We start from the raw sequence: 72089 nt of genomic DNA, 5'->3' as shown, positions 1-72089 counted from the left end.
CACTCATACTCCTCCTGTCTGGGCCCCACCATGGCTGTCTGAGGCTCTGAGAACACAAGGCCACTGCAGGCCTGATGGAAACTGCCTACACTCATACTCCTCCTGTCTGGGCCCCACCATGGCTGTCTGAGGCTCTGAGAACACAAGGCCACTGCAGGCCTGATGGAAACTGCCTACACTCATACTCCTCCTGTCTGGGCCCCACCATGGCTGTCTGAGGCTCTGAGAACACAAGGCCACTGCAGACCTGATGGAAACTGCCTACGCTCATACTCCTCCTGTCTGGGCCCCACCATGGCTGTCTGAGGCTCTGAGAACACAAGGCCACTGCAGGCCTGATGGAAACTGCCTACGCTCATACTCCTCCTGTCTGGGCCCCACCATGGCTGTCTGAGGCTCTGAGAATACGACTGGTTTTCTGAGAACACAAGGCCACTGCAGACCTGATGGAAACTGCCTACACTCATACTCCTCCTGTCTGGGCCCCACCATGGCTGTCTGAGGCTCTGAGAACACAAGGCCACTGCAGGCCTGATGGAAACTGCCTACACTCATACTCCTCCTGTCTGGGCCCCACCATGGCTGTCTGAGGCTCTGAGAACACAAGGCCACTGCAGGCCTGATGGAAACTGCCTACACTCATACTCCTCCTGTCTGGGCCCCACCATGGCTGTCTGAGGCTCTGAGAATACGACTGGTTTTCTGAGAACACAGGGCCACTGCAGGCCTGATGGAAACTGCCTACACTCATACTCCTCCTGTCTGGGCCCCACCATGGCTGTCTGAGGCTCTGAGAATATGACTGGTTTTCTGAGAACACAAGGCCACTGCAGGCCTGATGGAAACTGCCTACGCTCATACTCCTCCTGTCTGGGCCCCACCATGGCTGTCTGAGGCTCTGAGAACACAAGGCCACTGCAGACCTGATGGAAACTGCCTAAGCTCATACTCCTCCTATCTGGGCCCCACCATGGCTGTCTGAGGCTCTGAGAATACGACTGGTTTTCTGAGAACACAAGGCCACTGCAGACCTGATGGAAACTGCCTACGCTCATACTCCTCCTGTCTGGGCCCCACCATGGCTGTCTGAGGCTCTGAGAACACAAGGCCACTGCAGGCCTGATGGAAACTGCGTACGCTCATAATCCTCCTGTCTGGGCCCCACCATGGCTGTCTGAGGCTCTGAGAATACGACTGGTTTTCTGAGAACACAAGGCCACTGCAGACCTGATGGAAACTGCCTACACTCATACTCCTCCTGTCTGGGCCCAACCATGGCTGTCTGAGGCTCTGAGAATACGACTGGTTTTCTGAGAACACAAGGCCACTGCAGACCTGATGGAAACTGCCTACACTCATACTCCTCCTGTCTGGGCCCCACCATGGCTGTCTGAGGCTCTGAGAACACAAGGCCACTGCAGGCCTGATGGAAACTGCCTACGCTCATACTCCTCCTGTCTGGGCCCCACCATGGCTGTCTGAGGCTCTGAGAATACGACTGGTTTTCTGAGAACACAAGGCCACTGCAGACCTGATGGAAACTGCCTACACTCATACTCCTCCTGTCTGGGCCCCACCATGGCTGTCTGAGGCTCTGAGAACACAAGGCCACTGCAGGCCTGATGGAAACTGCCTACACTCATACTCCTCCTGTCTGGGCCCCACCATGGCTGTCTGAGGCTCTGAGAATACGACTGGTTTTCTGAGAACACAAGGCCACTGCAGGCCTGATGGAAACTGCCTACGCTCATACTCCTCCTGTCTGGGCCCCACCATGGCTGTCTGAGGCTCTGAGAATACGACTGGTTTTCTGAGAACACAGGGCCACTGCAGGCCTGATGGAAACTGCCTACACTCATACTCCTCCTGTCTGGGCCCCACCATGGCTGTCTGAGGCTCTGAGAATACGACTGGTTTTCTGAGAACACAAGGCCACTGCAGACCTGATGGAAACTGCCTACACTCATACTCCTCCTGTCTGGGCCCCACCATGGCTGTCTGAGGCTCTGAGAATACGACTGGTTTTCTGAGAACACAAGGCCACTGCAGACCTGATGGAAACTGCCTACACTCATACTCCTCCTGTCTGGGCCCCACCATGGCTGTCTGAGGCTCTGAGAATACGACTGGTTTTCTGAGAACACAAGGCCACTGCAGACCTGATGGAAACTGCCTACACTCATACTCCTCCTGTCTGGGCCCCACCATGGCTGTCTGAGGCTCTGAGAATACGACTGGTTTTCTGAGAACACAAGGCCACTGCAGACCTGATGGAAACTGCCTACACTCATACTCCTCCTGTCTGGGCCCCACCATGGCTGTCTGAGGCTCTGAGAATACGACTGGTTTTCTGAGAACACAGGGCCACTGCAGGCCTGATGGAAACTGCCTACACTCATACTCCTCCTGTCTGGGCCCCACCATGGCTGTCTGAGGCTCTGAGAATACGACTGGTTTTCTGAGAACACAAGGCCACTGCAGGCCTGATGGAAACTGCCTACGCTCATACTCCTCCTGTCTGGGCCCCACCATGGCTGTCTGAGGCTTTGAGAATACGACTGGTTTTCTGAGAACACAAGGCCACTGCAGACATGATGGAAACTGCCTACACTCATACTCCTCCTGTCTGGACCCCACCATGGCTGTCTGAGGCTCTGAGAATACGACTGGTTTTCTGAGAACACAAGGCCACTGCAGACCTGATGGAAACTGCCTACACTCATACTCCTCCTGTCTGGGCCCCACCATGGCTGTCTGAGGCTCTGAGAATACGACTGGTTTTCTGAGAACACAAGGCCACTGCAGACCTGATGGAAACTGCCTACACTCATACTCCTCCTGTCTGGGCCCCACCATGGCTGTCTGAGGCTCTGAGAATACGACTGGTTTTCTGAGAACACAAGGCCACTGCAGACCTGATGGAAACTGCCTACACTCATACTCCTCCTGTCTGGGCCCCACCATGGCTGTCTGAGGCTCTGAGAATACGACTGGTTTTCTGAGAACACAAGGCCACTGCAGACCTGATGGAAACTGCCTACACTCATACTCCTCCTATCTGGGCCCCACCATGGCTGTCTGAGGCTCTGAGAATACGACTGGTTTTCTGAGAACACAAGGCCACTGCAGGCCTGATGGAAACCTCCACCTGCCAGAAGATGCTTAGACTTATCTGTTGTGAAATGTCAATGGGGAGGCTATATAAGTTGCAGGATGTCTTAGACACCTTGCAGAACCCGGGGAAAGCTATCATATACTGTACTCTGTACCAACTTCAGCCTACAATTGTGTTACTAAAGGAGGATTTTTATACTTAAAGACTCTGTGTTTCCTTTCTACTACTAATGTATAAGTTTGAGAATTTTATACAATTGATCATCTGTTGAAGAAATTGACCAACAGTATATAGCCTCGTTATTGTTTTTATTGTGTCACTATTTCCTTTTGTATTTAGCAAATATTTGTCTTATTTTTCAACTCTGCATTGTTGGAAACAGGATCTGAGGTAAGCATTTCACTGTAATGTCTACACCTGTTGTATTCGGAGTAAGTGACCAATAAATTGTCATTCGATTTGATGAGGTAATTGATGTAATATAGTATATACATGTAGGTAGGGGTAGAAGTATGTCAGCAATCAGTATATATAATAAACAGAGTAGCAGTAGCATATGTGAAGTGTGTGCATGTGTGAGTGTATGTGCATGGCTTCAATATCCATGTGTGTGTGCGTTTTATGTGTGTGAGCTTATGTAGAGTCCTATGTAGCTCATTTGGTACAGCATCACACTTTCAACGCCAGGGTTGTGGGTTCAATTCCCGTGGGGGACCCGTATGGAAAAATGTATGCACTCTACTGTAAATTGCTCTGGATAAGTGTGCAGTGTGTGTAGAGGCAGTGTGAAATAAATACATAATAATGGGGGTGATGTACATTTGATAAACTGTTCAGCAGTCTTAAGGGTAGAAGCTGTTCAGGTGCTTTTTGGTCCCAGACTTGGCGCTCCGGTACCATTTTCCGTGCGGTAGCAGAGAGAACAATCTATGACTTGGGTGGCTGGAGTCTTTGACCATTTTTAGGGCCTTCCTTTGATACCACCTGGTATAAAAGTCCTGGATGTCAGGGAGTTCGGCTCCAGTGATGTCCTGGGCCATACGCACTACCCTCTGTACTGCCTTGCGGTCGGATGCCGAGCAGTTGCCATGCCAAGCGATGATGCAGCCGGTCAAAATGCTCTCAGTGATGCAGCTGTAGAACTTTTTCAGTATCTGAGGGCCCATGCCAAATCTTTTCAGCCTCCTGAGAGGGAAGAGGTTTTATCGTGCCCTCTTCACGACTCTGTTGGTGTGTATGGACCATGACAGGTTTTAGTGATGTGGACACTGTGGAATTTGAAGCTCTCTACCTGCTCCACTACATCCTGCCTCTTATGGAAACTCTACAGGACATCATACTTTCTGTCTCTCTCACTACACACACACACATACACAAAGAACATTAAAAGGCTATATACGATGGCACTAATATCTTTGTATTGCTGATGCTAGTGGTGATACATACATTTCCTGTCATGTGATCAATAATGTCCTACTACTACAACTATTACTAACCCTAACACACAGCCACTCTCCTTCCTCTAACCCTATGCCGTGTCTTCACTATCAATACATTTGAAGACTGTTATTTTACCAAATCAATTCTCTATGTGTAGTTATTATTACTTGATTAAACTAACTAACATTATTATTACCTTGTTAGTCTTGTTCCAAATGTCGTAACATTCTTGGTTATCTGAACGCGAACCCTAGCATAAATTATGAATCAGCAATATACAAATTGGCTTAATTATTTATTTACTTACTAACTAAATAATCACAGAAATACATAACAAACAAACAGTATAAATTGGTTACTAACAATGATAGAAAAGTCCCTAGTGGGCTAAGCCGGTATGACAGCTTGGTGGACAAAAGGAAAGGGGTGGGACTGAGAAAGAGCGGGAACGACTAAATAAATTCATTACACACAGTCTATGATTATATTAATTGAAATGCTAATCCTTTGCACATGAACGGCCGCTCTTTCGAGAATAATTGCAATGTATATATATTTACCCCAGTATGTTGTTGTTGTCTTCTCTGTTGAAATCCTCGATCGTCCTGTAGGGTTCATCAGAGTCTCTGGTTAACTTTCATTGAAGTCACAAAGTATTTTGTGGTTGTATGTGGTTAGAATGGATACTTCAGAGTACCATTCAGAAATGTTATCATAGAATAGATGCTTCGGCGGTTGTCAGTATTCTCATTCAAATCAAATCAAATCAAATCAAATTTTATTTGTCACATACACATGGTTAGCAGATGTTAATGCGAGTGTAGTGAAATGCTTGTGCTTCTAGTTCCGACAATGCAGTAATAACAAGTAATCTAACTAACAATTCCAAAACTACTGTCTTGTACACAGTGTAAGGGGATAAAGAATATGTACATAAGGATATATGAATGAGTGATGGTACAGAGCAGCATAGGCAAGATACAGTAGATGGTATCGGGTACAGTATGTACAAATGAGATGAGTATGTAAACAAAGTGGCATAGTATAGTATAAAGTGGCTAGTGATACATGTATTACATAAGGATACCGTCGATGATATAGAGTACAGTATATACATATGCATATGAGATGAATAATGTAGGGTAAGTAACATTTATATAAGGTAGCATTGTTTAAAGTGGCTAGTGATATATTTACATCATTTCCCATCAATTCCCATTATTAAAGTGGCTGGAGTTGAGTCAGTGTCAGTGTGTTGGCAGCAGCCACTCAGTGTTAGTGGTGGCTGTTTAACAGTCTGATGGCCTTGAGATAGAAGCTGTTTTTCAGTCTCTCGGTCCCAGCTTTGATGCACCTGTACTGACCTCGCCTTCTGGATGATAGCGGGGTGAACGGCAGTGGCTCGGGTGGTTGATGTCCTTGATGATCTTTATGGCCTTCCTGTGACATCGGGTGGTGTAGGTGTCCTGGAGGGCAGGTAGTTTGCCCCCGGTGATGCGTTGTGCAGACCTCACTACCCTCTGGAGAGCCTTACGGTTGAGGGCGGTGCAGTTGCCATACCAGGCGGTGATACAGCCCGCCAGGATGCTCTCGATTGTGCATCTGTAGAAGTTTGTGAGTGCTTTTGGTGACAAGCCGAATTTCTTCAGCCTCCTGAGGTTGAAGAGGCGCTGCTGCGCCTTCTTCACGATACTGTCTGTGTGAGTGGACCAATTCAGTTTGTCTGTGATGTGTATGCCGAGGAACTTAAAACTTGCTACCCTCTCCACTACTGTTCCATCGATGTGGATAGGGGGGTGTTCCCTCTGCTGTTCTCATTCTAAGTTTACGTAATTTCTAGCTGCAAACTAGTAGTCCATGTCATCCAGAATTGTCTCTTTCTGTAGTGAATCGAAAGTTTAGAAGGTTAACATCACATTACATCTTTTCACAAATAGTTTCATGTTTAATCACAAACGTTTCACAATATTTAGATGTAAACCTGACAGCTGGGAAATGCACACTTTAAGAGATACCGTTCTGTGTGTTTCCTGTCCTTCATGAGATCACCAAACGAAACACACTCATCATAACTGTCCCTTAAGTGTTCACGGACCATTCCCATATTCTCAAAAGTAGAAATATTGTTTAATTCTCACATTTTGGGTATTTAGGAGTTTGGACAAATCTTTCTTTGTTCTCTCTAGGCTCTCTACCTCCATACTGCCTGGCAGTTTCTACCCGGTATTATTACCTAAGGTACTAAATCTGGTTTAGGAGAGAGAGAGAGGGGGGAAGCCCCGATCTACACCCAGAAAGGGCCACGTCATGACACCTAACACACAGCCACTCTCCTTCCTCTCTCCTCTAACCCTAACACACAGCCACTCTCCTTCCTCTCTCCTCTAACCCTAACACACAGCCACTCTCCTTCCTCTGTCATCACTCTTTTTCTCTGCATCATGTCATCATCATCAACCTCTACCCAGTCTTCGTCCTTTCCTTTCCTCTCCTGTGTGTGTGTGTGTGGTTCCTAGAGGACTTCCTTGGCAGGAGATAGAGATGAGTGAATGAGCCCCCCCATCCTCCTCCTCATCCTCCTCCTTTTCCCTCCATCATGATGGAAAGATAGAGAGAGGAGAGGAGACTCGCGGCGTAGCAACACCTGGTCACGCCTCACAGCACTAGGCCTCTCTGGGACTGCTCTGATAGGATCTCCCCTGGGATTACACCCGCCCACACACACACACACACACACACACACACAGTCTAACAAGGCCCTTTGTCTATGGCTTGTTTCTCCATCACCATCGATTCAGCTTTAACACACTTCTTATACACCCACATCTACACAACTCATCAACACAACACAACTCATTTGCACAGCTCATCTGCACAACTCATCAATACAACACAACTCATCTGCACAACACATCTACACAACACATCTATAGAAATTACACAATGCTATTAGAACCACAACTACACAACATATATACTCAACATCATCTACACAACAGTCACAATCATACACATACAACATACAGTGAGGGAAAAAACTATTTGATCGCCTGCTGATTTTGTACATTTGCCCACTGACAAAGAAATGATCAGTCTATAATTTTAATGGTAGGTTTATTTGAACAGTGAGAGACAGAATAACAACAACAAAATCCAGAAAAGCGCATTTCAAAAATGTTATCAATTCATTCGCATTTTAATGAGGGAAATAATAATTTGACCCCTCTGAAAAACATGACTTAGTACTTGGTGGCAAAACCCTTGTTGGCAAGTATTTGAAACACACTGCAGGGATTTTGGCCCACTCCTCCATACAGACCTTCTCCAGATCCTTCAGGTTTCGGGGCTGTCGCTGGGCAATACGGACTTTCAGCTCCCTCCAAAGATTTTCTATTGGGTTCAGGTCTGGAAACTGGCTAGGCCACTCCAGGACCTTGAGATGCTTCTTACGGAGCCACTCCTTAGTTGCCCTGGCTGTGTGTTTCCGGTCGTTGTCACGCTGGAAGACCCAGCCACGACCCATCTTCAATGCTCTTACTGAGGGTAGGAGATTGTTGGCCAAGATCTCGCGATACAGTATATGGACCCATCCATCCTCCCCTCAATACGGTGCAGTCGTCCTGTCCCCTTTGCAGAAAAGCATCCACAAAGAATGATGTTTCCACCTCCATGCTTCACGGTTGGGATGGTGTTCTTGGGGTTGTACTCATCCTTCTTCCTCCAAACACGGCGAGTAGAGTTTATACCAAAAAGCTCAAATTTTGTCTCATCAGACCACATGTCCTTCTCCCATTCCTCCTCTGGATCATCCAGATTTTCATTGGCAAACTTCAGACAGGCCTGGACATGCGCTGGCTTGAGCAGGGGGACCTTGCGTGCGCTGAAGGATTTTAATCCATGACGGCGTAGTCAGTTACTAATGGTTTTCTTTGAGACTGTGGTCCCAGCTCTCTTCAGGTCATTGACCAGGTCCTGCCGTGTAGTTCTGGGCTGATCCCTCACCTTCCTCATGATCATTGATGCCCCACGAGGTGAGATCTTGCATGGAGCCCCAGACCGAGGGTGACTGACCGTCATCTTGAACTTCTTCCATTTTCTAATAATTGCGCCAACAGTTGTTGCCTTCTCACCAAGCTGCTTGCCTATTGTCCTGTAGCCCATCCCAGCCTTGTGCAGGTCTACAATTTTTTCCCTGATGTCCTTACACAGTTGTCTGGTCTTGGCCATTGTGGAGAGGTTGGAGTCTGTTTGATTGTGTGGACAGGTGTCTTTTATACAGGTAACGAGTTCAAACAGGTGCAGTTAATACAGGTAATGAGTGGAGAACAGGAGGGCTTCTTAAAGAAAAACTAACAGGTCTGTGAGAGCTGGATTTCTTACTGGTTGGTAGGTGATCAAATACTTATGTCATGCAATAAAATGCAAATTAATTACTTAAAACTCATACAATGTGAATTTCTGGATTTTTGTCTCTCACAGTTGAAGTGTACCTATGAAAAAAATTACAGACCTCTACATGCTTTGTAAGTAGGAAAACGTGCAAAATCAGCGGTGTATCAAATACTTGTTCTCCCCACTGTGTTTATATCCATACATCTCCATGACTATGTTTTGTAACTTAGGCGTAATTCCTGCAAGAAAAGGTATACCTATCAATTGGAAAGCATCATGCTCACAGTCAATAATGAACTGGAGGGCTGAACTACGTAGTTTCATTCTATTCCATTCTGTGTTTAAATTAAGCAAAACAAAAAAGACATTTGTTAAAAACTGCAAACCTTACATTGACCATCTTGAGGACTGGGACATTTCCCAACAGACATAATTATGTTTGATATATGTGTATTGAAAAGGGAGGCTACTGTGTGGTTTTGTGCATTCATGGACAGGTGTGAGCATGTTGTGATGTGTGTCAGGTGTTGGGGTTGTGTTTCTGTTTGTTGTTTCTGTTTGTATGTGTTTTTAAGTCAAATAAAAAAGAAGGGAAGAATATTAGGTAACACTTTACTTGACACTCTGCATCATAACCTGTTAGGACACGGTCATAACCATGTCATAATACGTCATAACAGCTGACATAACTTGTCATAATATGGTCGTTACACTGTCATGCCCCAATTAGTTACACCTGTTGTGACACACAGTGCCTTGCGAAAGTATTCGGCCCCCTTGAACTTTGTGACCTTTTGCCACATTTCAGGCTTCAAACATAAAGATATAAAACTGTATTTTTTTGTGAAGAATCAACAACAAGTGGGACACAATCATGAAGTGGAATGACATTTATTGGATATTTCAAACTTTTTTAACAAATCAAAAACTGAAAAATTGGGCGTGCAAAATTATTCTGCCCCCTTAAGTTAATACTTTGCAGCGCCACCTTTTGCTGCGATTACAGCTGTAAGTCGCTTGGGGTATGTCTCTATCAGTTTTGCACATCGAAAGACTGACATTTTTTCCCATTCCTCCTTGCAAAACAGCTCGAGCTCAGTGAGGTTGGATGGAGAGCATTTGTGAACAGCAGTTTTCAGTTCTTTCCACAGATTCTCGATTGGATTCAGGTCTGGACTTTGACTTGGCCATTCTTACACCTGGATATGTTTATTTTTGAACCATTCCATTGTAGATTTTGCTTTATGTTTTGGATCATTGTCTTGTTGGAAGACAAATCTCCGTCCCAGTCTCAGGTCTTTTGCAGACTCCATGAGGTTTTCTTCCAGAATGGTCCTGTATTTGGCTCCATCCATCTTCCCATCAATTTTAACCATCTTCCCTGTCCCTGCTGAAGAAAAGCAGGCCCAAACCATGATGCTGCCACCACCATGTTTGACAGTGGGGATGGTGTGTTCAGGGTGATGAGCTGTGTTGCTTTTACACCAAACATAACGTTTTGCATTGTTGCCAAAAAGTTCAATTTTGGTTTCATCTGACCAGAGCACCTTCTTCCACATGTTTGGTGTGTCTCCCAGGTGGATTGTGGCAAACTTTAAATGACACTTTTTATGGATATCTTTAAGAAATGGCTTTCTTCTTGCCACTCTTCCATAAAGGCCAGATTTGTACAATATACGACTGATTGTTGTCTCTGTCCTCTCGACAGAGTCTCCCACCTCAGCTGTAGATCTCTGCAGTTCATCCAGAGTGATCATGGGCCTCTTGGCTGCCTCTCTGATCAGTCTTCTCCTTGTATGAGCTGAAAGTTTAGAGGGACGGCCAGGTCTTCGTAGATTTGCAGTGGTCTGATACTCCTTCCATTTCAATATTATCGCTTGCACAGTGCTCCTTGGGATGTTTAAAGCTTGGGAAATCTTTTTGTATCCAAATCCGGCTTTAAACTTCTTCACAACAGTATCTCGGACCTGCCTGGTGTGTTCCTTGTTCTTCATGATGCTCTCTGCGCTTTTAACGGACCTCTGAGACTATCACAGTGCAGGTGCATTTATACGGAGACTTGATTACACACAGGTGGATTGTATTTATCATCATTAGTCATTTAGGTCAACATTGGATCATTCAGAGATCCTCACTGAACTTCTGGAGAGAGTTTGCTGCACTGAAAGTAAAGGGGCTGAATAATTTTGCACGCCCAATTTTTCAGTTTTTGATTTGTTAAAAAAGTTTGAAATATCCAATAAATGTCGTTCCACTTCATGATTGTGTCCCACTTGTTGTTGATTCTTCACAAAAAAATACAGTTTTATATCTTTATGTTTGAAGCCTGAAATGTGGCAAAAGGTCGCAAAGTTCAAGGGGGCCGAATACTTTCGCAAGGCACTGTATATTGTGTTATTCTATGGCTGGTTATGTGTCAAAACCCCCATTTATGCAAATGTAGCTAAAATGAAGGCATTAATATACAATATAATACCATTTTTAAACGTCAAAATACATTTTACAACCGATTTCACAATACATTAAATGTGTGCTCAACAAGCATTATGACCATCATAATCATATAAACCAGACAGGCCTATCACATGCCCTTATGTCAGGCATCAGTCTTGTTCTGCTTCTGAAATCTGCTCCTGCATTCATCCCAGTCATCAGCAACAGAGCATTGGGGTAGGTGCATGTCTGACATCAATGTGTGCTCAATTATAATGATAATTTAACATGGTCAATTTCAGAATGTTACATAACATAAACATACTGTTGACAAGTAGGCTATGGTGTAATGGAATGTTTGGCCTTGTGTGGTAGGTTTTGTGGGTTTTGACATTCTTATGTAGGTGTCATAACCAGCCATAAAATAATGCAATATGTCACAACAGGTCTAAATACATGTCATGACTGTGTTTTGACCATATTATGACAGGTTATGTCAGCTGTTGACTTATTATGAAATGGTTATGACCATGCCTTAACATGCTATGATCTTGGGTGTAAAGTAAAGTGTTACTGGATATTATATGAATCCCATACATTAAAATGGCCAATTTGTGTGCAATCAACTAGCTTAATTTCTCAGCGATATAATTTCTCAACAAAATAATGTTGCAGGAATGCTAATATTTTTTTGTTTCTAACAACAGAAACTATTGCAGAACAATGTGAGATGGTGGGTGTCGAAATCCTTTTTCTTGTGCTTTTTGAGGTGGAATGACCCCATCAGAACACAGGCTCCGTGACAACCTCTGTCATACAGTATCTCTCTGTCCTGCTGCTCTGCTCAGTGTTCTGTCTGATTTAAACACAGTCTATATTTACCCTACTCAAACACACACAGAGGCAACACACACACTACAAACTGTAGAGAATGTAATCAAGGCAGGCCTGGGGGAGACTGTATGCTTTCATATATCCAGTAAAGCTGATCCTCCAGAGAGGAAGCTATGTTTAGATGGCTGCTGCAGAAAGAGGGGCAGAGCGAGAGGGAGAGAGAAAGAGAGAGGGAGGAGGTAGGAAGAGGAAGAGAGCTATATTGATTATGGAGGAGAGAGAGAGAGAGAGAGAGAGAGAGAAAGAGAGAGAAAGAGAAAGAGAGAGAGGGAGGAGGTAGGAAGAGGACGAGAGCTATATTGATTATGGAGAAGAGAGAGAGAGAGAGCGAGAAAGAGAGGGGGAGTAGGTAGGAAGAGGAAGAGAGTTATATTGATTATGGAGAACAGAGAGAGAGAGAGAGAGAGAGAGAAAGAAAGAGAAAGAGAGAAAGAAAGAGGTAGAAAGAGTGAGAGAGAGTTGGTGATAGAGAGGGAGAGCTATACTGATAAGGGAGAAGAGAGTGAGAGAAAGCGAGAGAGCGAGAGAGAGAGAAGAGAAAAATAAAATACGGAGAGAGGGTAGAGATAGGTGGAGAGGGAGAGAGGGGGTGATGAAGAGGGTGGAAAGAGAGGGAAAGAACGAGAGGGAGAAAGTAAAAACAAGAGAGGGAGGGAGAGAGAGAGTCTTCTCTACTGTATGTTTTCTGGTGAAGAGGTCAACTGTCTAACTGTATCTGCTAGTTGTTTGCTGACAGTCTTTTATTATGCCTTCCTTCTGTCTTTTATTTCCCGTAGTTCTCTCTCTCTCTCCCTCTATCGCTGTCTCTCTCTCCCTCTATCACTGTCTCTTTCTCTCCCTCTATCGCTCTCTCTCCCTCTATCGCTGTTTCTCTCTCCCTCTATCGCGGTCTCTCATCCAGTATTTAGAGGTTATAGCAAATATTATGTATGCACAATGTCTGATTCCACATGAGTGTGTGTGTGGCGGGGGGGGGGTTCTCTTTTTTTATTTAACCTTTATTTAACTAGGCATGTCAGTTAAGAACAAATTCTTATTTACAATGCAGCCTACCGGGGAACAGCAGGTTAACTGCCTTGTTCAGGGGCAGAACGACAGATTTTTTTTTGACCTTGTCAGCTCAGGGATTCAATCTAGCAACCTTTCGGTTCACTGGCTCAACCTTCTAACCACTAGTCTACCTTCTCTAAGGAGAGTCAACGCTCCAGATGACCTGAACCATACAACCAACACCCTTGCCTCTCCTCTTGTGTGCTCCCTCTCTTCCTCTTCCTCTCTTCCCCCTTCACCGATTTTAGATTTGTCGGGAGTAGTGAACAAGTCACGAGTGCACACTTCAGGAGGAAGAAGAGATTGGGATGTAACTACTGTGACCATGGGTACGTTCAGTTCACGTCAACATTTGCTACGTTGGGTGACGGTTTGTACTGAATGATACTCTAAGGGGTGCGTACTGGAGGCAGAGAAGTCAGACGAGGGACGAGCAAAAACTGTGTTTCCAACGGCTCAGTTTAATAATAAAAACCCACCGGAAACCAGAACAATCAATGAATGGGTACAAAACACGACGCACACCAGATATAACGTGCAGAAGCACTTACAATTAACAATACCGGACAAGGACATGGGGGGGAACAACATGGAATTGATGGGATTGAAACCAGGTGTGTGGGAAGATAAGACAAAACAAATGGAAAATTAAAGGTGGATCGGCAATGGCTAGAAGACCGGTGACGTCGACCACCGAACGTTGCCGAACAAGGAGAGGGACCGACTTCGGAGGAAGTTGTGACAGATAAAGTACTCAATTGTCATACTTCAGTAAAAGTAAAGATACCTTAATAGAAAATTTCTCAAGTAAAACTGAAAATCACCCAGTAAAATACTACTTGAGTTAAAGTCTAAAAGTATTTGGTTTTGAATATACTTAAGTATCAAAAGTAAATAGAATTGCTAAAATGAACTTAAGTATTAAAAGTATAAATAATTTCAACTTCCTTATATTAAGCCAACCAGACAGCACAATTTTCTTGTTTTCTTTTTATTGACGGATAGCCAGGGGCACACTCAGACATAATTTTACAAACTAAGCATTTGTGTTTAGTCAGTCCACCAGATCAGAGGCAGTAGAGATGACCAAGGAAGTTATTTTGATCCGTGTGTGAATTGGATCATTTTCCTGTCAAAATGTAACGAGTACTTTTGGGTGTCAGGGAAAATGTATGGAGTAGAAAAGTACATTATTTTCTTTAGGAATGTAGTGAAGTAAAAGTAGAAGTTGCCAAAAATATGAATAGTAACGTAAAGTACAGAAACAACGTAAGTAATACTTTAAAGTATTTTACTCAAGTACTTTACACCACTGCTGTTTGGTGGGTGTGGCGAGGTGTGGCCTGATCACTATGCGTTTGACCCACTAAGCTTATAAATTAACTGGAGACAGTGTCCAAGATGGATGGCCGTTGTTTTCAATGTAATCTACTCAAGTTAGCATACACCGCTTTGTGGTAGTTGCCATCTCTCTAGTTCCGGTTTTACAGAGCCCCTTGACGCCTGCGTACTAGCACTCAGTGCACACTGTAGCCCTGACGAGCCATGACAACGTCCTCACGCCATCCAGAAACATGACAGAAAGTAGATGAATATAAAATTGAAGATTCTTCGGCTGTTTTATTTTATTTTATTTATTAATTTCACCTTTATTTAACCAGGTAGGCAAGTTGAGAACAAGTTCTCATTTACAATTGCGACCTGGCCAAGATAAAGCAAAGCAGTTCGACACATACAACGACACAGTTACACATGGAGTAAAACAAACATACAGTCAATAATACAGTATAAACAAGTCTATATACGATGTGAGCAAATGAGGTGAGATAAGGGAGGTAAAGGCAAAAAAAAGGCCAAGGTGGCAAAGTAAATACAATATAGCAAGTAAAACACTGGAATGGTAGATTTGCAATGAGGTGAGATGAGGTAGGTAAAGGCAAAAAAAGGCCAAGGTGGCAAAGTAAATACAATATAGCAAGTAAAACACTGGAATGGTAGATTTGCAATGGAAGAATGTGCAAAGTAGAAATAAAAATAATGGGGTGCAAAGGAGCAAAATAAATTAATGAATTAATACAGTAGGGAAAGAGGTAGTTGTTTGGGCTAAATTATAGGTGGGCTATGTACAGGTGCAGTAATCTGTGAGCTGTTCTGACAGTTGGTGCTTAAAGCTAGTGAGGGAGATACGTGTTTCCAGTTTCAGAGATTTTTGTAGTTCGTTCCAGTCATTGGCAGCAGAGAACTGGAAGGAGAGGCGGCCAAAGGAAGAATTGGTTTTGGGGGTGACTGGAGCGTGTGCTACAGGTGGGAGATGCTATGGTGACCAGCGAGCTGAGATAAGGGGGGACTTTACCTAGCAGGGTCTTGTAGATGACATGGAGCCAGTGGGTTTGGCGACGAGTATGAAGCGAGGGCCAGCCAACGAGAGTGTACAGGTTGTAATGGTGGGTAGTATATGGGGCTTTGGTGACAAAACGGATTGCACTGTGATAGACTGCATCAAATTTGTTGAGTAGGGTATTGGAGGCTATTTTGTAAATTACATCGCCAAAGTCGAGGATTGGTAGGATGGTCAGTTTTACAAGGGTATGTATGAGTGAAGGATGCTTTGTTGCGAAATAGGAAGCCAATTCTAGATTTAACTTTGGATTGGAGATGTTTGATATGGGTCTGGAAGGAGAGTTTACAGTCTAACCAGACACCTAAGTATTTGTAGTTGTCCACGTATTCTAAGTCAGAGCCGTTCAGAGTAGTGATGTTGGACAGGCGGGTAGGTGCAGGTAGCGATCGGTTGAAGAGCATGCATTTAGTTTTACTTGTATTTAAGAGCAATTGGAGGCCACGGAAGGAGAGTTGTATTGCATTGAAGCTTGCCTGGAGGGTTGTTAACACAGTGTCCAAAGAAGGGCCAGAAGTATACAGAATGGTGTTGTCTGCGTAGAGGTGGATCAGAGACTCACCAGCAGCAAGAGCGACCTCATTGATGTATACAGAGAAGAGAGTTGGTCCAAGAATTGAATCCTGTGGCACCCCCATAGAGACTGCCAGAGGTCTGGACAGCAGACCCTCCGATTTGAGACACTGAACTCTATCAGAGAAGTAGTTGGTGAACCAGGCGAGGCAATCATTTGAGAAACCAAGGCTGTCGAGTCTGCCGATGAGGATGTGGTGATTGACAGAGTCGAAAGACTTGGCCAGATCAATGAATACGGCTGCACAGTAATGTTTCTTATCGATGGCGGTTAAGATATCGTTTAGGACCTTGAGCGTGGCTGAGGTGCACCCATGACCAGCTCTGAAACCAGATTGCATAGCAGAGAAGGTATGGTGAGATTCAAAATGGTCGGTAATCTGTTTGTTGACTTGGCTTTCGAAGTCCTTAGAAAGGCATGGAATGTGAATGTTCTACATTTCTTTTTTGCCTCTAAGACAATTACTTTAATCATTTAATGGATGTTTTGCGTACAGATGTGATGACTAAACTGTCTTATTTGGAATTTTCAGATTTGACTTCTCTATGGGGCCATCTACGGAACGTTACCTTCATTTCTCCCCACACAAACAGAATGATTGTTTGGTATCAACATAAAAGACATGCTCCAGTACTTTGGCGAATAAGAAAGTATTGTGTCAATGTGTAGTTCATACATGCATAATCTATGAGCAGAATTACTGACTTACCTTAATTAGCCATGAAATCCCTAGTTTTAAATACTTTTTTCTTGAAGCTGTGCTGCACAATTTTCCCTTCATTTCCCCCACGTGGGCCAGCCCCTAGCAATTTGAGTTCTATCCAATGAGCTTCCGCCCCTCACATTTGAGTGACAACTTGAAAGAGGCCTGCCTTGAGTATTCCAATAAAGTTGCAGGGCAGGCCCAACAGTAGACACAATAGAGAGAGAGCCATGACATGGTGCACATGTCTATATATATTTGACATGGTTCGCAATTTTCGGGCACCACTTTTTGAGTGCTACTTTTTGAGAACTACTGGCTAAAAAAGTTTACAAATCCACTGGAGGATATATTTAACTTGAGTATCACTACAACAAGCTCTCAGTCTTAGATTTTCAACCACATTCTCCAAACAGTCTTGAACGATCTCTCTGATCGCTAATTCCACTAAACATTATGCTTTGCAAGAACACAAATGCCAGTGTATTTCATGTAATATCAAGAATATAGTAATCATATCATGCATTTAGAAATGTTTACCTGTATATTTATTTTGTTTGAAACGGCACCGTGTTCCCCTCACCACCTCATAGATATTAGGTGAAACCAAAAGCTCACAAGAAAGTTCCCGGATTTAGCCCAAACACTCAAGAGAAAGTTCCTGGATTTAGCCCAAACACTCAAGAGAAAGTTCCTGGATTTAGCCCAAACACTCAAGAGAAAGTTCCTGGATTTAGCCCAAACACTCCAGAGAAAGCTCCTGGATTTAGCCCAAACGCTCGTGAGAAAGTTCCCGGATTTAGCCACAGGTTGTGCTCATTTGGTTTCTCCAACTGTTTTTGTGACAGGTGACCACTTTAATGAGCTCTCCTGTGTTTCGCCCATCAAGTACTGCTGGCACATTTATATTGTTTATTGTAAACGCTAACGTTTATGCAAATTAGGTATTTGTTTTCATAACGAGTGTCTCCGTATTGTTTGTAAGTATTGTCCGTTGTTAGTGTACATGTGCAATAGTAGCCTATTGCTATTCCAGTGTATTATCACCGTACCTGTTTAAAGGTGTTTGGGGTTTTTGCCAGCTAAGGTTAAGTCCTTTTAGGGTGGCCATGCTGTAGTAATTGTCTCTGGCCCCTCCCAGTTATGGGAAGTGATGAGCTCTAGAGCAAAGTCTCACAACTCATTCGCTGGTAGAAAACTGTTTCTGCCCTCCCAAATATAGAATTTGTAGATAATTGGCCCTCTTTCTGGGACTCACCCACAAACAGGACCAAGCCTGGACTGCTGAGGAGTGGCGCACTCCATCCTAGCTGGAGGGGTGCTCTCATCTTATCTACCAACATAGACAGTGCTCTAACTCCTCTAGCTCCCCAATGAAATAGGGTGCAGGCCAGGCAGCAAGCTGTTAGCCAGCCTGCCAGCTTAGTGGAGTCTGCCACTAGCACAGTCAGTGTAGTCAGCTCAGCTATCCCCATTGAGACCGTGTCTGTGCCTTGATCTAGGTTGGGCAAAACTAAACACGCAGTGTTTGCCTTAGCAATCTCCCTGGAATAAAGACCTCCTCCATTCCTGCCATTATTGAAAGAGTTTGTGATACCTCACATCTCAAAATAGGGCTACTTAATGTTAGATCCCTCACTTCCAAGGCAGTTATAGTCAATGAACGAATCACTGATCATAATCTTGATGTGATTGGGCTGACTGAAACATGGCTTAAGCCTGATGAATTTACTGTGTTAAATGAGGCCTCTCCTCCTGGTTAAAGTAGTGACCATATCCCCCGCGCATCCTGCAAAGGCGGAGGTGTTGCTAACATTTACGATACAAATTTCAATTTTCGTCTTTTGAGCTTCTAGTCATGAAATCTATGCAGCCTACTCAATCACCTTTTATAGCTACTGTTTACAGGTCTCCTGGATCATATACAGCGTTCCTCACTGATTGAATTCCTATTGGATCTTGTAGTCATGGCAGATAATATTCTAACTTTTGGTGAATTTAATATTCACATGAAAAAGTCCACAGACCCACTCCAAAGGGCTTTCAGAGCCATCATCAACTCACTGGGTTTCGTCCAACATGTCTCCGGACCTGCTTACTGCCACAGTCATACTCTGGGCCTAGTTTTGTCCCGTGGAATAAATGTTGTGGACCTTAATTCATGTTTTTCCTCACAATCCGGTCCACCATTTTATTATGTTTGCAATTGCAACAAATAATCTGCTTAGACCCCAACCAAGGATCATCAAAAGCTGTGCTATAAATTCTCGGACAACCCAAAGATGTAACGGCATTCTTCCTCCTCTTCTGAGGAGGAGTAGCGAGAAGGATCGGAGGACCAATGCGCAGCGTGGTAAGTGTTCATGATGTAATATTTAATGAAACAAACTGAACACTGAAATACAAAACAATAAACGATGTGAACAAAACGAAAACTGAAACAGTACCGTGTGGACCAAACACTCACATGGAAAACAAACACCCACAAACCAAAAGTGAAACCCAGGCTACCTAAGTATGATTTTCAATCAGAGACAACTAACGACACCTGCCTCTGATTGAGAACCATACTAGGCCGAACACAAAAACCAACATAGAAAAACAAACAGACTGCCCACCCCAACTCACACCCTGACCATACTAAAACAAAGAATAAAATAACAGAACTATGGTCAGAACGTGACAAAAGATCCCTAGATGCTCTTCCAGACTCCCTACACCTACCCAAGGACGTCAGAATACAAAAATATGTTAACCACCTAACTGAGGACCTCAATTTAACCTTGCGTAATATCTTAGATGCAGTCACACCCCTAAAAACTAAAAACATTTGTCATAAGAAACTAGCTCCCTGGTATACAGAAAATACCCGAGCTCTGAAGCAAGCTTCCAGAAAATTGGAACAGAAATGGCGCTACACCAAACTAGAAGTCTTCCGACTAGTTTGGAAAGACAGTACCGTGCAGTATCGAAGAGCCCTTACTGCTCGATCATCCTATTTTTCCAACTTAATTGAGGAAAATAAGAACAATCTAAAAATGTATTTTTGATACTGTCGCAAAGCTAACTAAAAAGTAGCATTCCCCAAAAGAGGATGGTTTTCACTTCAACAGTGATAAATTAGTGAACTTCTTTGACGAAAAGATCATGATCATTAGAAAGCAAATTACGGACTCCTCTTTAAATCTGCATATTTCTCCAAAGCGCAGTTGTCCTGAGTCTGCACAACACTGCCAGGACCTAGGATCAAGGGAGACACTCAAGTTTTTAATACTATATCTCTTGACACGTTGATGAAAATAGTCATGGCCTCTAAATCTTCAACCTGCATATTGGACCCTATTCCAACTAAACTACTGGAAAATCTGCTTCCTGTGCTTGGCCCTACTATGTTGAACATAATAAACAGCTCCCTACCAAACTCACTAAAAGTGGCAGTAATAAAGCCTATCTTGAAAAAGTTAAACCTTAACCCAGAAATATAAAAGACTATTGGCCTATATCGAATCTCCCATTCCTCTCAAAAATGTTAGAAAAAGCTGTTGCACAGCAACTCACTGTTTTCCTGAAGACAAACAATGTATACAAAATGCTTCAGTCTGGTTTTAGACCAAATCATTGCACTGAGACTGCACTTGTGAAGTTGGTAAATTACCTTTTAATGGTATCAGACTGAGTCTCTGCATCTGTTCTTGTGCTCCTAGACCTTAGTGCTGCTTTTGATACCATCGATCACCACATTCTTTTGGAGAGATTGGAAACCAAAATTGGTCGACACAGATAAGTTTGGGACGTTTTTTTTTCTGTCGGAAAGATATCAGTTTGTCTCTGTATATGGTTTGTCCTATGACAAATCAACTGTACATTTCGGTGTTACTCAAGGCTCCGTTTTAGGACCACTATTGTTTTCACTATATATTTTACCTCTTGGTGATGTCATTCAGAAACATAATGTTAACTTTCACTGCTATGTGGACGACACACAGCTGTATATTTTGAAGAAACATGGTGAAGCCCCAAAATTCCCTCCCTGGAAGCCTGTGTTTCTGACATAAGGAAGTGGATGTCGGCAAATGTTCTACTTTTAAACTCGGACAAACAGAGGCACCAGTTCTAGGTCCCAAGAAACAAAGAGATCTTCTGTTGAATCTGACAATTAATCTTAATGGTTGTACAGTCGTCTCAAATAAAACTGTGAAGGACCTCGGCGTTACTCTGGACCCTGATCTCCCTTTTGACGAACATATCAAGACAGTTTCAAGGAAAGCTTTTTTCCATCTATGTAACATTGCAAAAATCTAAAACTTTCTGTCCAAAAATTATGCAGAAAAATGTATCCATGCTTTGGTCACTTCTAGATTAGACTACTGCAATGCTCTACTTTCCAGCTACCCGGATAAAGCACTAAATAAACTTCAGTTAGTGCTAAACACGGCTTCTAGAATCTTGACTAGAACCCAAAAAGTTGATCACATTACTCCAGTGCTAGCCTCTCTACACTGGCTTCCTGTTAAGGCTAGAGCTGATTTATCTCAGTTCACTGGTTACGATGGCAACACCCATCCGTAGCACGCGCTCCAGCAGGTGTATCTCACTGATCATCCCTAAAGCCAACACCTCATTTGGCCGCCTTTCGTTCCAGTTCTCTGCTGCCTGTGATTGGAACGAATTGCAAAAATCGCTGAAGTTGGAGACTTTTATCTCCCTCACCAACTTCAAACATCTGCTATCTGAGCAGCTAACCGATCGCTGCAGCTGTACATAGTCTATTGGTAAATAGCCCACCCATTTTCACCTACCTCATCACCATACTGTTTTTATTTATTTATTTTTCTGCTCTTTTGCACACCAATATCTCTATCTCTACCTTTACATAACCATCTGATCATTTATCACGCCAGTGTTAATCTGCATAATTGTAATTATTTGCCTACCTTCTCATGCCTTTTGCACACAATGTATATATAGACTCCCCTTTTTTCTACTGTGTTATTGACTTGTTAATTGTTTACTCCATGTGTAACTCTGTGTTGTCTGTTCACACTGCTATGCCTTATCTTGGCCAGGTCGCAGTTGCAAATGAGAACTTGTTCTCAACTAGCCTACCTGGTTAAATAAAGGTGAAATAAAAAAAAATAAAAAAAATTTCAATGTTTTACTGCTAACCTACAAAGCATTACACGGGCTTGCTCCTACATATCTTTCAGATTTGGTCCTCCCGTACATACCTACACATACGCTATGGTCACAAGAAACAGGCCTCCTTACTGTCCCTAGAATTTCTAAACAAACAGCTGGAGGCAGGGCTTTCTCCTATAGAGCTCCATTTTTATGGAATGGTCTGCCTATCCATGTGAGAGTTGCAGACTCGATCTTAACCTTTAAGTCTTTATTGAAGACTCATCTCTTCAGTAGGTCCTATGATTGAATATAGTCTGGTCCAGGAGTGTGAAGGTGAACGGAAAGGCACTGGAGCAACAAATCACCCTTGCTGTCTCTGCCTGGCCAGTTCCCCTCTCTCCACTGGGATTCTCTGCCTCAAACCCTATTACGGGGGCTAAGTCACTGGCTTACTGGTGCTCTTCCATGCCGTCACTAGGAGGGGTGCTTCACTTGAGTGGGTTGTCCGAGTTGGTGCCCTCCCTCAGGTTTGTGCTGTGGGGGAGATCTTTGTGGGCTAAACTCTGCCTTGTCTCAGGATAGTAGGTTGGTGGTTGAAAATATCTCTCTAGTGGTGTGGGGCTGTGCTTTAGCAAATTGGGTGGGGTTATATCCTGCCTGTTTGGCCCTGTCCGGGGGTATCGTCGGATGGGGCCACAGTGTCTCCCGACCCCTCGAGTCTTAGCCTACAGTATTTATGCTGCAATAGTTTGTGTCGGGGGGCTAGGGTCAGTCTGTTATATCTGGAGTATTTCTCCTCTCTTATCCGGTGTCCTGTGTGAATTTAAGTATGCTCTTTCTAACTCTCTCTCCCTTTTTCTCTCTCTTTTTCTTTCTCTCTCTCTCTCTCTTGGAGGACCTGAGCCATAGGACCATAGCTCAGGACTACCTGGCCTGATGACTACTTGCAGTCCCCAGTTCACCTGTTCGTGCTGCTGGTCCAGTTTCTACTGTTCTGCCTGCGGCTATGGAACCCTGACCTGTTCACCGGACGTGCTACCTTGTCACAGACCTGCTGTTTTCAACACTCTAGAAACAGCAGGAGATACTCTGAATGATCGGCTACGAAAAGCCAACTGACATTTACTCCTGAGGTGCTGACCTGTTGCACCCTCTACTACCACTGTGATTATTATTATCATCTGACCCTGCTGGTCATCTATGAACATTTGAACATGTTGGCCATGTTCTGTTATAATCTCCACCAGGCACAGCCAGAAGAGAAATGGCCACCCCTCATAGCCTGGTTCCTCTCTAGGTTTCTTCCTAGGTACTGGCCTTTCTAGGGAGTTTTCCTAGCCACCGTGCTTCTACACCTGCATTGCTTGCTTTTTGGGGTTTTAGGCTGGGTTTCTGTACAGCACTTTGTGACATCAGGTGATGTAAGAAGGGCTTTACAAATACATTTGATTGATTGATTGATAGTCATTGTGCACACGTAGCATTGTCATTTCAGTGTATTATCCCCGTACCTGTTTAAAGGTTAATGGTTTATGCTAAGGTTAAGTTATTTTAGGATGCCCAGACTGTAGTCATTAGTGCACACGTAGCAAAAGGTATTGAAAAGAAAACAAGGGTTTCTTATTGGACAAGGTCAATTAGGCCTGTTTGCTTCCTTTACTTAATATAGTAATAATAATAATTATAATAATAATACTTCAGGTGTTACTTTAGCTCTTCCATTTTCAGATGTTTTTGGGCTAAGACCTAAGTTTATTATTTTTGTTAAGTTCATTAGTTTTGTCAGCTATTTCATAAAAAAAAAAAATCTGGATCCAATCTTCATCATCACCACCTGATTCCATCTGAACTGTTGGTGCTCCAGCGTAAATAAATAGGCCTCTATCCTAACACACACACATAAAGAAAAAATACACATATACATGCTATAACCTGACTTCCTGTCAATAGTGGGACCAATGAGGGCAGACAGACTTCTGATCGGTGCACCACGGGTCCTAAGGTGTGTGTGTGTGTGTGTGTGTGTGTGTGTGTGTGTGTGTGTGTCCTAAAGGAAGTGGAGGAGAGGGGTCAGACTATTTCAGTCTCTCTGATCAATAGATCAGCTCTGTTGGAGGATCAATCACTTGACCTTCAGAGTTACAGCACCACACCCAGCATGCTAAAACTTGACTTCCTACCCCTATCCCCTTACCTCTCACTTCCAACCACTCTATCCCCCATGGGCTTCTTGGGTCTGAAGGAGACACAGGGTGTGTTATCATTCTTGCCTTCCAAACAGCACCAGTGTTCACTAGGAGAAATCAGGTTCAATGAAGTGTAAAAAGCAGAGGATAAAATTAGCAGGACAGCAGCTCCCTAGAACCTAAGCCCTAATTCCTACCACTACTCTACCTCTCTCTACCTCCCTAGAACCTAAGCCCTAATTCCTACCACTACTCTACCTCTCTCTACCTCCCTAGAACCTAAGCCCTACTTCCTACTACTACTCTACCTCTCTCTATCTCCTTAGGACCTAAGCCCCAATTCCTACCACCTCTCTCTCTTCCTCGCAGTAAGTGTAATATTAATGTGGGATCTTATGAGTGCTTCTGCTCACAGAGCACATCTCATACCAATCACACACACCTTCCCTGGAGTAGGCTTTTCCTGTGCCCTATGCCCTAACACGCACACAAACACTCTGGAGTAGGCTTTTCCTGTGACCTATGCCCTAACACGCACACAAAAACCCTGGAGTAGGCTTTTCCTGTGACCTATGCCCTAACACGCACACAAAAACCCTGGAGTAGGATTTTCCTGTGAGCTATGCCCTAACACCCACACAAAAACCCTGGAGTAGGCTTTTCCTGTGACCTATGCCCTAACACGCACACAAACACCCTGGAGTAGGCTTTTCCTGTGACCTATGCCCTAACACGCACACAAACACCCTGGAGTAGGCTTTTCCTGTGACCTATGCCCTAACACGCACACAAACACCCTGGAGTAGGCTTTTCCTGTGACCTATGCCCTAACACACACACAAACACACTGGAGTAGGCTTTTCCTGTTTCCTCCACAGTAGCATGTCAGCTCTGATTATGTGTTCCGCCTGCTGTTTCCTTTAGGAGCTTTTATTTTGGAGCTCTTTCCCAGTCCTCCACACACGTGTCCAGTGAGTGTGTCTCTTCATGCAGTGAGGATATCCATCACGTAATCTGTTGGTCCCTAACCCTACAGAGGAAACACAAAACAAGGTGTGTGTGGATTCATGGGCCCGTTAATTAACTGCGTGGGAAAGCTGTCTCTTCCCATCAGAACTCATATACAGTGCTGTGATACAGAGGGCAGGAAAACTTAACCCTAACACACACACACACACACACACACACACACACACACACACACACACACACACACACACACACACACACAAAGGGTGGAGGCACAAACCATCTGGAGGCACAAACCATCTGGAGACACAAACCATCTGGAGGTACTTTCCTTTGTGCTCTGTCACACAACCAAAAACAACGACAATAAATTCAGCTAGTAAAGTCAAGCTAGTTGTTGGGGCCAGGCGATGGGGGATGAGGGGGTGAGGGGATGAGGGGGTGAGGGGCTGGCCGACGTAGGTGTGCTAACTGAGGATGGAAGGCAGGTGGGAAAGGGGAGAAGTGTCAGTTGTGGGAGTAATGAGGAGGGGAAGAGAGGGGTGGGAAGGGAAAGGGGAGAGGAGAGGAGAGAGGGGTGGGAAGGGAAAGGGGAGAGCAGAGGAGAGAGGGGTGGAAAGGAAAAGGGGAGGGGAGAGAAGGGTGGGAAGGGAAAGGGGAGAGGAGAGGAGAGAGGGGTGGAAAGGGAAAGGGGAGGGGAGGGGAGAGGAGAGAGGGGTGGGAAGGGAAAGGGGAGGGGAGAGAGGGGTGGGAAGGGAAAGGGGAGAGGAGAGGAGAGAGGGGTGGAAAGGGAAAGGGGAGGGGAGAGAAGGGTGGGAAGGGAAAGGGGAGAGGAGAGGAGAGAGGGGTGGGAAGGGTAGACCTACTCCAATAATATATTTCCTTGAATGAGCTGCCTCGCTGAACAGGAGAACAATAATCCACCTTTCATGTCTAACCTTAAACAGGTCTTCTTTTGTAAATGTCTGATGTCTAACCTTAAACAAGTCTTCTTTTGTAAATGTCTGATGTCTAACCTTAAACTGGTCTTGTTTTGGAAACGTCTGATGTCTAACCTTAAACAGGTCTTGTTTTGTAAATGTCTGATGTCTAACCTTAAGCAGGTCTTGTTTTGTAAATGTCTGATGTCTAACCTTAAGCAGGTCTTGTTTTGTAAATGTCTGATGTCTAACCTTAAACAAGTCTTGTTTTGTAAATGTCTGAATTCTGACCCGAAACAGGTCTTCTATATAAAAGTCTGATTACTAACCTGAAACAGTCCAACTGTGAGGCCAAATCCATAAACTGTCACTTAAATACTGTACATTCCTTGGCTCGCTCTCTGAGAGAGGAAGCATTGTTGGTTTGTTTATTGTAGAAATATGTTTTCTATTCCTCTGTGTACACAGTGACGTATGATTCATTTCTCTTGTGTATTGTACACAGTGTGTGTGTATATATGTATATACAGTATGTATGTACAGTTGAAGTCAGAAGTTCACATACACCTTAGCCAAATATATGTAAACTCAGTTTTTCACAATTCCTGACATTTAATTCCCTGTCTTAGGTCAATTAGGATCACCACTTTATTTTAAGAATGTGAAATATAAGAAAAATAATATAGAGAATAATTTATTTCTGCTTTTATCTTTCATCACATTCCCAGTGGATCAGAAGTTTACATACACTCAATTAGTATTTGGTAGCATTGCCTTTAAATTGTTTAACTTGGGTCAAACGTTTTGGGTAGCCTTCCACAAGCTTCCCACAATAAGTTGGGTGAATGTTGGACCATTCCTGCTGACAGAGCTGGTGTAACTGAGTCAGGTTTGTTGGCCTCTTTGCTCACACATGCTTTTTCAGTTCAGCCCACATATTTCCTATAGGATTGAGGTCAGGGCTTTGTGATGGCCACTCCAATACCTTGACTTTGTTGTCCTTAAGCCATTTTGCCACAACTGTGGAAGTATGCTTGGGGTCATTGCTTAAATATATCCACATAATTTTCCTCCCTCATGATGCCATCTATTTTGTGAAGCGCGCCATTCCTGCTGCAGCAAATCACCCCCACAACATGATGCTGCCACCCACGTGTTTCACGGTTGGGATGGTGTTCTTTGGCTTGCCCGCCTCCCCCTTTTTCCAACAAACATAACGATGGTCATTATGGCCAAACAGTTCGATTTTTGTTTCATCAGACCAGGGGACATTTCTCCAAAAAAGTACGATCTTTGTCCTCATGTGCAGTTGCAAACCGTAGTCTGGATTTTTTATGGTAGTTTTGGAGCAGTGACTTGTTCCCTGCAGAGTGGTCTTTCAGGTTATGTCGATATAGGACTCATTTTACTGTGGATATAGATACTTTTGTACCGGTTTCCTCCAGCATCTTCACAAGGCCCTTTGCTGTTGTTCTGGGATTGATTTGCACTTTCCTCACCAAAGTATGTTCATCTCTAGGAGACAGAACGCGTCTCCTTCCTGAGTGGTATGATGGCTGCGTGGTCCCATGGTGTTTATACTTGCGTACTGTTGTTTGTACAGATGAACGTGGTACCTTCAGGCATTTGTAAATTGCTCCCAAGGATGAACCAGACTTATGGAGGTCTACAATTTTAGGAGGTCTTGGCTTATTTCTTTGGATTTTTCCATGATGACAAGCAAAGAGCTTGAAGGTAGGCCTTGAAATACATCCACAGGTACATCTCCAATTGACTCAAATTATGTCAATTAGCCTATTAGAAGCTTCTAAAGCCATGACATCGTTTTCTGGAATTTTCCAAGCTGTTTAAAGGCACAGTCGACATAATGTATGTAAACTTCTGACCCACTGGAATTGTGATACAGTGAATTATAAGTGAAATAATCTGTCTGTAAACAATTGTTGGAAAAATGACTTGTGTCATGCACAAAGTAGATGTCCTAACCGACTTGCCAAAAATATAGTTTGTTAACAAGAAATTTGTGGAGTGGTTGAAAAATGAGTTTTAATGACTCCAACCTAAGTATATGTAAACCTCCGACTTCAACTGTGTGTGTGTGTGTGTGTGTGTGTGTGTGTGTGTGTGTGTGTGTGTGTGTGTGTGTGTGTGTGTGTGTGTGTGTGTGTGTGTGTGTGTGTGTGTGTGTGTGTTTAAAAAGACTGCTCTCACTCTCTTGCCAAACAGAGATATTTGTTAGTCGATCATGGTCCTCTGTAAGTAATGGATATCGGTATGTTTACAATAAATGACTTCATGAATTTAATTTGTAAATATGTTTACATTACTGTGATATCTCCCTGGTTATGCATTTACTGAGCTCAGGTGAGGAACGTATCAGTGTGTACAGTGTTATGTACAGCACATCATCATAAAGCAGACATATACTGTATGTGTTTCTGCAGTAGAAGCTGAAGTTGCTTTTACATATATGAGCTGTATAGAGATGCTCCCTCTCACACACTGATGTGGTGGGGGATTGGATCCTGGCACAGCAGTTCAAATCTTATCTGTCCCGCGCTCCCATTCAGATGCCAGGGTCGTGGTGTAGTATAGCCACCCTAATAGCCTCTATGGTGCAGCTCACTGGCATAATCAGGTACACACACACACACACACACACACACACACACACACACACACACACACACACACACACACACACACACACACACACACACACACACACACACACACACACACACACACACACACACACACACACACACACACACACACACACACACACACACACACACACACACACTCACAGAGAGCCCCGGAGCAGACACCAATCAGGTGAATGTGGTGTGGAGGTGCTAGCTACAGACTCTGGCAGCCAGGCCACTGGCCATCTGTTGTAGTAAAATGGAAAGGTCAGGACACTACTCACTGGAACAATGGCACTATGGGAAACTAGTTGACTGTGTGGGTGGCTGGGTGCCTCTAAGCAAAATGCTTCTGTGTTAGGTTTAGTTGTTTTGATGTTTGAATCTCTGCTGTTTGGGGGCATCAATTGCCAAAAAGATGTGATGCATTGCTGCTGCGTTTGTGTGTGTGTGTGTGTGTGTGTGTGTGTGTGTGTGTGTGTGTGTGTGTGTGTGTGTGTGTGTGTGTGTGTGTGTGTGTGTGTGTGTGTGTGTGTGTGTGTGTGTGTGTGTGTGCCAGGTGTTGTGTGGACACCCCAGGCCATGCTAGCAGGGTGATGTCATTCAGCCAGTTCCTCATCACCTCAGAGCCTACAGGGAATAATCATAGACCCTAAAGTCAGAACACACAGCTTTACCTGACTATCTATGAAACAGAGACAAGACCAAAACAATGCTTAGTATAATCCAAATGCACAGAGACATTCCACAATACCACACAGACTATACATATTAAACACATATCCTATTTACATCTGGACTAAACAGCTATCTTTACAGTCTCTTGGTAAATGAAAAGCTCAACTTTGATCAAATGTCTTGGCATTACATTTTGAAATTGGTTCCTGGTTGCTAACAGAGCTGTTCTGACACCCAGATGATGTTTGTGCGGTTACTTTGTCATAAGAGTAAAAGGTCTGAGGCTGAAGTAAACTAACAAGCCAATAGCGGCCGTTCAGCACCACTGAAGCGGACAGAGACAGAATCAGCATTCCAAAATGCAGCTCTTTATAGGGAATATGGTGACATTTAGGACACACTCTGTAAATGGGAAGTAGGCCTAATCAGGGCGTAAGAAGCCTGGAGGGAGAAGACTTTCCCATGGAGTCGGTGTTGCTAGTCAGGAAGCAGTTGCAGAAGGTGAGTTGAATAATAATAAACATGAAGATAAACACAAAACAGAAGAAGCGTACTGAACGTAACCAAAACCAATACCACCTGATGACAGAGGCTACTGAGGGCTACATGGTTGCCAGGTGTACACAATGTGGGTTGCCAGGACCGGTGGTCAGTAGACCGGCAGGTGGGAGCAGGCGGGACACCTATCCTATTCAGCTATAGGCCTGTTGACTTGTTCAAACCAAACTCTAGAATGGTAAATAATAGGAAACAAATTGCAACAAACGGAAAATACACCTCTCTATTGTTTCTTGGAAACGGCACCGACAGTTTATGACCAAGGCCTTTGGGACAAGGCATCTAACATTCATAAAAGCTTCACAACACCAACCTTATGTATGGCCTTTTATCTAATAGAGTATGTTTGTTTTGTTCACACTACCTGCCTGTTAAGCACTGTTATAAACTGGTTGGTTGGCTATGACAAAACTTTTATTTTCACTGCTCTAGACGCTGTTTACGTACGTAAGCTGCTAGTTATATAAATAAAGTCTCATTTGAGATGGTTATTATCGCTGCATTCACCCTGGGCCGTGAAGACGCTGCTGTGTTGAGCATTTCTGTCGTTATAAAGCAGTGTCCCGGTGTCATTGCATTACTTATTAGTAGTGGTGAATGACAAAGTTGTCTGCTTTTATGGCTGGGCGTTTCAGACGTAATAAACACTCAGACAGGGTATCCTTTCCTCTTCCTGATGAATTACAAATACGAAGCAGAATGCCGGATGGAAAATGGCTGCCAAGCTTGATGTATAGGTGAGGTATTTGCAGCGGTTGGCATTGCTACAGCAACCCCCTGTCAGGGGAGAGGATGATAAATGTCTCTCTGGATGGCTGGCTCACAACTACTGTGCTGTACATCATTAGTGTGGGAGAAGGAAAACTCCTCACTGCATCATTACTGTTGGTGAGGGGAAGAGGGTGTAGGGTGTAGGGTTAAAGTTAGAGTTAGGGGTAGGGGTAGGGCTAGGGTTAGGCATTAGTATACAAGCAAGGTACTCAAGTCAACCTTGTTGGAAAAGTCAACTATCCCTCTCAATCTTAAATGACATGGAAAAGGTATGTGTGTGTGTTGGTGTCCAAGCGTGCATCAGTGTGTGTGTTTTATGTGACGTGTGATAACCTGACTACACACACCTCACCACTGCTCTTTGTCCAACCATTGATCTAACGTGATCAGCTCAGCTGTGGGAACACCAGGCTTTTTAAGTAAGGGAGAGAGACAGCGAGACAGAGAGACATACATTACATGCTCGTCAAACATCTCATTCCAAAATCATGGGCATTAAAATGGATTTTCTGCTTTAAACAGCCTCCACTCTTCTGGGAAGGATTTCCACTAGATGTTGGAACATTGCTGCGGAGAGCATTGGAGCATTAGTGAGGTCGGACACGGATTTGGGGCGATTAGGCTTGGCTCGCAGATGGTGTTTCAATTCATCTCAAAGGTGTTCGATGGGGTTGAGGTCAGGGCTCTGTGCAGGCCAGTTAAAATGTTCCACACCGATCTCAGAAAACCATTCCTGTATTAACCTCGCTTTGTTCACGGGGGCATTGTCAAGCTGAAACAGGAAAGTGTTGCCACAAATTTGGAAGCACAGAATAATCTAGAACGTCATTGTATGCTGTAGTTTCCCTTCACTGGAACTAAGGGGCCTAGACCAAACCATAAAAAAGCCCCAGACCATTATTCCTCCTCCACCACTTTACGGTTGGCACTAATTCAGGCAGGTAGTGTTCTCCTTGTATCCACCAAACCCAGATTCGTCCATTGGACTGCCAGATGGTGAAGCGTGATACATCACTCCAGAGGACGCGTTCCCACTGCTCCAGATTCCAATGGCGGCAGGTTTTACACTACTCCAGTCGTCGCTTGGCATTGCATATGGTGATCTCAGGATTGTGTGCGGCTGCTCAGCCATGGAAACCCATTTCATGAAGCTCCCGACAAACAGTTCTTATGCTGAGATTGTTTCCAGAGGCAGTTTGGAACTCAGTAGTGAGTGTTGCAATCAAGGATAGAAGATTTTTAGATGCTACTCGCTTCAGCACTCGGCGGTCCTGTTCTGTGAGCTTGTGTGGCCTACCACTTCGCGGCAGAACCATTGTTGCTCCTAGACATTTCCACTTCACAATAACAGCACTTACAATTGACTGGGGCAGCTTGACGAACTGACTTGTTGGAAAGGTGGCATCCTATGCCGGTGCCACGTTGAAAGTCACTGAGCAATTCAGTATGGGCCATTCCACTGCCAATGTCTCACTATGGAGATTGCATGGCTGTGTGCTCGATTTTATACACCTGTCAGCAATGGGTGTGACTGAAATGGCAGAATCCACAAATTGAAAGTGCTTGTGTAGCCTACAATACAATATGTACAGAACAACCTGGGATATCAAGTTGGTTGGCTACCTGAAGAACCATTGAGTCTGAATACCTGACTGCACCTACAAACATGGGTAAACTCCAGTAAACTGAACATTCTCTTGGCAGAGGAAAACCAGTAAACTGAACATTCTCTTGGCAGAGGAAAACCAGTAAACTGACCATTCTCTTGGCAGAGGAAAACCAGTAAACTGTACATTATCTTGGCAGAGGAAAACCAGTAAACTGAACATTATCTTGGCAGAGGAAAACCAGTAAACTGAACATTCTCTTGGCAGAGGAAAACCAGTAAACTGTACATTCTCTTGGCAGAGGAAAACCAGTAAACTGAATATTCTCTTGGCAGAGGAAAACCAGTAAACTGACCATTCTCTTGGCAGAGGAAAACCAGTAAACTGAACATTCTCTTGGCAGAGGAAAACCAGTAAACTGAACATTATCTTGGCAGAGGAAAACCAGTAAACTGAACATTCTCTTGGCAGAGGAAAACCAGTAAACTGAACATTCTCTTGGCAGAGGAAAACCAGTAAACTGAACATTCTCTTGGCAGAGGAAAACCAGTAAACTGTACATTATCTTGGCAGAGGAAAACCAGTAAACTCAACATTCTCTTGGCAGAGGAAAACCAGTAAACTGAACATTCTCTTGGCAGAGGAAAACCAGTAAACTGTACATTATCTTGGCAGAGGAAAACCAGTAAACTGAACATTCTCTTGGCAGAGGAAAACCAGTAAACTGAACATTCTCTTGGCAGAGGAAAACCAGTAAACTGAACATTCTCTTGGCAGAGGAAAACCAGTAAATTGAACATTCTCTTGGCAGAGGAAAACCAGTAAACTGACCATTCTCTTGGCAGAGGAAAACCAGTAAACTGAACATTCTCTTGGCAGAGGAAAACCAGTAAACTGACCATTCTCTTGGCAGAGGAAAACCAGTAAACTGAACATTATCTTGGCATAGGAAAACCAGTAAACTGAACATTATCTTGGCAGAGGAAAACCAGTAAACTGAACATTATCTTGGCAGAGGAAAACCAGTGAACTGAACATTCTCTTGGCAGAGGAAAACCAGTAAACTGTACATTATCTTGGCAGAGGAAAACCAGTAAACTGAACATTCTCTTGGCAGAGGAAAACCAGTAAACTGAACATTCTCTTGGCAGAGGAAAACCAGTAAACTGTACATTATCTTGGCAGAGGAAAACCAGTAAACTCAACATTCTCTTGGCAGAGGAAAACCAGTAAACTGAACATTCTCTTGGCAGAGGAAAACCAGTAAACTGTACATTATCTTGGCAGAGGAAAACCAGTAAACTGAACATTCTCTTGGCAGAGGAAAACCAGTAAACTGAACATTCTCTTGGCAGAGGAAAACCAGTAAACTGAACATTCTCTTGGCAGAGGAAAACCAGTAAATTGAACATTCTCTTGGCAGAGGAAAACCAGTAAACTGACCATTCTCTTGGCAGAGGAAAACCAGTAAACTGAACATTCTCTTGGCAGAGGAAAACCAGTAAACTGACCATTCTCTTGGCAGAGGAAAACCAGTAAACTGAACATTATCTTGGCATAGGAAAACCAGTAAACTGAACATTATCTTGGCAGAGGAAAACCAGTAAACTGAACATTATCTTGGCAGAGGAAAACCAGTGAACTGAACATTCTCTTGGCAGAGGAAAACCAGTAAACTGTACATTATCTTGGCAGAGGAAAACCAGTAAACTGAACATTCTCTTGGCAGAGGAAAACCAGTAAACTGAACATTCTCTTGGCAGAGGAAAACCAGTAAACTGAACATTCTCTTGTCAGAGGAAAACCAGTAAACTGAACATTCTCTTGGCAGAGGAAAACCAGTAAACTGAACATTCTCTTGGCAGAGGAAAACCAGTAAACTGAACATTCTCTTGGCAGAGGAAAACCAGTAAACTGAACATTCTCTTGGCAGAGGAAAACCAGTAAACTGAACATTCTCTTGGCAGAGGAAAACCAGTAAACTGAACATTATCTTGGCAGAGGAAAACCAGTAAACTGAACATTATCTTGGCATAGGAAAACCAGTAAACTGAACATTCTCTTGGCAGAGGAAAACCAGTAAACTGAACATTATCTTGGCAGAGGCAAACCAGTAAACTGAACATTCTCTTGGCAGAGGAAAACCAGTAAACTGACAATTCTCTTGGCAGAGGAAAACCAGTAAACTGACCATTCTCTTGGCAGAGGAAAACCAGTAAACTGAACATTCTCTTGGCAGAGGAAAAGCAGTAAACTGAACATTCTCTTGGCAGAGGAAAACCAGTAAACTGAACATTCTCTTGGCAAAGAAAAGCTCAGCAAAGTGAGTCGAAGGCAATAAGGATAAACGCTTATGTAGTACAGCCTCTTGGCCTTCATTCCTCTCAGATACAATATACACAGTCCAGTGGAACTGGAGGGGGGAGAGAGAGAGGTGAGAGAGGTGAGAGGGGAAGAGAGGGGTGAGAGGGTTGAGAGGGGAAGAGAGGGAGGAGGGGGAGAGAGGTGAGGGTTGAGAGGGAGGAGGGTGAGAGAGGTGAGAGGAGAGAGAGAGAGGTTGAGAGGCAGGGAAAAGACAGTTGATCTGAAGGCCAGAAAGGTGACAGTGAAAGGGAGATGAGAGGCAGGGGAGAGAGATGGGGTGTGAGAGAGAGGAGAATGGGTGAAAGGACGAGAGCAAGAGGACAATGGGGTGAGCTTGAAAAGAAAGGGGCAAGATGTGGAGGTATTGCACATAATAGTCAAACATAAACAACATAATTAATATCCAGTATATCATACCACATCACACCCAAAACCATCCTTTGAGCATCACTGTCTTCCTCCAAAGTATAGTTTTACAAGTTAACGCGTATGAATGGCTTGAAGATCGAGAGTAATGATGATCATATTATGGTCCATCTGCTGAGAAAACTGCACGAAGATTTAAACACACAGACATTTGATTTATTGCTGGTTTCCCTGGTGGAGATGAAGACCCATGCCCCTATACTGATGAGGCTTGTTACCCTATCTATTTTAAATGGCCACTTCCTGTACAGAGGACCAGTGAACAACTTGCCTGTAGCTATGTCTACATAACTACATAGCACCCAAAGTAGAGCACACTAAAACCAGAACAGACCACAAACCATTAAACCTTAATCCCTTAACCCCAATTCACCTCTCTCACTCAATGGCTTGTTCACGTTCTCTCTATTTCAATCCCTCTTTCTCTCAGCCCATTCTTTCTATCTCAACCCCTCTCTCTCTCTCTGTCTTTGTCTCGCTCTCTCAGTCTCTCTCTCTCTTTCCCCTTCCTCATCTCTATCTGCGTCTCTCTCCCCATCTTCTGCTGACATCAGAGGCTGTTGCTGAATAACAACAGCTATGCGCTCATCACACACTATCTGTCACATACACACACATTATGAGTGATAGCTGGAAAGTGTGTTAGGCTGTCTTCAGAGAGTCCGTCTGTACCATACAGTGATGTGTAAATAAATCTCCTACAACTGTCACACAGATGTCAACGTACACACGCAGATGCACATCGACACACGTCACATGCACGTACACTGCACACAGTGGCATCATGCACCTATTATTTTAGAGGAGGCACAAAGTAAATGAGGTGGGGCATCTTTCAAACACCTGAAACAGCTTTTTACTGCAATCTAGCGCAATAATCGATATGCCTAATTCTATATAAAAAAATATACAGTATGTCTATTTTTCTGCATAGGCTATTTAAGCCTTCATCTTTACCTGTTGAATTGTCATTTTAATCAATGATGCACATTCATTCTTTACGAACCTTTATGCCAGGAGTTTAGTACAACTGCCACACTGGTATATAGTATCAGAAGTCTAGAATTATAAGTCTATGAGCTTCCCAAGTTTTGTATTTTCTAGCTGGCTATCTAAAGGATTTTTTAGCTGGCTAACTAAAGTATTTTCTAGCTGGCTAACTAAAGTATTTTCTAGCTGGCTAACTAAAGGATTTTTTAGCTGGCTAACTAAAGTATTTTCTAGCTGGCTAACTAAAGTATTTTCTAGCTGGCTAACTAAAGCAAACATAATAAAATTGCTAGGTGGCTAGTATTACAGAGAAAGAACAAAACATATCTGTTTCCTTTATTCATCAAGAATGAATCCATTTTTCATTTTACCTTTATTTAAATAGGCAAGTCAGTTTTAAGAACAAATTGTTATTTTCAATGACGGCCTAGGAACAGTGGGTTAACTGCCTTGCTCAGGGGCAGAACGACAAATTTTTACCTTGTCAGCTTGGGTATTCAATCTTGCAACCTTTCTGATACTAGTCCAATGCTCGAACCACTAGGCTACCTGCCGCCCCAACAGGCCACATAGCTTGATCAAATTAATTTACAAACATACCTCCTGGGAGTCCTGTCCATCGCCGGCAGCTAAAATCAAATCAAACGTTGTGTATGTCACTTGACACTCTCTCTCCTCTTCCACTGACAATACTGTCTGCATAACCACATGCACTAGCATCCTGCCTAGCATATCTTTGCTCTAGTAGGGAAGGGTCCAGTCAGTGTGCCCCCATTCACAAAATACAGCTGACAGATCTTTTAATAAATAATTATGAGAAAGTGTGGTCCTAAAAATTAAGTTTAGTAGTTAATTTATCATCAGAAAAATATATTGTACATACAGTGCCTTGCGAAAGTATTCGGCCCCCTTGAACTTTGCGACCTTTTGTCACATTTCAGGCTTCAAACATAAAGATATAAAACTGTATTTTTTTGTGAAGAATCAACAACAAGTGGGACACAATCATGAAGTGGAACGACATTTATTGGATATTTCAAACTTTTTTAACAAATCAAAAACTGAAAAATTGGGCGTGCAAAATTATTCAGCCCCTTTACTTTCAGTGCAGCAAACTCTCTCCAGAAGTTCAGTGAGGATCTCTGAATGATCCAATGTTGACCTAAATGACTAATGATGATAAATACAATCCACCTGTGTGTAATCAAGTCTCCGTATAAATGCACCTGCACTGTGATAGTCTCAGAGGTCCGTTAAAAGCGCAGAGAGCATCATGAAGAACAAGGAACACACCAGGCAGGTCCGAGATACTGTTGTGAAGAAGTTTAAAGCCGGATTTGGATACAAAACGATTTCCCAAGCTTTAAACATCCCAAGGAGCACTGTGCAAGCGATAATATTAAAATGGAAGGAGTATCAGTCCACTGCAAATCTACCAAGACCTGGCCGTCCCTCTAAACTTTCAGCTCATACAAGGAGAAGACTGATCAGAGATGCAGCCAAGAGGCCCATGATCACTCTGGATGAACTGCAGAGATCTACAGCTGAGGTGGGAGACTCTGTCCATAGGACAACAATCAGTCGTATATTGCACAAATCTGGCCTTTATGGAAGAGTGGCAAGAAGAAAGCCATTTCTTAAAGATATCCATGAAAAGTGTTGTTTAAAGTTTGCCACAAGCCACCTGGGAGACACACCAAACATGTGGAAGAAGGTGCTCTGGTCAGATGAAACCAAAATTGAACTTTTTGGCAACAATGCAAAACGTTATGTTTGGCGTAAAAGCAACACAGCTGAACACACCATCCCCACTGTCAAACATGGAGGTGGCAGCATCATGGTTTGGGCCTGCTTTTCTTCAGCAGGGACAGGGAAGATGGTTAAAATTGATTAAATTAATGCTCAACAGTTTCCCATGTATTTCAAGAATGGTCCACCACCCAATAGACATCCAGCCAAATTGTGACAAATGTGGGAAGCATTGGAGTCAACATGCATCAGCATCCCTATGGAACGCTTTCGACACCTTGCAGAGTGGGGGTGCACACCATGTGGCTCTGCAGGCCCAGGAATGAAGAACACTGGCCTATGTGGGTCTGAAATAGTGCAAACCATTGGAATAGGGTGTGATTTGGGACAGTCCATAGCCTCCCTGCTTCAGTATGAGTTGGTCATTAGTACGACTGACTGTCCTTTAACCAGACTGATGCAAGGAGCAGCATAGCAAGCACATCCTCCATTCACTTTGCAGGATATTCTCTTCCTTTCTCTCTGTAGGGGGTTGAGACAGAGAGAGAGAGAGAGAGACAGAGGATGGGCTGGCTGATTTACAGTCTTATTTTCCCCCAGGCCTCATCTCTCCTTCATTAATACAAACCCTAAACTGTCACACCCACAAACACACACAATCCTGTATAACTTGTGGAGACACACAATTCAGTCCCATTCAAAATCCTATTTTCCCTAACCCGTAACCTTAACCCAAAAACCTAAAGTTAACGCTAGCTCCTAACCTTAACACTAAATCTAACCCTAACACTAATTCTAACCTTAACCCTAAACCCCCTAGAAATATAATTTGACCTTGTGGGGACCAACAAAATGTCTCCAGTTGGTCAAAAATCCACACACACACACACACACGGAATATTAAAGTGCATGGGCCAGCAGGGAGACAACTACAGTGTTGAAGGAGAGATAACACACTCACTGATCATACTAATGATGAACCATATACAGTACAGCTCTCTCTCTGTGTGTGTGTGTGTGTGTGTGTGTGTGTGTGTGTGTGTGTGTGTGTGTGTGTGTGTGTGTGTGTGTGTGTGTGTGTGTGTGTGTGTGTGTGTGTGTGTGTGTGTGTGTGTGTGTGTGACGCTGTTCCTCCTTACGTCACAGCCTTACTCTAAAATTGTTTAATAAATCCATATTTTTCCTCATCAATCTACACACAATACCCCATAATGACAAAGCAAAAACAGGTTTCCATTGATCATCCTTGAGATGTTTCTATAACTTGATTGGAGTCCATCTGTTGTAAATTCAATTGATTGGACATGATTTGGAAAAGCACACACACACTTGTCTATATAAGGTCCCACAGTTGACAGTGCATGTCAGAGCAGAAATCATGTCATGAGGTTGAAGGAATTTTCCGTAGAGCTCCGAGACAGGATTGTGTCGAGGCAGATATCTGGGGAAGGGTACCAAAACATTTCTGCAGCATTGAAGGTCCCCAAGAACACAGTGTCCTCCATCATTCTTAAATGGAAGAAGTTTGGAACCACCAAGACTCTTCTTAGAGCTGGCCGCCCAGTCAAACTGAACAATCGGAGGAGGCGGCCTTGGTCAGGGAGGAGAACAAGAACCCGATGGTCCCTGTGACAGAGTTCCTGTGTGGAGATGGGAGAACCTTCCCGAAGGACAACCATCTCTGCAGCACTCCACCAATCAGGCCTTTATGGTAGAGGGGCCAGACAGAAGCCACTCCTCAGTAAAAAGTACATGACAGCCCACTTGGAGTTTGCCAAAAAGGCACCTAAAGGACTCAGACCATGACAAACAAGATTCTCTGGTCTGATGAAACCAAGATTGAACTCTTTGCCTGAATGCCAAGTGTCAAGTCTGTCGGAAACGTGGCACCATCTCTACGGTAAAGCATGGTGGTGGCAGCATCATGCTGTGGGGATGTCTCTCAGGGACTGAGAGACTAGTCAGGATTGAGGGAAAGATGAACGGAGCAAAGTACAGAGAGATCCTTGATGAAAACCTGCTTCAGCGTGCTCAGGACCTCAGACTGGGGCGAAGGTTCACCTTCCAACAGGTCAATGACCCTAAGAACACAGCCAAGACAACGCAGGAGTGGCTTCAAGACAGGTCTCTGAATGTCCTTGAGTTGCCCAGCCAGAGCCCAGACTTTAACCCCATCGTACATCTCTGGAGAGACCTGAAAATAGCTGTGCACCGACGCTCCCCATCCAACCTGACAGAGCTGGAGAGGATCTGCAGAGAAGAATAGGAGAAACTCCCCAAATACTGGTGTGCCAAGCTTGTAGCGTCATAATCAAGAAGACTGGAGGCTGTAATTGCTGCCAAGGGTGCTTCAACAATGTGCTGAGTAAAGGGTCTGAATACTTATGTAAACGTCATAATGAAGTTATTACATTTTGTATAAATTAGTAAAAATGTCTAAAAGCCTATTTTTGCGATGTCATTATGCGGTATTGTGTGGAGGTTGATGATTATTATTATTTTTTTATCCATTTTAGAATAAGGCTGTAATGTAACAAAATGTGGAAAAAATCAAGGGGTCTGAATACTTTACGAAGGCACTGTTTACCTGTAGCTCACCATATTTGAAGAGGAGGTGATAATAACTGACTATCTAGGGTTCTGCATGAACACAATTACCTCCCACTCCACAGCTGAGTTGGAGAGAGAAGAGCAATGTTAATATGTATACGTAATTGGGAGTGGCTCTGTTGCAGAAGACGCCGTTGCTCTTTCAGTTCCATCATATCAGTTTTGCAGTGATATTATACTGCCATCTACAGGACGGATCTCTCATAGCAGGCTCTGGTTTATAAGGAGTGCACTGTCCTCTTGTGGCCAAGTTTAACAAGTTTAAACCATATGAGCTGAACATGACATTTTCATAAAATATTTTAAGAAAATGTTCTGCAAGCAATAATTTTCAATTTTAAATGATTCATCACTGACCCAAAGAAAGAACTGACAGAAGAACACACACAGAGTTAGAGATGCATTATGTTCTGGGCTGTGGACTGTGAATTTTGAATAATCACTACAGTTGTATGACAATAGTCTTTATTTTAACTGCCTGAAAAATATGAATGTGTGGCAGTGTATAAAGATGTGTAAAGTTCTAAGCTACAATTTTAAAGGCCCGATGCAGACGTTTTTATATAAATATTAAATAATTAGGTAACAATTAATTACCAGACTGTAATAGTTGTCCATTAAATGGTAAAAAAATAAAAATAACTTAAATAGCTTTTTAGCAACCAAAAAAGATTCTCCAGCAAGAATTTTGCTAGGACTGTCTGGGAGTGGCATGAGTGGGGTGGGGGGGAACTGAAAACTAGCCTTTATTGGCAGAGAGGTTTGGAACTCTCGTTGTTATTGGTCTATTAACTAATTTACAACCTGAAACTCCACGTTTGCAAAACCTGCTGATTAGAAGGTCCTGTGTAGATTGTATTTTCAACCAGCAACCATCAGGAAATAACACGGATGTTTTTTTTTTGCTCACACACTTGTACTGTGTTAGTTTCATCAGCTGTTTAACAATATGATACAAAACACAGGCGAAACTGAATATTGAATGCACTGGGCCTTTAATAATTCTGTGATACTTACAATTGTATTTTTATCTCCTCAGTAAGTGCACACTTTATTGACTTTGATGTTAATTATTTTGATGTGGGGTGGGAAATTAGGCATATTATGGTGCTTACAAAAACTTTGATAACCGACCCTGCCACAAGGACACATGAATGAAATGGATAGGTTACTCAAGTCACGTGATACATTGGGTTGCGAAACACACGCGGAAGTATGACGCTGTATACTGTTGCTTTTATTCTTGCTTTTTTGCATTTAGCCAATTTAACACCCTTGTTTTTACCTGAAGGTAAGCATAACTCCCCTAATCTGTTTGTTGTTCATATCCCGCATCCCCTTTGGACGCACACATCGACGTGTGGAGGAAGAAACAAACTAAAAGTCAAGTGCAACAAGCCATGCAGTGGCACTGCAGATGAAAGCGGGTTTTGTGTGGACCGTTAACTTCACAAATTATGTTTCTGATCTTGATCTGAGCGGTTGACCAGACTGTATTTAATAAGCCTAATGAAAAAGCAAAGATCATAATTAGGCTACCGAAATGAATAGCCTCACTTTAACCCGTCACCCGTCACTTTAACAATACATTCATGTACATACTAACTCAATTGGGCCGACCAACCAGTGCTCCCGCACATTAGCTAACCGGGCTATCTGCATTGTGTCCTGCCACCCGCCAACCCCTCTTTTACGCTACTGCTACTCTCTGTTCATCATATATAATTAGTAATTTTAACCATATCTACATGTACATACTACCTCAATCAGCCTGACTAACCGGTGTCTGTATGTAGCCTCGCTACTTGTATAGCCTCGCTACTGTATATAACTATTGTTTTATTTCTTTACTTACCTATTGTTTACATAATACCTTTTTTGCATTATTGGTTAGAGCCTGTAAGTAGCCATTTCACTGTTAGGTCTATCTATACCTGTTGTATTCGGCACGTGACAAATAAACTTAGATTTGATTTATAGCGTATTAAATTGCATAATACATGCAGTGAAACAACAGTGACACATGCTATAGCCTAAAATGTTAACATTGCACAGAAAAGTGACCGTTTCAAACTTGTAACAATGTGACCATCAAAATCATAGGTCTAACTGATCATATTTGTGTTTTATTATTTTTATTTTATTATTTTTAAAGAGGAATATCACTTCAAACAATGGATGTTACAGGTATGTAAAGGCTACAATGTAAACTGTCACGTGTTATTTTTTAGGAAAGCAGATGACATACAGTAGCCTACATACCAGAGTTACTGTACACACAGTCATCTTGTTCCTTCCTGTAATAAATTAAAGCAGTAGGCCAAGACCTTCCTCAAATGTATTTGCTTGTCAGTATGAGGTTGTCATCTTTAGTTGACTGCCTGCCTATACCTGTTTTTGTTATTACAGTATAATAAAGTCTATGCTCTGGAGGAGTACCACCATCGCCTGAACATCTTCACTGGGCATAAGAGGAGAATCCACTATCATAATGCAGGGAAGCACACGTTCTCAAGTAGGCTATGCATTTATTTATTTTCAACTATTTGTCCATTTCTTCCTGTTTTCCCAGTCACAACTTAACTCTCAATGTATTCATAATATAGCTGTATGTATGTTACAGGTATGATATCTTACAACTATTGTAACTTTCCTTTTCCCAGTGGGACTGAATCAGTTTTCTGACATGTTGTAACTTTCCTTTTCCCAGTGGGACTGAATCAGTTTTCTGACATGTTGTAACTTTCCTTTTCCCAGTGGGACTGAATCAGTTTTCTGACATGTTGTAACTGTCCTTTTCCCAGTGGGACTGAATCAGTTTTCTGACATGTTGTAACTGTCCTTTTCCCAGTGGGACTGAATCAGTTTTCTGACATGTTGTAACTGTCCTTTTCCCAGTGGGACTGAATCAGTTTTCTGACATGTTGTAACTTTCCTTTTCCCAGTGGGACTGAATCAGTTTTCTGACATGTTGTAACTTTCCTTTTCCCAGTGGGACTGAATCAGTTTTCTGACATGTTGTAACTTTCCTTTTCCCAGTGGGACTGAATCAGTTTTCTGACATGTTGTAACTGTCCTTTTCCCAGTGGGACTGAATCAGTTTTCTGACATGTTGTAACTTTCCTTTTCCCAGTGGGACTGAATCAGTTTTCTGACATGTTGTAACTTTCCTTTTCCCAGTGGGACTGAATCAGTTTTCTGACATGTTGTAACTGTCCTTTTCCCAGTGGGACTGAATCAGTTTTCTGACATGTTGTAACTGTCCTTTTCCCAGTGGGACTGAATCAGTTTTCTGACATGTTGTAACTGTCCTTTTCCCAGTGGGACTGAATCAGTTTTCTGACATGTTGTAACTGTCCTTTTCCCAGTGGGACTGAATCAGTTTTCTGACATGTTGTAACTTTCCTTTTCCCAGTGGGACTGAATCAGTTTTCTGACATGTTGTAACTGTCCTTTTCCCAGTGGGACTGAATCAGTTTTCTGACATGTTGTAACTGTCCTTTTCCCAGTGGGACTGAATCAGTTTTCTGACATGTTGTAACTGTCCTTTTCCCAGTGGGACTGAATCAGTTTTCTGACATGTTGTAACTTTCCTTTTCCCAGTGGGACTGAATCAGTTTTCTGACATGTTGTAACTGTCCTTTTCCCAGTGGGACTGAATCAGTTTTCTGACATGTTGTAACTGTCCTTTTCCCTGTGGGACTGAATCAGTTTTCTGACATGTTGTAACTGTCCTTTTCCCAGTGGGACTGAATCAGTTTTCTGACATGTTGTAACTGTCCTTTTCCCAGTGGGACTGAATCAGTTTTCTGACATGTTGTAACTGTCCTTTTCCCTGTGGGACTGAATCAGTTTTCTGACATGTTGTAACTGTCCTTTTCCCAGTGGGACTGAATCAGTTTTCTGACATGTTGTAACTGTCCTTTTCCCAGTGGGACTGAATCAGTTTTCTGACATGTTGTAACTTTCCTTTTCCCAGTGGGACTGAATCAGTTTTCTGACATGTTGTAACTGTCCTTTTCCCAGTGGGACTGAATCAGTTTTCTGACATGTTGTAACTGTCCTTTTCCCAGTGGGACTGAATCAGTTTTCTGACATGTTGTAACTGTCCTTTTCCCAGTGGGACTGAATCAGTTTTCTGACATGTTGTAACTGTCCTTTTCCCAGTGGGACTGAATCAGTTTTCTGACATGTTGTAACTGTCCTTTTCCCAGTGGGACTGAATCAGTTTTCTGACATGTTGTAACTGTCCTTTTCCCAGTGGGACTGAATCAGTTTTCTGACATGTTGTAACTGTCCTTTTCCCAGTGGGACTGAATCAGTTTTCTGACATGTTGTAACTGTCCTTTTCCCAGTGGGACTGAATCAGTTTTCTGACATGTTGTAACTGTCCTTTTCCCAGTGGGACTGAATCAGTTTTCTGACATGTTGTAACTGTCCTTTTCCCAGTGGGACTGAATCAGTTTTCTGACATGTTGTAACTTTCCTTTTCCCAGTGGGACTGAATCAGTTTTCTGACATGTTGTAACTGTCCTTTTCCCAGTGGGACTGAATCAGTTTTCTGACATGTTGTAACTTTCCTTTTCCCAGTGGGACTGAATCAGTTTTCTGACATGTTGTAACTGTCCTTTTCCCAGTGGGACTGAATCAGTTTTCTGACATGTTGTAACTGTCCTTTTCCCAGTGGGACTGAATCAGTTTTCTGACATGTTGTAACTGTCCTTTTCCCAGTGGGACTGAATCAGTTTTCTGACATGTTGTAACTGTCCTTTTCCCAGTGGGACTGAATCAGTTTTCTGACATGTTGTAACTGTCCTTTTCCCAGTGGGACTGAATCAGTTTTCTGACATGTTGTAACTGTCCTTTTCCCAGTGGGACTGAATCAGTTTTCTGACATGTTGTAACTTTCCTTTTCCCAGTGGGACTGAATCAGTTTTCTGACATGTTGTAACTTTCCTTTTCCCAGTGGGACTGAATCAGTTTTCTGACATGTTGTAACTGTCCTTTTCCCAGTGGGACTGAATCAGTTTTCTGACATGTTGTAACTGTCCTTTTCCCAGTGGGACTGAATCAGTTTTCTGACATGTTGTAACTGTCCTTTTCCCAGTGGGACTGAATCAGTTTTCTGACATGTTGTAACTGTCCTTTTCCCAGTGGGACTGAATCAGTTTTCTGACATGTTGTAACTGTCCTTTTCCCAGTGGGACTGAATCAGTTTTCTGACATGTTGTAACTGTCCTTTTCCCAGTGGGACTGAATCAGTTTTCTGACATGTTGTAACTGTCCTTTTCCCAGTGGGACTGAATCAGTTTTCTGACATGTTGTAACTTTCCTTTTCCCAGTGGGACTGAATCAGTTTTCTGACATGAGCTTTGCAGAGTTTAGGAAAACTTTCCTCCTGACTGAACCTCAGGTACAGCTGTGAAATGTAATTACTAAAATGTGATCCTGTAGTTAACCCCAATTATAAGTCTACGAGCTTCCCTGACATAAGATAGCCTAATCAATAGTAATTGTTCTTCCATTTATCTTCATCAGAACTGCTCTGCCACCAAAGGGAGTCACATCAGCAGCCATGGGCCATATCCTGGTTCTGTGGACTGGAGAGAGAAGGGAAACTATGTGTCACCTGTCAAATACCAGGTACTACGTTTCCCTCATAAGGCTAAATATACTGAGTGTACAAAACATTAAGAACACCTTCCTAATATTGAGTTGCACCCCCCCCCCCCTGTTTTGCCCTCTGAACAGCCTCAATTCATCTGGGCATGGACACTCTACAAGGTGTCGAAAGCATTCCATAGGGATGCTGGCCCATGTTGACTCCAATGCTTTCCACAGTTGTGTCAAGCTGGCTGGATGTCCTTTGGGTGGTGGACCATTGTTGATACACACGGGAAACTGTTGAGTGTGACACAAACTGCTCCTGGCACCTAATACCATACCCCGTTCAAAGGAACTTAAATCTTTTGTCTTGCAATTCACCTTCCGAATGGCACACACACACACAATCCATGTCTCAAGGCTTAAAAATCCATCTTTAACCGGTCTCCTGCCCTTTATCTACACTGGTTGAAGTGGATTTTACAAGTGACATCAATAAGGGATCAAAGTTTTGACCTGGATTCACCTGGTCAGTCTGTCATGGAAAGAGCAGGTGTTCATAATGTTTTCTACTCAGTGTATATTCACAACAACATGACCAAGTCATTTTCTTATGGATTGGCTGATTGCAGGCGAGTGACAAAGATAAAAGAAGCTGTACATTTATGACTGTGCTGTGTTGATATCATGTTGAGTGAATGTGCTATTGTTGTGTCCTAAGGGTCATTGTGGAAGCTGCTGGACCTTCTCCACTACCGGCTGTCTTGAGTCTGTTACCGCTATAGCTACTGGAAAACTCCCACTTCTGGTGAGAACTAGCCCTATTTCTCTTGTATTTTCTACGGTTTCACACTATGTTTCACACTGATTTTGGCAGTCAACCTACTATGTTTCCCTGTATGGTTTCATATGAAGCGGTACAATAGAAAGACTGTAGTTGAATTGGTTGTTGAATGGTTGTTGGTAATAGCCTTATCTGTGAGTTATCATTCTATATTTTCCAGTCTGAGCAGCAACTGGTGGACTGTGCTCAAGACTTCAACAATCATGGATGTATGGGGTTGGTAGCCTACAGTACCATCTTAAAATCACATGAGCTTATCACTCCTGTCCTGCATGTGACTTCTATGCCTCCTGATGCATACTGTTGCTGTCTGTCTGCAAAAACATCATTCAGCTACTGTAATGTATTGGTTTCAGGGGACTCCCAAGCCAGGCGTTTGAGTATGTTAAATACAACAACGGACTCATGACCGAAGATGACTATCCTTACACGGGACATGTATGTATTTATAAATTATTCTTAGTGTAAAAAAGGAAAATGTTAATAACACAAGTAACAGTGTTATACTAGTATTTCATCCTTATGACTCACTTGTTTGGATTACTCACTATATACTTCTTTATCCCAATTACTTTCCTTAGGATGGCTCTTGCAATTTCAAGCCCGAGTTGGCAGCTGCCTTCGTGAAAGATGTTGTCAACATAACAAGTGTGAGAGACTAAAACTAAACGTTTTACAACCTCTGCATCTGTCCTAAACATTGTTTTCTTGGTCAGCAATTGGTATGTTGTTCTGTCTTGCCCTCTATCAGTATGACGAAAAGGGCATGGTTGATGCTGTGGCCAGACTGAACCCAGTCAGCTTTGGATATGAAGTGACTGATGATTTCCTCCACTACAAAGATGGTGTGTACAGCAGGTGAGAGTAAGCCCAGTACACTCCGTTGTTCCTTATCACTCCCACTTGACAATACATGTTGGGTGGCAGGATTAAAGAGCTTTGTGGGAATTGAATTGTGAACCTCCAAATCTTATCAAATAATGTGTGGAAGGTAGAAAACTGTACTTATGAGCCATACAATGTTGCAGTAGAAGACTTTCATGAACTGTAAAGCTCCTTGCCGTTCACATAAGGTATACAAACTGCACATTTGACCCTCTATTACAATGAATTAACATGTCCTCCATGTGTTTTATAAACTATTCTTTGTTTGTATTAGCACTACGTGTAAGAACACTACAGACAATGTGAACCATGCTGTACTGGCAGTGGGATATGGTGAAAAGAATAGCACTCCATATTGGATCGTGAAAAACTCCTGGGGCACCAACTGGGGAATGGATGGGTAAATACATAAAAAATATTCAGTGCTGTTGAACTACCTTTTTTTACTAATGATAACTATATAGATGCTTCATGAACATAGATCAGCTATTGAACACCCATACATTGTAGGACACGTATACTGCAAGATAGCTGTCTGACTATCTCCTTTTATGGTGAAATTATACTGAACAAAGGTGAACACAACATGCAACAATTTCTATGTTTTTACTGAGTTACAGTTCATAGTAAGAAATAAGTCAATTGAAATAAATTCATTAGGCCCTAATGGATTTCAAATGACTGGGCAGGGGTGCAGCCTTGGAGGGCATAGGTCACCCATTTGACAGCCAGGCGCACTCAGCCAATCATAATGTTACAGACAGATATACATTACATCGACATTACTGCAGTCAGCATGCCAATTGCACGCTCCCTCAAAACTATTACACTGAACAAAAATTCACATTTTAAAAAGTGGCCTTTTGTTGTCCTCAGCACAAGGTGCACCTGTGTAATGATCATGCTGTTTAATCATCTTCTTGATATGCCACACCTGTCAGGTGGATGGATTATCTTGGCAAAGGAGAAATTCTCACTAACAGGGATATAAACAAATTTGTGCACAGAATTTGAGAGAAATAAGCTTTTTGTGCATATGGAACATTTCTGGGATTTTTTACTTCATCTTATGAAACATGGGACCAACAATTTACATGATGTGTTTATTTTTTTTTATTATTATTTTTTGAACCCCTTTTTCTCCCCAATTTCGTGGTATCCAATTGGTAGTTACAGTCTTGTCTCATCACTGCAACTCCCGTACGGACTCGGGAGAGGCGAAGGTTGAGAGCCGTGAGAACCCAACCAAGCCGCACTGCTTCTTGACACAATGCCCACTTAACCCGGAAGCCAGCTGCACCAATGTGTCGGAGGAAACACCATACACCTGGCGACTGCTCTCAGGCCCGCCACAGGAGTCGCTAGTTCGCGATGGGACAAGGACATCCCTGCTGGCAAACCCTCCCCTAACCCGGACGACGCTGGGCCAACTGTGCACTGCCACATGGGTCTCCCATTCGCTACCAGCTGCGACAGAGCCTGGACTCGAACCCAGAATCTCTAGATGCGTTTGTATTTTTTCTCAGTGTAATAGTTTTGAGGGAGCGTGCAATTGGCATGCTGACTGCAGGAATGTCCACCAGAGCTGTTGCCAGAGAATTTAATGTGAATTTCGCTATCATAAACCGCATCCAACATCGTTTTAGAGAATTTGGCAGAACTTCCAACCTGCCACACAACTACAGACTACGTGTATGGTGTTGTGTGGGCGGTTTGCTGATGTCAGCGTGAACAGAGTGCCCCATGGTGGTGGTGGGGTTATGGTATGGGCAGGCATAAGCTACGGACAACAAATACAATTGAATTTTATTGATGGTAATTTGAATGCACAGAAATACCGTGACGAGATCCTGAGGCCCATTCATCCGCCGCCATCAACTCATGTTTCAGCATGATAATGCATGACCATGTCGCAGGGATCTGTACACAATTCCTGGAAAATGTCCCAGTTCTTCCATGGCCTGCATACTCACCAGACATGTCAATAATTGAGCATGTTTGGGATGCTATGGCTCAACATGTACGACAGCTTGTTCCAGTTCCCACCAATATCCAGTAACTTCACACAGACACAAGGAGTGGGACAACATTCCACAGGCCACAATCAACAGCCTGATCAACTGTATGCGAATAAGATGTGTCGTGCTGCATGATTGTCCTGTTGGTCACACCAGATACCAGATTTCTGATCCACACCCCTACTTTTTTTTTAGGTATCTGTGACCTACAGATGCATATCTGTATTCCCAGTCATGTGAAATCCATAGATTCGGGCATAATGAATTTATTTGAAGTTGATTCATTTCCTTGAATGAGTCTTTGAAAATGTTGTATGTTGTGTTTATATTTGTTTGGTACAGCTTACAAAATATATTTTGTTTTGTATTTCCTCCTCAGATATTTCCTAATAGAACGAGGGAGGAACATGTGTGGACTGGCAGCCTGCTCCTCTTATCCTCTCCCCCCGGTGTGATGTAACGGGAACTCAGAAGAGAACGCCACAGTCAGTCTTCAGCTACAGTATGAGAAAAACAGGATACATTTTCTCATTCAGAGGACAGGAGTGGGCATCTCTGTATTATTTGCATGGACATGTTTTTAAGAACTGTAGTTATACTGTTACAATGTGAGTTTTACATTTTCCAAGTTACTTATTTTAAATTAATTATAACTGGATCGTATTATGAAGGTTTGTACTGTATATGGTAAGTGGCTGGTCATGGTTAGTTAGTAGGCACTGACTGGGTAGTGAGAGTCTTTGAATCGTGTGCTTATGTAGCCACATATTGCTCTGGTTTTGAGTGTGTAAGAGATCCTAGTTAGTACTGTAGTTGACTACTGTCACAAAAGCATCACCAATATTTTAGCTTCTCTTGATTTGACATTTTGGTTAGTGTTATATTTTCTTTAGAGGTTTGTACTAGGCATATTTTGTGTATTTTAGACTGATGCTGCTGAGGGTTGTAAAAAAAAATATATATATATACAGTACCAGTCAAAAGTTGACACACCTACTAATTTCTTTATTTGTACTATTTTCTACATTGTATAATAGTGAAGACAAACTATGAAATAACACATATGGAGTAATATAGTAACCAAAAAAAGTGTTAAACAAATCAAAATATATTTTAGATTCTTCAAAGTAGCAACTCTTTGCCTTGATAACAGCTTTGCACACTCTTGGCATTCTCTCAACCAGCTTCATGACGTAATCATCTGGAATGCTTTTCCAACAGTCTTGAAGAAAGTTCCCACATATGCTGACCACATGTTGGGTGCTTTTTCTTCACTCTGCTGTCCAACTCATCCCAAACCATCTCAATTGGGTTGAGGTCAGGTGATTGTGGAGGCCAGGTCATCTGATGCAGCACTCCATCACTCTCCTTCTTGGTCAAATAGCCCTTACACAGCCTGGAGGTGTGTTTTGGGTCATTGTCCTGTTGAAAAACAAATTCCCACTAAGCGCAAACCAGATGAGATGGCGTATCGCTGCAGAATGCTGTGGTAGCCATGCTGGTTAAGTGTGCATTGAATTAAAAATAAATCACACAATGTCACCAGCAAAGCACCCCTACACCATCACACCTCATCCTCCATGCTTCACAGTGGGAACCACACATGGGGAGATCATCCATTCACCTACCCTGCGTCTCACAAAGACACGGCGGTTGGAACCAAAAATCTTCAATTTGGACTTGTCAAACCAAAGGACAGATTTCCACCAGTCTAATGTCGTGTTTCTTGGCCCAAGCAAGTCTCTTCTTATTGATGTACTTTAGTAGTGGTTTCTTTGCAGCAATTCGACCATGAAGGCCTGATTCACGCGGTCTCCTCTGAACAGTTGATGTTGAGATGTGTCTGTTACTTGAACTCTGTGAAGCATTTATTTACTTGGGCTGCAATCTGAGGTGCAGTTAATTGCCGATTCTGAGTCTGGTAACTAATGAACTTATCCTCTGCAGCAGAAGTAACTGGGTCTTCCTTTCCTGTGGCAGTCCTCATGAGAGCCAGTTTCATCATAGTGCTTGATGGTTTTTGCAACTGCACTTTCAAGGTTGACTGACCTTCATGTTTTAAAGTAATGATGGTCTGTTGTTTCTCTTTACTTATTTGAGCTGTTCTTGCCATAATATGGACTTGCTCTTTTACCAAATAGGGCTATCTTCTGTATAACACCCATACCTTGTCACAACACAACTGATTGGTTCAAATGCATTAAGAAGGAAAGAAATTCCACAAATTAACTCTTAAGAAGGCATACCTGTTCCTTGAAAGGCATTGCAGGTGACTACCTCATGAAGCTGGTTGAGAGAATGCCAAGAGTGTGCAAAAGGTGGCTACTTTGAAGAATCTCAAATATAAAATATATTTTGATTTGTTTAACACTATTTGGGTTACTACATGATTCCTTCTGTTATACACTGCTCAAAAAAATAAAGGGAACACTTAAACAACACAATGTAACTCCAAGTCAATTACACTTCCGTGAAATCAAACTGTCCACTTAGGAAGCAACACTGATTGAGAATAAATGTCACATGCTGTTGTGCAAATGGAATAGACAACAGGTGGAAATGATAGGCAATTAGCAAGACACCCCCAATAAAGGAGTGGTTCTGCAGGTGGTGACCACAGACCACTTCTCAGTTCCTATGCTTCCTGGCTGATGTTTTGGTCACTTTTGAATGCTGGCGGTGCTTTCACTCTAGTGGTAGCATGAGACGGAGTCTACAATCCACACAAGTGGCTCAGGTAGTGCAGCTCATCCAGGATGGCACACCAATGCGAGCTGTGGCAAGAAGGTTTGCTGTGTCTCTCAGCGTAGTGTCCAGAGCATGGAGGCGCTACCAGGAGACAGGCCAGTACATCAGGAGACGTGGGGGAGGCCGTAGGAGGGCAACAACCCAGCAGCAGGACCGCTACCTCCGCCTTTGTGCAAGGAGGAGCAGGAGGAGCACTGCCAGAGCCCTGCAAAATGACCTCCAGCAGGCCACAAATGTGCACGTGTCTGCTCAAACGGTCAGAAACAGACTCCATGAGGGTGGTATGAGGGCCCGACGTCCACAGGTGGTGGTTGTGCTTACAGCCCAAGACCGTGCAGGATGTTTGGCATTTGCCAGAGAACACCAAGATTGGCAAATTCGCCACTGGCGCCCTGTGCTCTTCACAGATGAAAGCAGGTTCACACTGAGCACATGTGACAGACGTGACAGAGTCTGGAGACGCCGTGGAGAACGTTCTGCTGCCTGCAACATCCTCCAGCATGACCGGTTTGGCGGTGGGTCAGTCATGGTGTGGGGTGGCATTTCTTTGAGGGGCCACAGAGCCCTCCATGTGCTCGCCAGAGGTAGCCTGACTGCCATTAGGTACCGAGATGAGATCCTCAGACCCCTTGTGAGACCATATGCTGGTGCGGTTGGCCCTGGGTTCCACCTAATGCAAGACAATGCTAGACCTCATGTGGCTGGAGTGTGTCAGAAGTTCCTGCAAGAGGAAGGCATTGATGCTATGGACTGGCCCGCCTGTTCCCCAGACCTTAATCCAATTGAGCACATCTGGGATATCATGTCTCACTCCATCCACCAACGCCACGTTGCACCACAGACTGTCCAGGAGTTGGCGGATGCTTTAGTCCAGGTCTGGGAGGAGATCCCTCAGGAGACCATCCGCCACCTCATCAGGAGCATGTCCAGGCATTGTAGGGAGGTCATACAGGCACGTGGAGGCCACACACACTACTGAGCCTCATTTTGACTTGTTTTAAGGACATTACATCAAAGTTGGATCAGCCTGTAGTGTGGTTTTCCACTTTAATTTTGAGTGTGACTCCAAATCCAGACCTCCATGGGTTGATAAATTTGATTTCCATTGATAATTGTTGTGTGATTTTGTTGTCAGCACATTCAACTATGTAAAGAAAAAAGTATTTAATAAGAATATTTCATTCATTCAGATCTAGGATGTGTTATTTTAGTGTTCCCTTTTTTTGAGCAGTGTGTATATATATATATATTCCTAAGAGCTATACCCCCAAAGCCATTGGCACATGAAAAGCTAAATTATATTGATCCCCTAATTTTTTTATAAACAAATGTGCGCCAAGCATGTCTGCTCTGTTATAAAATAATATATAGTAACCAATCAGCTGCTGTGAATTATTTTACACAACAAAGGGGAGGGGTTTGTTACAAAACACCATCTTGGCGGGAAAGGGTTTTTCCTGTGGTGCAGGATACATCAACTAGGTTATTCAAGAAAACACAGCTTTTCGGACATAGCTTTGCAAGCTAAATATCTTCGACTCGATTTGCATGATGGTTTCGGAAGAACCAAATCTTCCGAACACGTTTGTGAAATTGTACTACATGTTGCAGGTAAGATTAAGGACCATCGCTTAGAACTATGCATATACAACTACCCATGAAACATTGCTAGTGAGTCACAAGTTGTTTCCATTAACTTGTCCAGTGATATTTTGTTGTTGTCAACATTTAGAGTTCGTGTAGAAAATACATGCGACAATTGCCTGCTGGGGTGTCGACTAAAACAGCTGGACGTAATGACGTCACGTCGAATAAAAATGTAGTTTTTGAAGCGTTTCCATTACCCATTTAGGCAAATTGCGCAGACAGCCTGTATGCCCTCCCATCTATCTGTTTCATGTAGCCAGTGGTGTAAAAAGTACTCAATTGTCATACTTGAGTAAAAGCAAAGATACCTTAATAGAAAATGACCAAAGTGAAAGTATTTGGCTTTAAATATACTTAAGTGTTAAAAGTAAATGTAATTGCTAAGATGTACTTAAGTATAAATAGTAAATGTATAAATCATTTCTACTTTAACCTTTTGACGATACCCAAGGGCACACTAACACAATTTACAAACGTAGCATTTGTGTTTAGCGAGTCTGCCAGACCAGAGTGAATGACCAGGGATGTTCACTTGATAAGTGTGAATTGGACCATTTTCCTGTCAAGATGTAACGAGTACTTTTGGGTGTCAGGGAAAATGTATGGAGTAAAAAGTACACTTTTTCTTTAGGAATGTAGTAAAGTAAAAGTTGCCAAAAATACAAATAGTAAAGTACAGATACCCCAAACTACTTTAAATGTATTTTTACTTAAGTACTTTTCACAACTGCAGGTAGCCCGCAAAAACCAGCATGGATAGAATGCAATAATTGACTAATATTTGCTATATTCTAATACATCTCATGTGCCAACGTATCGCCATGGTCCGTGCCATGATGAAACTTGCACTCATGTAGATCTGAAATAATTGGATGGTAAAACTTGCCAGCCAAACAGAAAAGCAAGGCGAATCAATTCAGCCATTCTTGAAAGTCAGGAAAAACACCGCTTCCATCAGATCTGTTGCAATAAAGAAAGTTTGACAGATTAAAAATCCACCCCAGTCCAATGGATACAAATGTAATGTTTAGAAAATGTCTCCCATCTTCCGTTTCCATTACAATTTTTTTGTTGCGACATATTGCTTTTGTCAAATACCTAGGTCAATGTTAAACCTACTTAGCTACTGATATAGCTAGCTACCCCATTCAGAGGTAACTGATTTAGCGCCTATTGATGACAGTAGTATCTTCGGACAGGGGGTGTTTTGTTAAGAGCCCCAGCACTTGCTCTAAACATGAACTCATCGCTTGCGGTACGTTTTTGAAAACACACGGAACGTGTATTTCATATCGGCAAGAAACAAATAATAATACAAAAGTTAAATTACAACACACCTTCAAAAGGTTAGTGTTCCCACACAGCCACATGTCCATGTTACATCACTTATTTATGGCAGACATAGGTGGCGGCCACCTGTGCTAATGAACTATCTAGTGTTCGGTGAACACCTGTGTTTAAGTTAAACTGGGGAGGACGTGTAGTTTGTCTACTAGAGGCACACAGCTTGTGGATCTGCACCAAACTGCTACAGTAAGGTGTGTATTTTTCTTGAAAGACGCTTTCTTACTTCATGAAAGATAAGGGGCATATCAGCAAATGTTCCGAAACCCGTTTTGAGCGAAGATTATTGAAGTTTCTAAACATTAAAACATAACATCAGAATTGTAGTTCGGATGTAGCCAACAGTGGGCGAATGTAACGGCTGAAAACACTACACACGGAGAAGGGTTTGCAAGAGACGCTAACGTTAGTTAGTGACAAGCAACCATAACTTAATTGTAAAAACATTGGGTTAGTTATGCATGGACTGGTGCCCTGGGTGAGTGGAGATCAATGAAATGGTAGGTTGCAATAACTGTAATGTACCATAACCACTAAAACGAGACCTAGGACCAGCATGCGTTGTCTTATCTAACTTGTCTCTCAACAGACATCGAGAAGCAGCTGACTAGCGCCAAAGATGATCTATCGCTGACTATTTGGGTTTCCACTAGATAGCACAGTCAGAATTGGAAATATCGTAAAAATGTATGAAAATAATTATTCGCTTGTTATTATTGTAAGGTTAGCATTGCTGCTAATGTTAGGTTTAAAATAAGATTTTAAAGGTCGACTTTGGGCACGAAAAACCATCTACCTGCCCTGTACTCAATTTGTAACAGAAATGGGGTTTGCCTTTGGTGGTTCATCGATGTCATGTGCGCAGCGACCGTAGCTAGTTCGTTAGCTATGCTAGCCAGTGCAGTTAGCCAGTAACTCAGTATTTGTTTACGTCATTTCACATAATTTGTTTTTGGACGTAAACTGTAGAGAGCGATAAAAAAAATAGCACTTCTGTAGCCGAATACGTTATTCATATGTGTTTTGTTTTTAAGCATTAAATGACCTGAAATAATGGTGAATTGACTTTGTGGCTGAAGTAACTACTGACGACCCATCCCATTCGCCCATCCGTGGTTTCCACTAGCTTCTTTAGCCACAAAGTTAGATTCCAGTCAGGATCCACAGCCACATTCAAAATTGGCTACAAAAAAAAACGTGCTTTCGGTCATCATTTTAAGGTTAGGTATGAGGTTAGCAGTCCATGGTTAAGGTTAGGTTTAAAATAAAATTTTAACAAGATAAATTGTAGAAATGGGCGGATATTATAACTTTGTGGTTATAGAAGCTAGTGATGCCCCATCTTCGTCTCTGCTAGCGCTCATTGCGAGATATGTTTCCGGGTTCTGAGATGACTTTTTATGCATTCACATTACTGTAGTTTTGTAAATTCCCCGCCCATGTGCACCTGAAGTTTCCTTGGGCACTTAACTAGGTTTCTTTCCTGGACCTCCAGCATTGTCGGAGCTAGCTAGCAATCTTATAAACCTGTTTAAGTCATTACCAAATTGAAATGCATCCCAACATTTAATTGCAGGAAATGAAGCCAGCGAACACCGAGAGTGGTGTCCCTGTACTCCATTCAGCAAAAGAGGGGTGCAAACCCAAGAAATTCACCCCAGATGAGGTACTGGTACCAAATCCCAGCTTCAAAGAAAATCAAGGAATGAAAAGAAAGGTAAGTGTGTCCACCCATATGATGACCACTGATCCATGATGCAATTCCAAAGTGCCAAGTTCAGTGAATGTATGCATGCATGATTGTTTGTCTCAATTGTGTGTATAATGGGCTATAACTGGGCAATGGTAGTACTTTACAATTAAATGCAATTTGTCTCAGAGAAAAGCACTTCCTTTGAAAGTGGAAGGAAGAATTGAAAAAGTCAAAGAGGAGAAGGAAGACAAGGATGTAAGTGTTCATCACACACAGTATTTAGGCCAAATAACCTAGGTGTCATGTTTCATTTGGCACCAAACGGAAGAGAACTGATTGTATAATATTGAAACAGGGAGAGACTACCTCAAGTTGTCCAATGAAAAATGCTTGTTTTTCTTTTCTGTTGCGAAACGTTTGCTATGGCGTATGTGTAGAGGACATGAGTCGGTCATGGTTGCTCAAGGTCACGTGATGGGTAGCCCCTCCCTGCGAGTTCAAAATCTATTTCAGCCTTCAGGCCAATATCCTCTTGTTCTAACAGCTCTTATCATCCAATCATCTTGGAGTGTTCGTGCTGGGGTGCCATTCGAGGGAGGGGCACTCTGTCGTGGGGCAGGAGATCAAGGGGGGTGACTGTAGCGGACTTGACTCAGTCATGGTTGCTCATGGTCACGTGATAGGTAGCCCCACCTGCGACTTCAAAATCAGTCGGTTCTAGTGCCAATAGAGAATTTCCTCTTGGTCTAATGGTCAAGACCTTGGTTTCTCCCGTGGTAGACCCAGGTTCATATGTTACATGTGGACTAATGCAGAGGTTTTCAAACATCTCCTCGGCGACCCCCAGGTATTCCACGTATTTGAATTATTCCTGGGCTAGCACACCCCGTCATCGGCTGCCGTCGGACACCAGATAGCTATAACAACATATTATGTGGTTAGCTGATATGTAAAATACCGATCCAAGTGTTGTGGCATACATCATCAACATCTGAGCAGAGGACACAACCCTTGTTTAGGCGATCAGGTGAGCTAGTTCAGGGCTATAACAATAGTGTGAAACGTCTGTGGATCCAAGAGGAGACATTTGAAAACTGCATGAATGAATACAATCCTGTTGGTGATCTCACTTTACTCTTTGTTTTTACATTTCAGATACAACCTGGAAGTCTATCGATATATGAATTGGAACGGTTGGAAAATATCAGACAAAACCAAGTGTTCCTGTCCTCCATAAAACTGCTTGAGGTTAGTTTGTTGAAGAACAGAGTTTAAATGGTATCTACTTATGCATATTTTACTGAAACTTCTTGTGTGGTGAAATGAATAACATATATTATTGTTTCCTCAATAGGCCAAGCAGGATTTGAAACCAGAAAAAACACAGCGAGGTCTCAAGAGACAGAACAAGTAATGACAGATTCAACATCTGTACCAATGACTGAAAATATTTACTTCAATGTTTCCTGTGTATGTGCTTACATTGGTCAGTCGAATTTGGTCTTCTGTTATACATACTCAAACCCTTTAGGACATAAGGCCCATATGAGCTTCTGTTATACATACTCAAACCCTTTAGGACATACGGCCCATATGAGCTTCTGTTATACATACTCAAACCCTTTAGGACATACGGCCCATATGAGCTTCTGTAACGTATGGCATACAGAATGAATTTATTATGGCCAGCTTGGATAGAGAATGTCAGTGTGACTCGTTTCTGTTTCTAACGCAATGTAACTAATGTCTTGGCTCACTACAGTAAGGTAGCCTGGACAGAGATACTGCCTCCTCGCACCAAGTCCTTGAGAATCCAGAAGAAGGAAGCAGAGCGACTCCCCCTGCCCCCGGAACCACACAGGATTTATTATGAAGTCGAACGAGTAAGTGACTGATCAATAGCAAAATGCGACGTGAGTAACTGACCATAGGATATGCTCTTATGTTAAGAAATTGTACTTAACTACACAGAAAAGCCTACTTCTCACATTTGTTCCATTTTAATCTTGAAACAATAGTTTATTTCTCATGAAAATGGTTTGTTTGTTTATGTTGATGTGTATTTACTAAAGATTGAACGTGCCAGGAAGCCAGAGGGTCCCATTAGTATGGAGCCAATCAACATGGAGGAGGATAGTTCACTGCCACCTGAACTTCTCAAGCTGTGGACAGAGGTTGCACATTTGTTCACCATTACCTACTTTTCTCTAGCACGGTCCCAGATCTGTTTGTGCGTTTTTGCCAACTCATTAGGCATGAAAATGACCATAACGTTTGGCAAGCCCGCACAAACAGATCTGGGACCAGGCTAACTCTTCAGTCCTATGTTCAGCATAACTGTTTGCAGCTTTGCTGTTCTTTTACAGTTTCATTTTATTTCACAGGATTTAATCCAAGAAGAAAAGGAGGAGTTGGGTCTGGGAGAGTGAGTTTCATTTAGAATGTTAAGGAATTTGGCCTTTTTTCTGAACGTTCTGTGACAAATGTATATATTTGTAGTATTTGATGGACTTCCTGTATTGATTTGAATGTATAGATGTGTAAAACCCTAACCTGTGCCAGGCTGACATTACATTGGATATGTTTCCAGGTACCGTAGTACTCTGAAGAGCATGGAGCTGAGTGAGATTGGAGGAGTAGCTAAGGTGGTGAAGAGTCGTATCTTCTCTGTTGCCTTCCACCCGTGTAGCAGTCGTCTGCTCATGGCTGCTGGGGACAAGTTGGGTGGAGTGGGGCTCTGGAACCTCGTGAGTACATACAGTGAAACTGGAGGCCGTAGAGTTAATGTGTGACTGGGCTTATTTGGGTTTTGTTGTTCTTTCAGGAATCTGGTATGGGTGATGTCGTGCTGCCGTTTGTTGTTTCCTCAGGACTCTTGCTGTGTTCAAAACAACTGGAAGCTCAGGAAAAATAAAAGTCCAAATCATGACATCAGTGATCTTCAGGTCGGAGCTCTAGAAAGAGGCCCGAGTTGGATGACCGTTCAAATCAACAACAAAAAAATCAGTCTGATCAGTTGTTTTGAACGCGCTGAAGTCGGAGGTTTCCGAGTTCCCAGTTGTTTTGAACGCGCTGAAGTCGGAGGTTTCCGAGTTCCCAGTTGTTTTGAACGCGCTGAAGTCGGAGGTTTCCGAGTTCCCAGTTGTTTTGAACGCGCTGAAGTCGGAGGTTTCCGAGTTCCCAGTTGTTTTGAACGCACTGAAGTCGGAGGTTTCCGAGTTCCCAGTTGTGAATACGACAACGGCGTGCTGCTGTTTGTTTCCTCAGGACTCTGATATGGGGATGAGGGCGTGCTGCTGTTTGTTTCCTCAGGACTCTGATATGGGGGATGAGGGCGTGCTGCTGTTTGTTTCCTCAGGACTCTGATATGGGGGATGAGGGCGTGCTGCTGTTTGTTTCCTCAGGACTCTGATATGGGGGATGAGGGCGTGCTGCTGTTTGTTTCCTCAGGACTCTGATATGGGGGATGAGGGCGTGCTGCTGTTTGTTTCCTCAGGACTCTGATATGGGGGATGAAGGCGTGCTGCTGTTTGTTTCCTCAGGACTCTGATATGGGGGATGAGGGCGTGCTGCTGTTTGTTTCCTCAGGACTCTGATATGGGGATGAGGGCGTGCTGCTGTTTGTTTCCTCAGGACTCTGATATGGGGGATGAGGGCGTGCTGCTGTTTGTTTCCTCGGGACTCTGATATGGGGGATGAGGGCGTGCTGCTGTTTGTTTCCTCAGGACTCTGATATGGGGGATGAGGGCGTGCTGCTGTTTGTTTCCTCAGGACTCTGATATGGGGGATGAGGGCGTGCTGCTGTTTGTTTCCTCAGGACTCTAATATGGGGGATGAGGGCGTGCTGCTGTTTGTTTCCTCAGGACTCTGATATGGGGATGAGGGCGTGCTGCTGTTTGTTTCCTCAGGACTCTGATATGGGGGATGAGGGCGTGCTGCTGTTTGTTTCCTCGGGACTCTGATATGGGGGATGAGGGCGTGCTGCTGTTTGTTTCCTCAGGACTCTAATATGGGGGATGAGGGCGTGCTGCTGTTTGTTTCCTCAGGACTCTGATATGGGGGATGAGGGCGTGCTGCTGTTTGTTTCCTCAGGACTCTGATATGGGGGATGAGGGCGTGCTGCTGTTTGTTTCCTCAGGACTCTGATATGGGGATGAGGGCGTGCTGCTGTTTGTTTCCTCAGGACTCTGATATGGGGGATGAGGGCGTGCTGCTGTTTGTTTCCTCGGGACTCTGATATGGGGGATGAGGGCGTGCTGCTGTTTGTTTCCTCAGGACTCTGATATGGGGGATGAGGGCGTGCTGCTGTTTGTTTCCTCAGGACTCTGATATGGGGGATGAGGGCGTGCTGCTGTTTGTTTCCTCAGGACTCTAATATGGGGGATGAGGGCGTGCTGCTGTTTGTTTCCTCAGGACTCTGATATGGGGATGAGGGCGTGCTGCTGTTTGTTTCCTCAGGACTCTGATATGGGGGATGAGGGCGTGCTGCTGTTTGTTTCCTCGGGACTCTGATATGGGGGATGAGGGCGTGCTGCTGTTTGTTTCCTCAGGACTCTAATATGGGGGATGAGGGCGTGCTGCTGTTTGTTTCCTCAGGACTCTGATATGGGGGATGAGGGCGTGCTGCTGTTTGTTTCCTCAGGACTCTAATATGGGGGATGAGGGCGTGCTGCTGTTTGTTTCCTCAGGACTCTGATATGGGGATGAGGGCGTGCTGCTGTTTGTTTCCTCAGGACTCTGATATGGGGGATGAGGGCGTGCTGCTGTTTGTTTCCTCAGGACTCTGATATGGGGGATGAGGGCGTGCTGCTGTTTGTTTCCTCAGGACTCTGATATGGGGGATGAGGGCGTGCTGCTGTTTGTTTCCTCAGGACTCTAATATGGGGGATGAGGGCGTGCTGCTGTTTGTTTCCTCAGGACTCTGATATGGGGGATGAGGGCGTGCTGCTGTTTGTTTCCTCAGGACTCTGATATGGGGGATGAGGGCGTGCTGCTGTTTGTTTCCTCAGGACTCTGATATGGGGGATGAGGGCGTGCTGCTGTTTGTTTCCTCAGGACTCTGATATGGGGGATGAGGGCGTGCTGCTGTTTGAGCCACACGTCCAGCCGGTGGCCTGCATGGCCTTCTCCAGGTCACATCCTACAGACCTGTTGACCCTCAGCTACGACGGGACGTTACGGAGCACAGACGTGGAGAAAGCCGTTTTTGATGAGGTACCATGCATAATACAGTGATGATAATAAATGGCATTTAACAAACAGTTTTTCCAAAGCAACATAAAACGGTGAGTGCATGTATTTTCATATGTGACCCCAGTGGGAATTGAACACACATATCAGACTTTAGATTACCTGTTTGGTCTTTGTTACGTTATCTCTGTCCTTTCTCCAACTAGGTGTATCGGATCAAGGATGGCTTGAGAACCTTTGACTTCCTGTCACATGACTGTTCGACGCTGGTCACCGGGGACTGGTACGGAGACGTTGCCATTGTTGACAGGCGGACTCCAGGGTAAAGTAACATCATTTTGATTTGCTCTCTGTACAAGGACTGGCCATTGTGTTATAAGTCAAAAGCTTATTGCTAATGCCTTATTAATGTTGGTCTGTCTCGTTTTACTCAGAACCTCTCATGAGTCCCTCCATAGCCTGGACACCAAGACGGTTCGCTGTGTTCACGTCCACCCTGTTCAGAAGCAGTACATCATGGTGGCTGAGAACAGGTACAAAATGGGAATCAGTGCTTTGATGTGCAATATGTCAGCCAATCAGGTCGACCCATGTCATTATGGCAAGCAATCTCTATACAAGCCTTGGGACAATCCTATGTTTTAATAAGTTGATGTATTTTGTCAAGTTTGCAAAATTATTACTTTTATATATATATATATAGATAGATAGATAGATAGATAGTCCTATTAAGGAAATCCACGTTTTATTTCATTGATATTTTGTGTTGCTTAAACTGATAGATTTTTTTGTGGATTTTTCTCTAGTATTGTGAGCATTTACGATGCTCGATGTTTGAAGGCGTCGTCAACAGAGCCAGTCTCCCAGCTCTATGGTCACTCAAAGAGCATCTCAAGTGCCTACTTCTCTCCTGGCACTGGCAACAGAGTAGTGACCACCTGCCTAGACAACATCAGGTGAGTCTGCATGCCACAGTAAGATGTTAGTACATTAAAATATGCAAAGAGATAAAAAAAAAATGACCGAAGTTCAAATAAATAATTTGCTTATGTGCGATAAGTGTTTTAAAAGTTGCACTAAGCTATTGTCCAATACTTGAAACCTGAAATGTTTATCAATTAAATGTACTTTGTTTTTCAGGATTTACGACACCTCGGAACTAACCTCCAGAGCTCCGCTACTGACCTCCATCCAGTAAATTCATTATTCTATCACATTTACAAAGCGAAACTGACCAGGTATCTCATGAGAAATAGTGTTTTATCGCTACTGGCTAAATAAAGATTAAATAAAAAAACATTGGAAAGATCCCGCAACCTCTGTTTGCATTGGTTTACTCTCCAATGCCGGTGTTCTAGTATGTATGCTTTATACAAATAGACATCAGCCAGCAAATCCAGAAGTATTTGTAATAGTGTATTGGTGTAATGCTGATGAATCCATTTCCTTTGTCCCTCTTTGCAGACAGAACTTGTACACAGGGCGCTGGCTGTCCAAGCTGCAGGCGACGTGGGACCCCAAGAGGGACGATTGCTTCGTTGTGGGCAGCATGCAGCGGCCTCGCAGAGTCCAGGTATAAGCACTCCTTTGTTCCCACGTCTATCATCAAACCTCAAAAACAATAAGTAAGATCTGAGGTCATGTTACTATTCCCCTAACAGAATGTGTAAGGTCAGTGTACAAGTTATGGATTATGTGGCTATGCATGGTATGGGTAACGTTTCATATATTTTGTATACAGGGGCACTGTGTCCAAGACAATTTTTTCCTCTGGGACAATAAAGTATATCATTTTCTATCCAGGTGTTCCATGAGAGTGGGCAGCTCCAGCACTCCTTCCAGGACCCAGAGATAACCACTGTGCTCTCAGTCACAGCCTTCCACCCCACCAGGAACGCTCTACTGGGGGGTAACGCCTCCGGGCGGCTGTACGTCTTCACCGACTGAGAGCAGGATGCCTGTATGTGTTCGCTGCCTGAGAGTAGAAACCTTGGCCATTGTTCACAAAACATCTGATCTAGGATCAGGTACCCTCCCTATTATTCATTATGATCTGGAAGGCTAAACTGATCATAGATCAGCACTCCTACTCTAAAATGTGAATCATGATACGGGCCTAGAACACATGCTTAGAATAGACCAAAATAAGTTGTTTAATGTTTTTCTGCAAGCTGCCTTTGTTGTTTTCTATCAAATTATTGATGTTTTGTTAGTTTAAATAAAGTTGTATATTTAGCCGAAGTTGTGCTTTTCATGTAGTTTAGCTCTTTCATTGGCTGTATTGTGAGTGAATTTTGTGATTGATGGTTTTATTCTTTCAATAAAAACTACCAGAATTCAGTGGCTACAGCCCTACAATCATTAAAATCATGGCTAAATACCAGTGTGTTGAAAATGTGTCCCATATCAGGCAACTCACTCTTCTGTGCCTAGGCTAATTATTTTCTGCAGTTTTTCCCTCAACACCAACAATAACATTACAGTGTAGGCCTGCCTACCTTAGAAGTAAGCTATGTTATTAGACTAGTAGGTTTAGTGAGAAGTGTTGTGTATGTTAGGCTGTGGGGGAAATTTCAGAAATTGTTTTCAAATTGATAAAGCAATCTTTGTTAATAATATGACCACCCTACCTTCAATTATTGGGCTTAAATTACTGTAATTATGTATTCTGTACTGGCTAATTTGCATTTTAATTACATTTGTACTTTGATTTGAATCATCTTTGTTCTACATCAGCCCTGAACATGTCACATCAATTGAGCACCATCTTTAGATATTTGACAAAACTTGTTGAATTTAAGAATTAGACTAAGGAGTAACATTGACCTGTCCGTGGCCTTTTTAACCTTTCCGATCACTTAATGAGATCTCAGCAAGGGTAAGGCCTGTCCTCGTGAAATAAAGTGTTTCTGAGAAGCATCTCTATAATTTTATTTAAAATGGTCTGAGCAGGCTTGAATTGCTCTGCCAATGCATCGTTCAAGTCAATATGCAGTGATAAGGGACGATTTGAAATTGACTGGGGTGGGGTGGTACAAAATAGGGGAGAGTTGTGTTTTCTTTTAACTCTTTGAGGGCATGGCAGATTTACGCCCCCTTTGGAGAAATTGGGTACCCCTAGTAAACTGAAAAAAAAATTGTCAAAAATTGCTAATATATGCATATAATAATTATTATTGGATAGAAAACACTAAAGCTTCTAAAACCGTTGGAATTATGTCTGTAAGTATAGCAGAACTCACAGGGCATGCATTCTTCCAAACTAGTTTTGTGGTCATGAAAGTTGGAGCAACTTTGACGTCATCGCCCCCACCCTTCCCAACCACTTATGGATCTGGGGACACTTTCCATCTCTTCCACTAGATGTCCTCTTTCTGTAGAGCGTTTAATCGTTCAAATCGCGCGAGAATTGGCCCTATGGGAGTGATTTGAGTAAGTGCCGCGAGAAAAAAACCTGTGCGTTAGGGCGCGAATTGGTCACAGCCATTCCTTTGTTCCAGCACTCCTGGGAAGAGCAAACGATGCCCGGTTGAATTGAAATTTGTTTTGTGTGTTAAAAACATCATAAAGCTTGCTTCTGCACTTAGTTTGACCTGTTTAGTCGACATATAATATGTAATTTTGAAGTTTTGATGCGCAACGTTTCCGGACCAGAGGACATTTTGGGTGCATTTCAGCTGATGTTATTAGCTGTAGCTAATACAAAGACGCAAGACTTCCTCTAGAGGAACTCCTCGCATCAACAGGTTTTAAATGGCGCATTGAAGGTTAGTTTATTTTAATTTATATACACTTCCGGTCAAAAGATTTAGAACACCTACTCATTCAATTGTTTATTTTTACTATTTTCTACATTGTAGAACAATAGTGACTAGAACTATGAAATAACACATGGAATTGTATAGTAACCAAAATAAGTGTTAAACAAATCTAAATATAGTTTATATTTTGAGATTATTCTAAGTAGCCACCCTTTGCCTTGACATCTTTGCACACTCTTGGCATTCTCTCAACCAGCTTCACCTGGAATGCTTTTCCAACAGTCTTGAAGGAGTTCCCACATATGCTGAGCACTTGTTGGCTGCTTTTCCTTCACACTGCTGTCCAACTCTTCCCAAACCATCTCAATTGGGTTGAGGTCGGGTGATTGTGAAGGCCAGGTCATCTGATGCAACACTTCATTACTCTCCTTGGTAAAATAGCCCTTACACAGCCTGGAGTTGCATTGGGTCATTGTCCTGTTGAAAAACAAATTATAGTCTGACTAAGCACAAACCAGCAGAATGCTGTGGTAGCCATGCTGGTTAAGTGTGCCTTGAATTCTAAATAAATCCCAGACAGTCACCAGCAAAGCACCTCCTCCATGCTTTACGGTCGGAAATACACATGCAGAGATCATCCGTTCACCCACACCTCATCTCATAAAGACACGGCAGTTGGAACCAAAAATATCCCATTTGGATTGCAGACCAATGGACAGATTTCCACCGGTCTAATATCCATTGCTCGTGTTTCTTGGCCCAAGCAAATCTCTTTTTATTATTGGTGTCCTTTAGTAGTGGGTTCTTTGCAGCAATTCGACCATGAAAGCCGGATTCACAGTCTCCTCTGAACAGTTGATGTTGAGATGTGTCTGTTACTTGAACTCTGTGAAGCATTTATTTGGGCTGCAATTTCTGAGGATGATAACTAATGAACTTATCATCTGCAGCAGAGGTAACTCTGGGTATTCCTTTCCTGTGGCGGTCCTCATGAGAGCCAGTTTCATCATAGTGCTTGATGGTTTTTGCGACTCCACTTTCCGTATTGACTGACTCATGTCTTAAAGTAAAGTAATGATGGACTGTCGTTTCTCTTTGCTTATTTGAGCTGTTCTTGCCATAGTATGGACTTGGTCTTTTACCAAATAGTGATAGGGTTCTGTATACTATGTTCTACCTTGTCACAACACAACTGATTGGCTCAAACACATTAAGATGGAAAAAAATTCCTCTAATGAACTTTTAAGAAGGCACACCTGTTAATTGAAATGCATTCCAGGTGACTACCTCATGAAGCTAGTTGAGAGTGTGCAAAGCTGTCATCAAGGCAAAGGGTGGTTATTTGAAGAATCTCAAATATATTTTGATTTGTTTAACACTTTTTTTGGTTACTACATGATTCCATATGTGTTATTTCATAGTTTTGATGTCTTCACTATTATTCTACAATGTAGCAAATAGGTGAATAAAGAAAAACCCTTTGAATGAGTAGGTGTTCTAAAACTTTTGACTGGTAGTGTGAATATATCTATTTATTTATATATATTTATATATTCACAGTGCGTTCAGGAAAGAATTCAGACCCCTTGACCTTGTCCAAATGTTGTTACGTTACAGTTATATTCTAAAATGTATTACATCGTTTTTCCCCCTCATCTGTCTATACACAATACCCCATAATCACAAAGTAAAAACCGAATAGTTTATTTTATTTTATTTTTTAAATAAATCACATTTACATTATTATTCAGACCCTTTACTCAGTACCTTGAAGCACCTTTGGCAGTGATTACTGCGTCAAGTCTTCTTGGGTATGACGCTACAAACTTGGCACACCTGTATTTGGAGAGTTTCTCCCATTCTTCTCTGCAGATCTTCTCAAGCTCTGTCAGGTTGGATGGGGAGCGTTGCTGTTCAGCTATTATCAGGTCTCTCCAGAGATGTTCAATCTGGTTTAAGTCTGGGCTCTGGCTGGGCCACTCAAGGACATTCTGGGCCACTTCTCCCCAGTTTGAGGTCCTGAGTGCTCTGGAGCAGGTTTTCATCAAGAATCTCTCTGTACATTGTCCCATTCGTCTTTGCCTCAATTCTGACTAGTCTCCCAGTCCCTGCCGCTGAAAAACAACCCCACAGCATGATGCTGCCACCACCATGCTTCACCGTAGGGATGGTGCCAGGTTTCCTCCAGTCGTGACACTTGGCATTCAGGCTCAGTTTGGCCGCATGGCCAGCTCTAGGAACAGTCTTGGTGGTTCCAAACTTCTTCAATTTAAGCATGATGGAGGCCACTGTGTTCTTAGGAACATTCACTGCTGCAGAGAAATTTTGGCACCCTTCCCCAGATCTGTGCCTTGACACAATCCTGTCTCTGAGCTCTACGTACAATTCCTTCGACCTTATTGCTTAGTTTTTGCTCTGACATGCACTGTCAACTGTGGGACCTTATATAGACAGGTGTGTGTGTGCTTTTCCAAATCATGTCCAATCAATTGAATTTACCACAGGTAGACTCCAAGTTGTAGAAACATCTCAAGGATGATCAATGGAAACAGGATGCACCTCAGCTCAATTTCGAGTTTCATAGCAAAGGGTCTGGATACTTATGTGAAAAAGGTATTTCTGTTTTTTATTTTTAATACATTTGCAACATTTTCTAAAAACCTGTTTTCACTTTCGCTTACAGCGTGATCTGCGTCAGAAATAGAACTGACTTCTATTTTAGCCCTTGGCAACGCAGACACTCGTTGGTGCGCACAAGCAGTGTGGGTGCAATAATTGAATAACATAGATTTCTACATTTATATTGCAACGCTCGCGGATGTGACGCATGCAGTGTAGTCAGTCTGTAAGTTGTGGAAGTCAGCCCATACTGCTGTTTACTTGTGTATTGCTGACTCTACCATCAAGACATTACTTTACAAACACAACCCAAGATACTACACACACTTGAAAGGGTCTTGGCTTATAATCATTTCAGTTTAAAAGTCCCATTTAGTTAGAGTCTGATGGTAGGTAGCACATTTATTCATCATCATGAGCAAATCTTCTACTGTATGTTCAGAGCTGTTTACAGTTCACTCTTCTCACTGATCATTTACTGTTATTTATTTTATTCCACAGGATTCAATCGAAGAAGAAAAGGAGGAGTTGGATCTGAAAGAGTGAGTTTATTGCTTGCCATATTTGGACTTTTGCTTTACAAATCAAATCAAATCAAATGTATTTACATTGCCCTTCGTACATCAGCTGATATCTCAAAGTGCTGTACAGAAACCCAGCCTAAAACCCCAAACAGCAAGCAATGCAGGTGTAGAAGCACTGTGGCTAGGAAAAACTCCCTAGAAAGGCCAAAACCTAGGAAGAAACCTAGAGAGGAACCAGGCTATGGGGGTGGCCAGTCCTCTTCTGGCTGTGCCGGGTGGAGATTATAACAGAACATGGCCAAGATGTTCAAATGTTCATAAATTACCAGCATGGTCGAATAATAATAAGGCAGAACAGTTGAAACTGGAGCAGCAGCACGGCCAGGTGGACTGGGGACAGCAAGGAGTCATCATGTCAAGTAGTCCTGGGGCATGGTCCTAGGGCTCAGGTCCTCCGAGAGAGAGAAAGAAAGAGAGAAGGAGAGAATTAGAGAACGCACACTTAGATTCACACAGGACACCGAATAGGACAGGAGAAGTACTCCAGATATAACAAACTGACCCTAGCCCCCCGACACATAAACTACTGCAGCATAAATACTGGAGGCTGAGACAGGAGGGGTCAGGAGACACTGTGGCCCCATCCGAGGACACCCCCGGACAGGGCCAAACAGGAAATGGTTACATTATGGAGGTTAGGCATTTGTCCTTTTTATAAGTGTTCTGTGACAAACTACATTATTGTATTAGTATTTAATGGACATCTTGTACTGATTTGAATGTAAAGACGTGTAAAACCCTAACCTGTGCCAGGCTGACATTATATTGGATATGTTTCCAGGTACCGTAGTACTCTGAAGAGCATGGAGCGGAGTGAGATTGGAGGAGTAGCTAAGGTGGTGAAGAGTCGTATCTTCTCTGTTGCCTTCCACCAGTGTAGCAGTCGTGTGCTGATGGCTGCTGGGGACAAGTTGGGTGGAGTTGTGGAACTTTGAGCGTACTCTCAGTATCTCACGCTGCCACACAGCTTTGTTTTTGTCAATTTCCAGGACTTTTTGGAGAGTAAAAATGTGTTTATTCAAAATCCTAACTTTAACCTTAACCCGAAACCTTGTCAGGACATTCTGGTGACTTACCAGAACATTGTGGTCCTGATCCAGGCAGTATCACATTCACCTATGATTGAGAGTCCCATAGGGTGGCGCATATTTGGCCCAGTGTCGTCCGGGTTTCGCCGGGGTAGGCCGTCATTGGTTGTTTTTTTATGTTGTATGTTTTATCTCCAAGACACTTTTGCTATTGTTTTGTAAGTCAATAAAGTTATAGCTGAAGTTGCACTTTTCATGTAGTTTATTATTTTTCAGTACGGAGGCTGAGGCAGACAAGTCATGTTATTATAATGTAGTCTGAGAGCCATACAAAACCCCCAAGTGAAGATCTAGTGCCAGTGTTTCACCTCTAGATGGCAGTGTTGTAATACATTCACAACAACTACACTGAAGTCATACTAGCTCTGGTTAAGGAAAGGGGGATGATACCTAGTCAGTTGTACAACTGAATGCCTTCAACTGAAATGTGTCCTCCACATTTAACCCAACCCCTCTAAATCAGAGAGGTGCAGGGCGCTGCCTTAATCGACATACACTTCTTCAGCGCCCTGGGAACAGTGGGTTAACTGCCTTGCTCAGGGGCAGAACGACAGATTTTTACCTTGTCGTCTCGGGGATTCGATCCAACAACCTTTAGGTTACTGGCCCAATGCTCTAACCCTTAAGGCGTCCGCAAACAGGTTTGGTTTGCTCCTAGCAGAACTTGGCTAAGCGAAGCGAACGTCTGTGCTTGCACATTCCCTGAAGAAAAAATGCGGCAATATTACTGTTTGTCCCTCTTGAGCCACCGTAGCAACAACATAGCCAGGAAAATAGATGGATAGAGGAGACATCTTTATATCTGTGCCATCATAGTGTCTGTGCCAGCATGGGCTGCACCATTGAGGCTACAACCATAAAAATCCCCACCTAGTTGACTACTTTGACAATTTTTTAAATGCTGGAAGAGCTCAATGGCCCTTCACTGGTATACTATTATTTACAAAGCCACTTTGGGTTTACTAACATTTTATTTGGCCATTTTTATTGTTCAGAAATGTGGTGGGTACTCTCTTCATTCGCAGGACTTTTTCCTGCTAACTGTTCCAAATGTCCGAACTGAATTTGCTAAAAGGGTTTTAATGGACTCTGCTCCATCGGCTTGGAACGCCTTACAAAATACTTTTAAACTGGAAGAACTTGTCCTGATTGGTGTTTTTAAATCACAGATGAATGATCTTGAGACTGATTCCCTGACCTGGCAATGTTTTTAATTAATTTGCTGTTTTTGATTTTGTTATACTCCTGTGAATTCTATGGTTTTTACTAGATTGTAGTTTTTCATGTCTGTCTTTAATTGTGAAATTATTTGGTGCTGCCTATCTTGGCCAGGATGCTCTTGAAAAAGAGATTTCAAATCTCAATGAGCCCTTGCTGGTTAAATAAAGGTTAAATAAATAAAATGACTCTGCCCATGCTAAAACTGCCTTTTGACCACTAGAGGTCTCTCCGCTGCCAGAAACAGTTA

General features: G+C 43.0%; 2 protein-coding genes and 1 long non-coding RNA gene across 10 annotated transcripts; all 3 read left to right on the top strand.

Moving 5' to 3' along the window:
• The first annotated feature begins 41773 nt into the window (after positions 1-41773).
• LOC110506772 (pro-cathepsin H) lies at positions 41774-50932 on the top strand. Of its 2 annotated transcripts, XM_021586628.2 has the most exons (12): positions 41774-41887; positions 42752-42783; positions 43006-43111; positions 45939-46009; positions 46135-46239; positions 46922-47008; positions 47205-47260; positions 47401-47482; positions 47626-47694; positions 47796-47902; positions 48204-48329; positions 50327-50932. In XM_021586628.2, exons 1-12 carry the CDS (start codon positions 41812-41814, stop codon positions 50400-50402), a joined length of 993 nt encoding a protein of 330 aa, XP_021442303.1. In that variant the 5' UTR covers positions 41774-41811; the 3' UTR covers positions 50403-50932. The 2 variants fall into 2 exon arrangements, with proteins under 2 accessions (XP_021442303.1, XP_021442304.2); XM_021586629.2 differs by lacking the exon at positions 41774-41887 and having other exon boundaries at positions 42760-42777; positions 43000-43111.
• A 3207-nt stretch (positions 50933-54139) lies between these two features.
• Positions 54140-64947, top strand: LOC110506771 (WD repeat-containing protein 76). 7 transcript variants are annotated; one of them, XM_021586627.2, is made up of 16 exons: positions 54140-54306; positions 57263-57403; positions 57566-57634; positions 58535-58627; positions 58734-58789; positions 59142-59262; positions 59452-59553; positions 59764-59804; positions 59970-60126; positions 62435-62593; positions 62776-62891; positions 63004-63102; positions 63376-63525; positions 63710-63763; positions 64034-64142; positions 64373-64947. In XM_021586627.2, exons 1-16 carry the CDS (start codon positions 54244-54246, stop codon positions 64514-64516), a joined length of 1674 nt encoding a protein of 557 aa, XP_021442302.2. In that variant the 5' UTR covers positions 54140-54243; the 3' UTR covers positions 64517-64947. The 7 variants fall into 7 exon arrangements, with proteins under 7 accessions (XP_021442302.2, XP_036819852.1, XP_036819851.1 ...); XM_036963956.1 differs by lacking the exon at positions 54140-54306 and adding an exon at positions 55556-55880; XM_036963954.1 differs by lacking the exon at positions 54140-54306 and adding an exon at positions 55565-55597.
• A 1225-nt stretch (positions 64948-66172) lies between these two features.
• Positions 66173-71672, top strand: LOC118944513. The gene is made up of 3 exons (XR_005039851.1): positions 66173-66336; positions 69451-69491; positions 70315-71672. It is a non-coding gene; the product is annotated as an uncharacterized LOC118944513 (long non-coding RNA).
• Positions 71673-72089: the final 417 nt, after the last annotated feature.

Source organism: Oncorhynchus mykiss, chromosome 26 (assembly GCF_013265735.2).
Source record: "Oncorhynchus mykiss isolate Arlee chromosome 26, USDA_OmykA_1.1, whole genome shotgun sequence".
NCBI lineage: Eukaryota > Metazoa > Chordata > Actinopteri > Salmoniformes > Salmonidae > Oncorhynchus > Oncorhynchus mykiss.
Note: the sequence above shows the minus strand (reverse complement) of the source record. Positions and strands in the feature narration are given on the sequence as shown.

Coding starts and splice junctions, on each gene's coding strand:
- LOC110506772 (XM_021586628.2), top strand. CDS start 41,812: ATGACGCTGTATACTGTTGCTTTTATTCTTGCTTTTTTGCATTTAGCC. Junction 43,112..45,938: donor AGGGAAGCACACGTTCTCAA/GTAGGCTATGCA, acceptor TCCTTTTCCCAG/TGGGACTGAATCAGTTTTCT. Junction 47,695..47,795: donor ATGTTGTCAACATAACAAGT/GTGAGAGACTAA, acceptor GCCCTCTATCAG/TATGACGAAAAGGGCATGGT.
- LOC110506771 (XM_021586627.2), top strand. CDS start 54,244: ATGATGGTTTCGGAAGAACCAAATCTTCCGAACACGTTTGTGAAATTG. Junction 57,635..58,534: donor AGGAGAAGGAAGACAAGGAT/GTAAGTGTTCAT, acceptor TTTACATTTCAG/ATACAACCTGGAAGTCTATC. Junction 58,628..58,733: donor CCTCCATAAAACTGCTTGAG/GTTAGTTTGTTG, acceptor TTTCCTCAATAG/GCCAAGCAGGATTTGAAACC.